This window comes from Phyllobates terribilis, unplaced genomic scaffold (assembly GCF_046119375.1).
Source record: "Phyllobates terribilis strain yellow unplaced genomic scaffold, ASM4611937v1 Scaffold_5__5_contigs__length_657084704, whole genome shotgun sequence".
Taxonomy (NCBI): domain Eukaryota; kingdom Metazoa; phylum Chordata; class Amphibia; order Anura; family Dendrobatidae; genus Phyllobates; species Phyllobates terribilis.
The window spans coordinates 302,158,177-302,230,265 of record NW_027362765.1 but is presented as its reverse complement, the minus strand read 5'-3'; positions in this window follow the sequence as shown (position 1 = coordinate 302,230,265).

The window sequence follows — 72,089 nt, the reverse complement described above, 5'->3', positions numbered from 1 at the left end:
AAAATTTCACTTTTTGGTGAAAATATCCATTAAATGAGGTAATAATATGTGTGAGGGTTCCCCAGGAGAGTTCCAAATGTGTGTGGGTAGAATATATATCCCACGTGGGTAAAATTGAAAAAAGTTGAAAACATTTTTTTTTGGACTTAGTAATTTTTCCGGCATTTTTCAGACTTTCAGAGAGGGGAAAATGTCAGTGAGCATTCCGATTTCAGTTCCAGAGCAATTCACCTGATGAGTCCTTGATATTTAGTCGTTTTCAGCCAATTTTCTGACTTTTTGAAAATTTCACTTTTTGGTGAAAATATCCATTAAATGAGGTAATAATATGTGTGAGGGTACCCCAGGAGAGTTCCAAATGTGTGTGGGTAGAATATATATCCCACGGGGGTAAAATTGAAAAAAAATTTAAAATTTTTTTTTGGGACTTAGTCATTTTTCCAGCATTTTTCAGACTTTCAGAGAGGGGAAAATGTCAGTGAGCATTCCTATTTCAGTTCCAGAGCGATTCGCCCGATAAGTCCTTGATATTTAGCAGTTTTCAGCCAATTTTCTGACTTTTTGAAAATTTCACTTTTTGGTGAAAATATCCATTAAATGAGGTAATAATATGTGTGAGGGTTCCCCAGGAGAGTTCCAAATGTGTGTGGGTAGAATATATATCCCACGGGGGTAAAATTGAAAAAAGTTGAAACTTTTTTTTTTGGACTTAGTCATTTTTCCGGCATTTTACAGACTTTCAGAGAGGGGAAAATGTCATTGACCGTTCCGATTTCAGTTCCAGAGCAATTCGCCTGGTTAGTCCTTGATATTTAGTCCTTTTAAGCCAATTTTCTGACTTTTTGAAAATTTCACTTTTTGGTGAAAATATCCATTAAATGAGGTAATAATATGTGTGAGGGTTCCCCAGGAGAGTTCCAAATGTGTGTGGGTAGAATATATATCCCACGGGGGTAAAATTGAAAAAAGTTGAAAACATTTTTTTTTGGACTTAGTCATTTTTCCGGCATTTTACAGACTTTCAGAGAGGGGAAAATGTCAGTGAGCATTCCGATTTCAGTTCCAGAGCAATTCGCCTGATGAGTCCTTGATATTTAGTCGTTTTAAGCCATTTTTCTGACTTTTTGAAAATTTCACTTTTTGGTGAAAATATCCATTAAATGAGGGAATAATATGTGTGAGGGTACCCCAGGAGAGTTCCAAATGTGTGTGGGTAGAATATATATCCTACGGGGGTAAAATTGAAAAAAGTTGAAAAAATTATTTTTTGGGACTTAGTCATTTTTTCTGGCTTTTTTCAGACTTTCAGAGAGGGGAAAATGTCAGTGAGCATTCCGATTTCAGTTCCAGATCAATTCACATGATGAGTCCTTGATATTTAGTCGTTTTCAGCCAATTTTCTGACTTTTTGAAAATTTCACATTTTGGTGAAAATATTCTTTAAATGAGGGAATAATATGTGTGAGGGTACCCCAGGAGAGTTCCAAATCTGTGTGGGTAGAATATATATCCCACGGGGGTAAAATTGAAAAAAAATTTAAAAATTTTTTTTGGGACTTAGTCATTTTTCCGCCATTTTTCAGACTTTCAGAGAGGGGAAAATGTCAGTGAGCGTTCCGATTTCAGTTCCACAGCAATTCGCCTGATGAGTCCTTGATATTTAGTCGTTTTAAGCCATTTTTCTGACTTTTTGAAAATTTCACTTTTTGGTGAAAATATCCATTAAATGAGGTAATAATATGTGTGAGGGTTCCCCAGGAGAGTTCCAAATGTGTGTGGGTAGAATATATATCCCACGGGGGTAAAATTGAAAAAAGTTGAAACATTTTTTTTTGGACTTAGTCATTTTTCCGGCATTTTACAGACTTTCAGAGAGGGGAAAATGTCATTGACCGTTCCGATTTCAGTTCCAGAGCAATTCGCCTGGTTAGTCCTTGATATTTAGTCCTTTTAAGCCAATTTTCTGACTTTTTGAAAATTTCACTTTTTGATGAAAATATCCATTAAATGAGGTAATAATATGTGTGAGGGTTCCCCAGGAGAGTTCCAAATGTGTGTGGGTAGAATATATATCCCACGGGGGTAAAATTGAAAAAAGTTGAAAACATTTTTTTTTGGACTTAGTCATTTTTCCGGCATTTTTCAGACATTCAGAGAGGGGAAAATGTCAGTGAGCATTCCGATTTCAGTTCCAGAGCAATTCACCTGATGAGTCCTTGATATTTAGTCGTTTTCAGCCAATTTTCTGACTTTTTGAAAATTTCACATTTTGGTGAAAATATTCTTTAAATGAGGGAATAATATGTGTGAGGGTACCCCAGGAGAGTTCCAAATGTGTGTGGGTAGAATATATATCCCACGGGGGTAAAATTGAAAAAAATTGAAAAGGTTTTTTTTTGGGACTTAGTCATTTTTCCAGCATTTTTCAGACTTTCAGAGAGGGGAAAATGTCAGTGAGCATTCCGATTTCAGTTCCAGAGCGATTCGCCCGATAAGTCCTTGATATTTAGCAGTTTTCAGCCAATTTTCTGACTTTTTGAAAATTTCACTTTTTGGTGAAAATATCCATTAAATGAGGTAATAATATGTGTGAGGGTTCCCCAGGAGAGTTCCAAATGTGTGTGGGTAGAATATATATCCCACGAGGGCAAAATTGAAAAAAGTTGAAACATTTTTTTTTGGACTTAGTCATTTTTCCGGCATTTTACAGACTTTCAGAGGGGAAAATGTCATTGACCGTTCCGATTTCAGTTCCAGAGCAATTCGCCTGGTTAGTCCTTGATATTTAGTCCTTTTAAGCCAATTTTATGACTTTTTGAAAATTTCACTTTTTGGTGAAAATATCCATTAAATGAGGTAATAATATGTGTGAGGGTTCCCCAGGAGAGTTCCAAATGTGTGTGGGTAGAATATATATCCCACGGGGGTAAAATTGAAAAAAGTTGAAAACATTTTTTTTTGGACTTAGTAATTTTTCCGGCATTTTTCAGACTTTCAGAGAGGGGAAAATGTCAGTGAGCATTCCGATTTCAGTTCCAGAGCGATTCGCCCGATAAGTCCTTGATATTTAGCAGTTTTCAGCCAATTTTCTGACTTTTTGAAAATTTCACTTTTTGGTGAAAATATCCATTAAATGATGGTATAATATGTGTGAGGGTACCTCAGGAGAGTTCCAAATGTGTGTGGGTAGAATATATATCCCACGGGGGTAAAATTGAAAAAAGTTGAAAACATTTTTTTTTGGACTTAGTCATTTTTCCGGCATTTTACAGACTTTCAGAGAGGGGAAAATGTCATTGACCGTTCCGATTTCAGTTCCAGAGCAATTCGCCTGGTTAGTCCTTGATATTTAGTCCTTTTAAGCCAATTTTCTGACTTTTTGAAAATTTCACTTTTTGGTGAAAATATCCATTAAATGAGGGAATAATATGTGTGAGGGTTCCCCAGGAGAGTTCCAAATGTGTGTGGGTAGAATATATATCCCACGGGGGTAAAATTGAAAAAAGTTGAAAACATTTTTTTTTGGACTTAGTCATTTTTCCGGCATTTTACAGACTTTCAGATAGGGGAAAATGTCATTGACCGTTCCGATTTCAGTTCCAGAGCAATTCGCCTGGTTAGTCCTTGATATTTAGTCCTTTTAAGCCAATTTTCTGACTTTTTGAAAATTTCACTTTTTGGTGAAAATATCCATTAAATGAGGTAATAATATGTGTGAGGGTTCCCCAGGAGAGTTCCAAATGTGTGTGGGTAGAATATATATCCCACGTGGGTAAAATTGAAAAAAGTTGAAAACATTTTTTTTTGGACTTAGTAATTTTTCCGGCATTTTTCAGACTTTCAGAGAGGGGAAAATGTCAGTGAGCATTCCGATTTCAGTTCCAGAGCAATTCACCTGATGAGTCCTTGATATTTAGTCGTTTTCAGCCAATTTTCTGACTTTTTGAAAATTTCACTTTTTGGTGAAAATATCCATTAAATGAGGTAATAATATGTGTGAGGGTACCCCAGGAGAGTTCCAAATGTGTGTGGGTAGAATATATATCCCACGGGGGTAAAATTGAAAAAAAATTTAAAATTTTTTTTTGGGACTTAGTCATTTTTCCGGCATTTTTCAGACTTTCAGAGAGGGGAAAATGTCAGTGAGCATTCCGATTTCACTTCCAGAGCGATTCGCCCGATAAGTCCTTGATATTTAGCAGTTTTCAGCCAATTTTCTGACTTTTTGAAAATTTCACTTTTTGGTGAAAATATCCATTAAATGATGGTATAATATGTGTGAGGGTACCTCAGGAGAGTTCCAAATGTGTGTGGGTAGAATATATATCCCACGTGGGTAAAATTGAAAAAAGTTGAAAACATTTTTTTTTGGACTTAGTCATTTTTCCGGCATTTTTCAGACATTCAGAGAGGGGAAAATGTCAGTGAGCATTCCGATTTCAGTTCCAGAGCAATTCACCTGATGAGTCCTTGATATTTAGTCGTTTTCAGCCAATTTTCTGACTTTTTGAAAATTTCACATTTTGGTGAAAATATTCTTTAAATGAGGGAATAATATGTGTGAGGGTACCCCAGGAGAGTTCCAAATGTGTGTGGGTAGAATATATATCCCACGGGGGTAAAATTGAAAAAAATTGAAAAGTTTTTTTTTTGGGACTTAGTCATTTTTCCAGCATTTTTCAGACTTTCAGAGAGGGGAAAATGTCAGTGAGCATTCCGATTTCAGTTCCAGAGCGATTCGCCCGATAAGTCCTTGATATTTAGCAGTTTTCATCCAATTGTCTGACTTTTTGAAAATTTCACTTTTTGGTGAAAATATCCATTAAATGATGGTATAATATGTGTGAGGGTACCTCAGGAGAGTTCCAAATGTGTGTGGGTAGAATATATATCCCACGGGGGTAAAATTGAAAAAAGTTGAAAAGTTTTTTTTTTGGGACTTAGTCATTTTTCCAGCATTTTTCAGAATTTCAGAGAGGGGAAAATGTCAGTGAGCATTCCGATTTCAGTTCCAGAGCAATTCGCCTGATGAGTCCTTGATATTTAGTCCTTTTAAGCCAATTTTCTGACTTTTTGAAAATTTCACTTTTTGGTGAAAATATCCATTAAATGAGGTAATAATATGTGTGAGGGTTCCCCAGGAGAGTTCCAAATGTGTGTGGGTAGAATATATATCCCACGGGGGTAAAATTGAAAAAAGTTGAAAACATTTTTTTTGGACTTAGTAATTTTTCCGGCATTTTTCAGACTTTCAGAGAGGGGAAAATGTCAGTGAGCATTCCGATTTCAGTTCCAGAGCGATTCGCCCGATAAGTCCTTGATATTTAGCAGTTTTCAGCCAATTTTCTGACTTTTTGAAAATTTCACTTTTTGGTGAAAATATCATTTAAATGATGGAATAATATGTGTGAGGGTACCTCAGGAGAGTTCCAAATGTGTGTGGGTAGAATATATATCCCACGGGGGTAAAATTGAAAAAAGTTGAAAACATTTTTTTTTGGACTTAGTCATTTTTCCGGCATTTTTCAGACATTCAGAGAGGGGAAAATGTCAGTGAGCATTCCGATTTCAGTTCCAGAGCAATTCACCTGATGAGTCCTTGATATTTAGTCGTTTTCAGCCAATTTTCTGACTTTTTGAAAATTTCACATTTTGGTGAAAATATTCTTTAAATGAGGGAATAATATGTGTGAGGGTACCCCAGGAGAGTTCCAAATGTGTGTGGGTAGAATATATATCCCACGGGGGTAAAATTGAAAAAAGTTGAAAAGTTTTTTTTTTGGGACTTAGTCATTTTTCCAGCATTTTTCAGACTTTCAGAGAGAGGAAAATGTCAGTGAGCATTCCGATTTCAGTTCCAGAGCAATTCGCCTGATGAGTCCTTGATATTTAGTCGTTTTAAGCCATTTTTCTGACTTTTTGAAAATTTCACTTTTTGGTGAAAATATCCATTAAATGAGGTAATAATATGTGTGAGGGTTCCCCAGGAGAGTTCCAAATGTGTGTGGGTAGAATATATATCCCACGGGGGTAAAATTGAAAAAAGTTGAAAACATTTTTTTTTGGACTTAGTCATTTTTCCGGCATTTTACAGACTTTCAGAGAGGGGAAAATGTCATTGACCATTCCGATTTCAGTTCCAGAGGAATTCGCCTGGTTAGTCCTTGATATTTAGTCCTTTTAAGCCAATTTTCTGACTTTTTGAAAATTTCACTTTTTGGTGAAAATATCCATTAAATGAGGTAATAATATGTGTGAGGGTTCCCCAGGAGAGTTCCAAATGTGTGTGGGTAGAATATATATCCCACGGGGGTAAAATTGAAAAAAGTTGAAAACATTTTTTTTTGGACTTAGTCATTTTTCCGGCATTTTACAGACTTTCAGAGAGGGGAAAATGTCATTGACCGTTCCGATTTCAGTTCCAGAGCAATTCGCCTGGTTAGTCCTTGATATTTAGTCCTTTTAAGCCAATTTTCTGACTTTTTGAAAATTTCACTTTTTGGTGAAAATATCCATTAAATGAGGTAATAATATGTGTGAGGGTTCCCCAGGAGAGTTCCAAATGTGTGTGGGTAGAATATATATCCCACGGGGGTAAAATTGAAAAAAGTTGAAAACATTTTTTTTTGGACTTAGTCATTTTTCTGGCATTTTTCAGACATTCAGAGAGGGGAAAATGTCAGTGAGCATTCTGATTTCAGTTCCAGAGCGATTCGCCCGATAAGTCCTTGATATTTATCAGTTTTCAGCCAATTTTCTGACTTTTTGAAAATTTCACTTTTTGGTGAAAATATCCATTAAATGATGGAATAATATGTGTGAGGGTACCTCAGGAGAGTTCCAAATGTGTGTGGGTAGAATATATATCCCACGGGGGTAAAATTGAAAAAAGTTGAAAACATTTTTTTTTGGACTTAGTCATTTTTCTGGCATTTTTCAGACATTCAGAGAGGGGAAAATGTCAGTGAGCATTCCGATTTCAGTTCCAGAACAATTCACCTGATGAGTCCTTGATATTTAGTCGTTTTCAGCCAATTTTCTGACTTTTTGAAAATTTCACATTTTGGTGAAAATATTCTTTAAATGAGGGAATAATATGTGTGAGGGTACCCCAGGAGAGTTCCAAATGTGTGTGGGTAGAATATATATCCCACGGGGGTAAAATTGAAAAAAATTGAAAAGTTTTTTTTTTTGGACTTAGTCATTTTTCCAGCATTTTTCAGACTTTCAGAGAGGGGAAAATGTCAGTGAGCGTTCCGATTTCAGTTCCAGAGCGATTCGCCCGATAAGTCTTTGATATTTAGCAGTTTTCAGCCAATTTTCTGACTTTTTGAAAATTTCACTTTTTGGTGAAAATATCCATTAAATGAGGGAATAATATGTGTGAGGGTTCCCGAGGAGAGTTCCAAATGTGTGTGGGTAGAATATATATCCCACGGGGGTAAAATTGAAAAAAGTTGAAAACATTTTTTTTTGGACTTAGTCATTTTTCCGGCATTTTTCCGACTTTCAGAGAGGGGAAAATGTCATTGACCGTTCCTATTTCAGTTCCAGAGCAATTCGCCTGGTTAGTCCTTGATATTTAGTCCTTTTAAGCCAATTTTCTGACTTTTTGAAAATTTCACTTTTTGGTGAAAATATCCATTAAATGAGGTAATAATATGTGTGAGGGTTCCCCAGGAGAGTTCCAAATGTGTGTGGGTAGAATATATATCCCACGGGGGTAAAATTGAAAAAAGTTGAAAACATTTTTTTTGGACTTAGTAATTTTTCCGGCATTTTTCAGACTTTCAGAGAGGGGAAAATGTCAGTGAGCATTCCGATTTCAGTTCCAGAGCGATTCGCCCGATAAGTCCTTGATATTCAGCAGTTTTCAGCCAATTTTCTGACTTTTTGAAAATTTCACTTTTTGGTGAAAATATCATTTAAATGATGGAATAATATGTGTGAGGGTACCTCAGGAGAGTTCCAAATGTGTGTGGGTAGAATATATATCCCACGGGGGTAAAATTGAAAAAAGTTGAAAACATTTTTTTTTGGACTTAGTCATTTTTCCGGCATTTTTCAGACATTCAGAGAGGGGAAAATGTCAGTGAGCATTCCGATTTCAGTTCCAGAGCAATTCACCTGATGAGTCCTTGATATTTAGTCGTTTTCAGCCAATTTTCTGACTTTTTGAAAATTTCACATTTTGGTGAAAATATTCTTTAAATGAGGGAATAATATGTGTGAGGGTACCCCAGGAGAGTTCGAAATGTGTGTGGGTAGAATATATATCCCACGGGGGTAAAATTGAAAAAAGTTGAAAACATTTTTTTTTGGACTTAGTCATTTTTCCGGCATTTTACAGACTTTCAGAGAGGGGAAAATGTCATTGACCATTCCGATTTCAGTTCCAGAGCAATTCGCCTGGTTAGTCCTTGATATTTAGTCCTTTTAAGCCAATTTTCTGACTTTTTGAAAATTTCACTTTTTGGTGAAAATATCCATTAAATGAGGTAATAATATGGGTGAGGGTTCCCCAGGAGAGTTCCAAATGTGTGTGGGTAGAATATATATCCCACGGGGGTAAAATTGAAAAAAGTTGAAAACATTTTTTTTTGGACTTAGTCATTTTTCCGGCATTTTACAGACTTTCAGAGAGGGGAAAATGTCATTGACCGTTCCGATTTCAGTTCCAGAGCAATTCGCCTGGTTAGTCCTTGATATTTAGTCCTTTTAAGCCAATTTTCTGACTTTTTGAAAATTTCACTTTTTGGTGAAAATATCCATTAAATGAGGTAATAATATGTGTGAGGGTTCCCCAGGAGAGTTCCAAATGTGTGTGGGTAGAATATATATCCCACGGGGGTAAAATTGAAAAAAGTTGAAAACATTTTTTTTTGGACTTAGTCATTTTTCCGGCATTTTTCAGACTTTCAGAGAGGGGAAAATGTCAGTGAGCATTCCGATTTCAGTTCCAGAGCGATTCGCCCGATAAGTCCATGATATTTAGCAGTTTTCAGCCAATTTTCTGACTTTTTGAAAATTTCACTTTTTGGTGAAAATATCCATTAAATGATGGAATAATATGTGTGAGGGTACCTCAGGAGAGTTCCAAATGTGTGTGGGTAGAATATATATCCCACGGGGGTAAAATTGAAAAAAGTTGAAAACATTTTTTTTTGGACTTAGTCATTTTTCTGGCATTTTTCAGACATTCAGAGAGGGGAAAATGTCAGTGAGCATTCCGATTTCAGTTCCAGAGCAATTCACCTGATGAGTCCTTGATATTTAGTCGTTTTCAGCCAATTTTCTGACTTTTTGAAAATTTCACATTTTGGTGAAAATATTCTTTAAATGAGGGAATAATATGTGTGAGGGTACCCCAGGAGAGTTCCAAATGTGTGTGGGTAGAATATATATCCCACGGGGGTAAAATTGAAAAAAATTGAAAAGTTTTTTTTTTGGGACTTAGTCATTTTTCCAGCATTTTTCAGACTTTCAGAGAGGGGAAAATGTCAGTGAGCGTTCCGATTTCAGTTCCAGAGCGATTCGCCCGATAAGTCCTTGATATTTAGCAGTTTTCAGCCAATTTTCTGACTTTTTGAAAATTTCACTTTTTGTTCAAAATATCCATTAAATGAGGGAATAATATGTGTGAGGGTTCCCGAGGAGAGTTCCAAATGTGTGTGGGTAGAATATATATCCCACGTGGGTAAAATTGAAAAAAGTTGAAAACATTTTTTTTTGGACTTAGTCATTTTTCCGGCATTTTTCAGACTTTCAGAGAGGGGAAAATGTCAGTGAGCATTCCGATTTCAGTTCCAGAGCGATTCGCCCGATAAGTCCATGATATTTAGCAGTTTTCAGCCAATTTTCTGACTTTTTGAAAATTTCACTTTTTGGTGAAAATATCCATTAAATGATGGAATAATATGTGTGAGGGTACCTCAGGAGAGTTCCAAATGTGTGTGGGTAGAATATATATCCCACGGGGGTAAAATTGAAAAAAGTTGAAAACATTTTTTTTTGGACTTAGTCATTTTTCTGGCATTTTTCAGACATTCAGAGAGGGGAAAATGTCAGTGAGCATTCCGATTTCAGTTCCAGAGCAATTCACCTGATGAGTGCTTGATATTTAGTCGTTTTCAGCCAATTTTCTGACTTTTTGAAAATTTCACATTTTGGTGAAAATATTCTTTAAATGAGGGAATAATATGTGTGAGGGTACCCCAGGAGAGTTCCAAATGTGTGTGGGTAGAATATATATCCCACGGGGGTAAAATTGAAAAAAATTGAAAAGTTTTTTTTTTGGGACTTAGTCATTTTTCCAGCATTTTTCAGACTTTCAGAGAGGGGAAAATGTCAGTGAGCATTCCGATTTCAGTTCCAGAGCGATTCGCCCGATAAGTCCTTGATATTTAGCAGTTTTCAGCCAATTGTCTGACTTTTTGAAAATTTCACTTTTTGGTGAAAATATCCATTAAATGAGGTAATAATATGTGTGAGGGTTCCCCAGGAGAGTTCCAAATGTGTGTGGGTAGAATATATATCCCACGGGGGTAAAATTGAAAAAAGTTGAAACATTTTTTTTTGGACTTAGTCATTTTTCCGGCATTTTACACACTTTCAGAGAGGGGAAAATGTCATTGACCGTTCCGATTTCAGTTCCAGAGCAATTCGCCTGGTTAGTCCTTGATATTTAGTCCTTTTAAGCCAATTTTCTGACTTTTTGAAAATTTCACTTTTTGGTGAAAATATCATTTAAATGATGGAATAATATGTGTGAGGGTACCTCAGGAGAGTTCCAAATGTGTGTGGGTAGAATATATATCCCACGGGGGTAAAATTGAAAAAAGTTGAAAACATTTTTTTTTGGACTTAGTCATTTTTCCGGCATTTTTCAGACATTCAGAGAGGGGAAAATGTCAGTGAGCATTCCGATTTCAGTTCCAGAGCAATTCACCTGATGAGTCCTTGATATTTAGTCGTTTTCAGCCAATTTTCTGACTTTTTGAAAATTTCACATTTTGGTGAAAATATTCTTTAAATGAGGGAATAATATGTGTGAGGGTACCCCAGGAGAGTTCCAAATGTGTGTGGGTAGAATATATATCCCACGGGGGTAAAATTGAAAAAAGTTGAAAAGTTTTTTTTTTGGGACTTAGTCATTTTTCCAGCATTTTTCAGACTTTCAGAGAGGGGAAAATGTCAGTGAGCATTCCGATTTCAGTTCCAGAGCAATTCGCCTGATGATTCCTTGATATTTAGTCGTTTTAAGCCATTTTTCTGACTTTTTGAAAATTTCACTTTTTGGTGAAAATATCCATTAAATGAGGTAATAATATGTGTGAGGGTTCCCCAGGAGAGTTCCAAATGTGTGTGGGTAGAATATATATCCCACGGGGGTAAAATTGAAAAAAGTTGAAAACATTTTTTTTTGGACTTAGTAATTTTTCCGGCATTTTACAGACTTTCAGAGAGGGGAAAATGTCATTGACCATTCCGATTTCAGTTCCAGAGCAATTCGCCTGGTTAGTCCTTGATATTTAGTCCTTTTAAGCCAATTTTCTGACTTTTTGAAATTTTCACTTTTTGGTGAAAATATCCATTAAATGAGGTAATAATATGTGTGAGGGTTCCCCAGGAGAGTTCCAAATGTGTGTGGGTAGAATATATATCCCACGGGGGTAAAATTGAAAAAAGTTGAAAACATTTTTTTTTGGACTTAGTCATTTTTCCGGCATTTTACAGACTTTCAGAGAGGGGAAAATGTCATTGACCGTTCCGATTTCAGTTCCAGAGCAATTCGCCTGGTTAGTCCTTGATATTTAGTCCTTTTAAGCCAATTTTCTGACTTTTTGAAAATTTCACGTTTTGGTGAAAATATCCATTAAATGAGGTAATAATATGTGTGAGGGTTCCCCAGGAGAGTTCCAAATGTGTGTGGGTAGAATATATATCCCACGGGGGTAAAATTGAAAAAAGTTGAAAACATTTTTTTTTGGACTTAGTCATTTTTCTGGCATTTTTCAGACATTCGGAGAGGGGAAAATGTCAGTGAGCATTCTGATTTCAGTTCCAGAGCGATTCGCCCGATAAGTCCTTGATATTTAGTCGTTTTCAGCCAATTTTCTGACTTTTTGAAAATTTCACTTTTTGGTGAAAATATCCATTAAATGAGGGAATAATATGTGTGAGGGTACCCCAGGAGAGTTCCAAATGTGTGTGTGTAGAATATATATCCCACGGGGGAAAAATTGAAAAAAGTTGAAAAAATTTTTTTTTGGACTTAGTCATTTTTCCGGCATTTTACAGACTTTCAGAGAGGGGAAAATGTCATTGACCGTTCCGATTTCAGTTCCAGAGCAATTAGCCTGGTTAGTCCTTGATATTTAGTCCTTTTAAGCCAATTTTCTGACTTTTTGAAAATTTCACTTTTTGGTGAAAATATCCATTAAATGAGGTAATAATATGTGTGAGGGTTCCCCAGGAGAGTTCCAAATGTGTGTGGGTAGAATATATATCCCACGGGGGTAAAATTGAAAAAAGTTGAAAACATTTTTTTTGGACTTAGTAATTTTTCCGGCATTTTTCAGACTTTCAGAGAGGGGAAAATGTCAGTGAGCATTCCGATTTCAGTTCCAGAGCGATTCGCCCGATAAGTCCTTGATATTTAGCAGTTTTCAGCCAATTTTCTGACTTTTTGAAAATTTCACTTTTTGGTGAAAATATCATTTAAATGATGGAATAATATGTGTGAGGGTACCTCAGGAGAGTTCCAAATGTGTGTGGGTAGAATATATATCCCACGGGGGTAAAATTGAAAAAAGTTGAAAACATTTTTTTTTGGACTTAGTCATTTTTCCGGCATTTTTCAGACATTCAGAGAGGGGAAAATGTCAGTGAGCATTCCGATTTCAGTTCCACAGCAATTCACCTGATGAGTCCTTGATATTTAGTCGTTTTCAGCCAATTTTCTGACTTTTTGAAAATTTCACATTTTGGTGAAAATATTCTTTAAATGAGGGAATAATATGTGTGAGGGTACCCCAGGAGAGTTTGAAATGTGTGTGGGTAGAATATATATCCCACGGGGGTAAAATTGAAAAAAGTTGAAAACATTTTTTTTTGGACTTAGTCATTTTTCCGGCATTTTACAGACTTTCAGAGAGGGGAAAATGTCATTGACCATTCCGATTTCAGTTCCAGAGCAATTCGCCTGGTTAGTCCTTGATATTTAGTCCTTTTAAGCCAATTTTCTGACTTTTTGAAAATTTCACTTTTTGGTGAAAATATCCATTAAATGAGGTAATAATATGGGTGAGGGTTCCCCAGGAGAGTTCCAAATGTGTGTGGGTAGAATATATATCCCACGGGGGTAAAATTGAAAAAAGTTGAAAACATTTTTTTTTGGACTTAGTCATTTTTCCGGCATTTTTCAGACATTCAGAGAGGGGAAAATGTCAGTGAGCATTCCGATTTCAGTTCCAGAGCAATTCACCTGATGAGTCCTTGATATTTAGTCGTTTTCAGCCAATTTTCTGACTTTTTGAAAATTTCACATTTTGGTGAAAATATTCTTTAAATGAGGGAATAATATGTGTGAGGGTACCCCAGGAGAGTTCCAAATGTGTGTGGGTAGAATATATATCCCACGGGGGTAAAATTGAAAAAAGTTGAAAAGTTTTTTTTTTGGGACTTAGTCATTTTTCCAGCATTTTTCAGACTTTCAGAGAGGGGAAAATGTCAGTGAGCATTCCGATTTCAGTTCCAGAGCAATTCGCCTGATGATTCCTTGATATTTAGTCGTTTTAAGCCATTTTTCTGACTTTTTGAAAATTTCACTTTTTGGTGAAAATATCCATTAAATGAGGTAATAATATGTGTGAGGGTTCCCCAGGAGAGTTCCAAATGTGTGTGGGTAGAATATATATCCCACGGGGGTAAAATTGAAAAAAGTTGAAAACATTTTTTTTTGGACTTAGTAATTTTTCCGGCATTTTACAGACTTTCAGAGAGGGGAAAATGTCATTGACCATTCCGATTTCAGTTCCAGAGCAATTCGCCTGGTTAGTCCTTGATATTTAGTCCTTTTAAGCCAATTTTCTGACTTTTTGAAATTTTCACTTTTTGGTGAAAATATCCATTAAATGAGGTAATAATATGTGTGAGGGTTCCCCAGGAGAGTTCCAAATGTGTGTGGGTAGAATATATATCCCACGGGGGTAAAATTGAAAAAAGTTGAAAACATTTTTTTTTGGACTTAGTCATTTTTCCGGCATTTTACAGACTTTCAGAGAGGGGAAAATGTCATTGACCGTTCCGATTTCAGTTCCAGAGCAATTCGCCTGGTTAGTCCTTGATATTTAGTCCTTTTAAGCCAATTTTCTGACTTTTTGAAAATTTCACGTTTTGGTGAAAATATCCATTAAATGAGGTAATAATATGTGTGAGGGTTCCCCAGGAGAGTTCCAAATGTGTGTGGGTAGAATATATATCCCACGGGGGTAAAATTGAAAAAAGTTGAAAACATTTTTTTTTGGACTTAGTCATTTTTCTGGCATTTTTCAGACATTCGGAGAGGGGAAAATGTCAGTGAGCATTCTGATTTCAGTTCCAGAGCGATTCGCCCGATAAGTCCTTGATATTTAGTCGTTTTCAGCCAATTTTCTGACTTTTTGAAAATTTCACTTTTTGGTGAAAATATCCATTAAATGAGGGAATAATATGTGTGAGGGTACCCCAGGAGAGTTCCAAATGTGTGTGTGTAGAATATATATCCCACGGGGGAAAAATTGAAAAAAGTTGAAAAAATTTTTTTTTGGACTTAGTCATTTTTCCGGCATTTTACAGACTTTCAGAGAGGGGAAAATGTCATTGACCGTTCCGATTTCAGTTCCAGAGCAATTAGCCTGGTTAGTCCTTGATATTTAGTCCTTTTAAGCCAATTTTCTGACTTTTTGAAAATTTCACTTTTTGGTGAAAATATCCATTAAATGAGGTAATAATATGTGTGAGGGTTCCCCAGGAGAGTTCCAAATGTGTGTGGGTAGAATATATATCCCACGGGGGTAAAATTGAAAAAAGTTGAAAACATTTTTTTTGGACTTAGTAATTTTTCCGGCATTTTTCAGACTTTCAGAGAGGGGAAAATGTCAGTGAGCATTCCGATTTCAGTTCCAGAGCGATTCGCCCGATAAGTCCTTGATATTTAGCAGTTTTCAGCCAATTTTCTGACTTTTTGAAAATTTCACTTTTTGGTGAAAATATCATTTAAATGATGGAATAATATGTGTGAGGGTACCTCAGGAGAGTTCCAAATGTGTGTGGGTAGAATATATATCCCACGGGGGTAAAATTGAAAAAAGTTGAAAACATTTTTTTTTGGACTTAGTCATTTTTCCGGCATTTTTCAGACATTCAGAGAGGGGAAAATGTCAGTGAGCATTCCGATTTCAGTTCCACAGCAATTCACCTGATGAGTCCTTGATATTTAGTCGTTTTCAGCCAATTTTCTGACTTTTTGAAAATTTCACATTTTGGTGAAAATATTCTTTAAATGAGGGAATAATATGTGTGAGGGTACCCCAGGAGAGTTTGAAATGTGTGTGGGTAGAATATATATCCCACGGGGGTAAAATTGAAAAAAGTTGAAAACATTTTTTTTTGGACTTAGTCATTTTTCCGGCATTTTACAGACTTTCAGAGAGGGGAAAATGTCATTGACCATTCCGATTTCAGTTCCAGAGCAATTCGCCTGGTTAGTCCTTGATATTTAGTCCTTTTAAGCCAATTTTCTGACTTTTTGAAAATTTCACTTTTTGGTGAAAATATCCATTAAATGAGGTAATAATATGGGTGAGGGTTCCCCAGGAGAGTTCCAAATGTGTGTGGGTAGAATATATATCCCACGGGGGTAAAATTGAAAAAAGTTGAAAACATTTTTTTTTGGACTTAGTCATTTTTCCGGCATTTTACAGACTTTCAGAGAGGGGAAAATGTCATTGACCGTTCCGATTTCAGTTCCAGAGCAATTAGCCTGGTTAGTCCTTGATATTTAGTCCTTTTAAGCCAATTTTCTGACTTTTTGAAAATTTCACTTTTTGGTGAAAATATCCATTAAATGAGGTAATAATATGTGTGAGGGTTCCCCAGGAGAGTTCCAAATGTGTGTGGGTAGAATATATATCCCACGGGGGTAAAATTGAAAAAAGTTGAAAACATTTTTTTTGGACTTAGTAATTTTTCCGGCATTTTTCAGACTTTCAGAGAGGGGAAAATGTCAGTGAGCATTCCGATTTCAGTTCCAGAGCGATTCGCCCGATAAGTCCTTGATATTTAGCAGTTTTCAGCCAATTTTCTGACTTTTTGAAAATTTCACTTTTTGGTGAAAATATCATTTAAATGATGGAATAATATGTGTGAGGGTACCTCAGGAGAGTTCCAAATGTGTGTGGGTAGAATATATATCCCACGGGGGTAAAATTGAAAAAAGTTGAAAACATTTTTTTTTGGACTTAGTCATTTTTCCGGCATTTTTCAGACATTCAGAGAGGGGAAAATGTCAGTGAGCATTCCGATTTCAGTTCCAGAGCAATTCACCTGATGAGTCCTTGATATTTAGTCGTTTTCAGCCAATTTTCTGACTTTTTGAAAATTTCACATTTTGGTGAAAATATTCTTTAAATGAGGGAATAATATGTGTGAGGGTACCCCAGGAGAGTTCCAAATGTGTGTGGGTAGAATATATATCCCACGGGGGTAAAATTGAAAAAAGTTGAAAAGTTTTTTTTTTGGGACTTAGTCATTTTTCCAGCATTTTTCAGACTTTCAGAGAGGGGAAAATGTCAGTGAGCATTCCGATTTCAGTTCCAGAGCAATTCGCCTGATGATTCCTTGATATTTAGTCGTTTTAAGCCATTTTTCTGACTTTTTGAAAATTTCACTTTTTGGTGAAAATATCCATTAAATGAGGTAATAATATGTGTGAGGGTTCCCCAGGAGAGTTCCAAATGTGTGTGGGTAGAATATATATCCCACGGGGGTAAAATTGAAAAAAGTTGAAAACATTTTTTTTTGGACTTAGTCATTTTTCCGGCATTTTACAGACTTTCAGAGAGGGGAAAATGTCATTGACCATTCCGATTTCAGTTCCAGAGCAATTCGCCTGGTTAGTCCTTGATATTTAGTCCTTTTAAGCCAATTTTCTGACTTTTTGAAAATTTCACTTTTTGGTGAAAATATCCATTAAATGAGGTAATAATATGTGTGAGGGTTCCCCAGGAGAGTTCCAAATGTGTGTGGGTAGAATATATATCCCACGGGGGTAAAATTGAAAAAAGTTGAAAACATTTTTTTTTGGACTTAGTCATTTTTCCGGCATTTTACAGACTTTCAGAGAGGGGAAAATGTCATTGACCGTTCCGATTTCAGTTCCAGAGCAATTCGCCTGGTTAGTCCTTGATATTTAGTCCTTTTAAGCCAATTTTCTGACTTTTTGAAAATTTCACGTTTTGGTGAAAATATCCATTAAATGAGGTAATAATATGTGTGAGGGTTCCCCAGGAGAGTTCCAAATGTGTGTGGGTAGAATATATATCCCACGGGGGTAAAATTGAAAAAAGTTGAAAACATTTTTTTTTGGACTTAGTCATTTTTCTGGCATTTTTCAGACATTCGGAGAGGGGAAAATGTCAGTGAGCATTCTGATTTCAGTTCCAGAGCGATTCGCCCGATAAGTCCTTGATATTTAGTCGTTTTCAGCCAATTTTCTGACTTTTTGAAAATTTCACTTTTTGGTGAAAATATCCATTAAATGAGGGAATAATATGTGTGAGGGTACCCCAGGAGAGTTCCAAATGTGTGTGTGTAGAATATATATCCCACGGGGGAAAAATTGAAAAAAGTTGAAAAAATTTTTTTTTGGACTTAGTCATTTTTCCGGCATTTTACAGACTTTCAGAGAGGGGAAAATGTCATTGACCGTTCCGATTTCAGTTCCAGAGCAATTAGCCTGGTTAGTCCTTGATATTTAGTCCTTTTAAGCCAATTTTCTGACTTTTTGAAAATTTCACTTTTTGGTGAAAATATCCATTAAATGAGGTAATAATATGTGTGAGGGTTCCCCAGGAGAGTTCCAAATGTGTGTGGGTAGAATATATATCCCACGGGGGTAAAATTGAAAAAAGTTGAAAACATTTTTTTTGGACTTAGTAATTTTTCCGGCATTTTTCAGACTTTCAGAGAGGGGAAAATGTCAGTGAGCATTCCGATTTCAGTTCCAGAGCGATTCGCCCGATAAGTCCTTGATATTTAGCAGTTTTCAGCCAATTTTCTGACTTTTTGAAAATTTCACTTTTTGGTGAAAATATCATTTAAATGATGGAATAATATGTGTGAGGGTACCTCAGGAGAGTTCCAAATGTGTGTGGGTAGAATATATATCCCACGGGGGTAAAATTGAAAAAAGTTGAAAACATTTTTTTTTGGACTTAGTCATTTTTCCGGCATTTTTCAGACATTCAGAGAGGGGAAAATGTCAGTGAGCATTCCGATTTCAGTTCCACAGCAATTCACCTGATGAGTCCTTGATATTTAGTCGTTTTCAGCCAATTTTCTGACTTTTTGAAAATTTCACATTTTGGTGAAAATATTCTTTAAATGAGGGAATAATATGTGTGAGGGTACCCCAGGAGAGTTTGAAATGTGTGTGGGTAGAATATATATCCCACGGGGGTAAAATTGAAAAAAGTTGAAAACATTTTTTTTTGGACTTAGTCATTTTTCCGGCATTTTACAGACTTTCAGAGAGGGGAAAATGTCATTGACCATTCCGATTTCAGTTCCAGAGCAATTCGCCTGGTTAGTCCTTGATATTTAGTCCTTTTAAGCCAATTTTCTGACTTTTTGAAAATTTCACTTTTTGGTGAAAATATCCATTAAATGAGGTAATAATATGGGTGAGGGTTCCCCAGGAGAGTTCCAAATGTGTGTGGGTAGAATATATATCCCACGGGGGTAAAATTGAAAAAAGTTGAAAACATTTTTTTTTGGACTTAGTCATTTTTCCGGCATTTTACAGACTTTCAGAGAGGGGAAAATGTCATTGACCGTTCCGATTTCAGCTCCAGAGCAATTAGCCTGGTTAGTCCTTGATATTTAGTCCTTTTAAGCCAATTTTCTGACTTTTTGAAAATTTCACTTTTTGGTGAAAATATCCATTAAATGAGGTAATAATATGTGTGAGGGTTCCCCAGGAGAGTTCCAAATGTGTGTGGGTAGAATATATATCCCACGGGGGTAAAATTGAAAAAAGTTGAAAACATTTTTTTTGGACTTAGTAATTTTTCCGGCATTTTTCAGACTTTCAGAGAGGGGAAAATGTCAGTGAGCATTCCGATTTCAGTTCCAGAGCGATTCGCCCGATAAGTCCTTGATATTTAGCAGTTTTCAGCCAATTTTCTGACTTTTTGAAAATTTCACTTTTTGGTGAAAATATCATTTAAATGATGGAATAATATGTGTGAGGGTACCTCAGGAGAGTTCCAAATGTGTGTGGGTAGAATATATATCCCACGGGGGTAAAATTGAAAAAAGTTGAAAACATTTTTTTTTGGACTTAGTCATTTTTCCGGCATTTTTCAGACATTCAGAGAGGGGAAAATGTCAGTGAGCATTCCGATTTCAGTTCCAGAGCAATTCACCTGATGAGTCCTTGATATTTAGTCGTTTTCAGCCAATTTTCTGACTTTTTGAAAATTTCACATTTTGGTGAAAATATTCTTTAAATGAGGGAATAATATGTGTGAGGGTACCCCAGGAGAGTTCGAAATGTGTGTGGGTAGAATATATATCCCACGGGGGTAAAATTGAAAAAAGTTGAAAACATTTTTTTTTGGACTTAGTCATTTTTCCGGCATTTTACAGACTTTCAGAGAGGGGAAAATGTCAGTGAGCATTCCGATTTCAGTTCCAGAGCAATTCACCTGATGAGTCCGTGATATTTAGTCGTTTTCAGCCAATTTTCTGACTTTTTGAAAATTTCACATTTTGGTGAAAATATTCTTTAAATGAGGGAATAATATGTGTGAGGGTACCCCAGGAGAGTTCCAAATGTGTGTGGGTAGAATATATATCCCACGGGGGTAAAATTGAAAAAAATTGAAAAGTTTTTTTTTTGGGACTTAGTCATTTTTCCAGCATTTTTCAGACTTTCAGAGAGGGGAAAATGTCAGTGAGCGTTCCGATTTCAGTTCCAGAGCGATTCGCCCGATAAGTCCTTGATATTTAGCAGTTTTCAGCCAATTTTCTGACTTTTTGAAAATTTCACTTTTTGTTCAAAATATCCATTAAATGAGGGAATAATATGTGTGAGGGTTCCCGAGGAGAGTTCCAAATGTGTGTGGGTAGAATATATATCCCACGTGGGTAAAATTGAAAAAAGTTGAAAACATTTTTTTTTGGACATAGTCATTTTTCCGGCATTTTTCCGAATTTCAGAGAGGGGAAAATGTCATTGACCGTTCCGATTTCAGTTCCAGAGCAATTCGCCTGGTTAGTCATTGATATTTAGTCGTTTTCAGCCAATTTTCTGACTTTTTGAAAATTTCACATTTTGGTGAAAATATTCTTTAAATGAGGGAATAATATGTGTGAGGGTACCCCAGGAGAGTTCCAAATGTGTGTGGGTAGAATATATATCCCACGGGGGTAAAATTGAAAAAAGTTGAAAAAAATTTTTTTTGGGACTTAGTCATTTCTACGGCATTTTTCAGACTTTCAGAGAGGGGAAAATGTCAGTGAGCATTCCGATTTCTGTTCCAGAGCAATTCGCCTGATGAGTCCTTGATATTTAGTCCTTTTAAGCCAATTTTCTGACTTTTCGAAAATTTCACTTTTTGGTGAAAATATCCATGAAATGAGGGAATAATATGTGTGAGGGTACCCCAGGAGAGTTCCAAATGTGTGTGGGTAGAATATATATCCCACGGGGTAAAATTGAAAAATTTTTTTTTTGGGACTTAGTCATTTTTCCGGCATTTTTCAGACTTTCAGAGAGGGGAAAATGTCAGTGAGCAAAACGATTTCAGTTCCAGAGCGATTCGCCCGATAAGTCCTTGATATTTAGTAGTTTTCAGCCAATTTTCTGACTTTTTGAAAATTTCACTTTTTGGTGAAAATATCCATTAAATGAGGGAATAATATGTGTGAGGGTACCCCAGGAGAGTTCCAAATGTGTGTGGGTAGAATATATATCCCACGGGGGTAAAATTGAAAAATGTTGAAAACATTTTTTTTTGGACTTAGTCATTTTTCCAGCATTTTTCAGACTTTCAGAGAGGGGAAAATGTCAGTGAGCGTTCCGATTTCAGTTCCAGAGCGATTCGCCAGATAAGTCCTTGATATTTAGTAGTTTTCAGCCAATTTTCTGACTTTTTGAAAATTTCACTTTTTGGTGAAAATATCCATTAAATGAGGGAATAATATGTGTGAGGGTAACCCAGGAGAGTTCCAAATGTGTGTGGGTAGAATATATATCCCACGGGGGTAAAATTGAAAAATATTGAAAACATTTTTTTTTGGACTTAGTCATTTTTCCAGCATTTTTCAGACTTTCAGAGAGGGGAAAATGTCAGTGAGCGTTCCGATTTCAGTTCCAGAGCGATTCGCCCGATAAGTCCTTGATATTTAGTAGTTTTCAGCCAATTTTCTGACTTTTTGAAAATTTCACTTTTTATTCAAAATATCCATTAAATGAGGGAATAATATGTGTGAGGGTACCCCAGGAGAGTTCCAAATGTGTGTGGGTAGAATATATATCCCACGGGGGTAAAATTGAAAAAAGTTGAAAACATTTTTTTTTGGACTTAGTAATTTTTCCGGCATTTTTCAGACTTTCAGAGAGGGGAAAATGTCAGTGAGCATTCCGATTTCAGTTCCAGAGCGATTCGCCCGATAAGTCCTTGATATTTATCAGTTTTCAGCCAATTTTCTGACTTTTTGAAAATTTCACTTTTTGGTGAAAATATCCATTAAATGATGGAATAATATGTGTGAGGGTACCTCAGGAGAGTTCCAAATGTGTGTGGGTAGAATATATATCCCACGGGGGTAAAATTGAAAAAAGTTGAAAACATTTTTTTTTGGACTTAGTCATTTTTCCGGCATTTTTCAGACATTCAGAGAGGGGAAAATGTCAGTGAGCATTCCGATTTCAGTTCCAGATCAATTCACATGATGAGTCCTTGATATTTAGTCGTTTTCAGCCAATTTTCTGACTTTTTGAAAATTTCACATTTTGGTGAAAATATTCTTTAAATGAGGGAATAATATGTGTGAGGGTACCCCAGGAGAGTTCAAAATGTGTGTGTGTAGAATATATATCCCACGGGGGTAAAATTGAAAAAAGTTTAAAAAATTTTTTTTTGGGACTTAGTCATTTCTACGGCATTTTTCAGACTTTCAGAGAGGGGAAAATGTCAGTGAGCGTTCCGATTTCAGTTCCAGAGCAATTCGCCTGATGAGTCCTTGATATTTAGTCCTTTTAAGCCAATTTTCTGACTTTTTGAAAATTTCACTTTTTGGTGAAAATATCCATGAAATGAGGGAATAATATGTGTGAGGGTACGCCAGGAGAGTTCCAAATGTGTGTGGGTAGAATATATATCCAACGGGGGTAAAATTGAAAAAAATTGAAAAATTTTTTTCTTGGGACTTAGTCATTTTTCCGGCATTTTTCAGACTTTCAGAGAGGGGAAAATGTCAGTGAGCATAACGATTTCAGTTCCAGAGCGATTCGCCCGATAAGTCCTTGATATTTAGTAGTTTTCAGCCAATTTTCTGACTTTTTGAAAATTTCACTTTTTGGTGAAAATATCCATTAAATGAGGGAATAATATGTGTGATGGTACCCCAGGAGAGTTCCAAATGTGTGTGGGTAGAATATATATCCCACGGGGGTAAAATTGAAAAATGTTGAAAACATTTTTTTTTAGACTTAGTCATTTTTCCAGCATTTTTCAGACTTTCAGAGAGGGGAAAATGTCAGTGAGCGTTCCGATTTCAGTTCCAGAGCGATTCGCCCGATAAGTCCTTGATATTTAGTAGTTTTCAGCCAATTTTCTGACTTTTTGAAAATTTCACTTTTTGGTGAAAATATCCATTAAATGAGGGAATAATATGTGTGAGGGTACCCCAGGAGAGTTCCAAATGTGTGTGGGTAGAATATATATCCCACGGGGGTAAAATTGAAAAATGTTGAAAACATTTTTTTTTGGACTTAGTCATTTTTCCAGCATTTTTCAGACTTTCAGAGAGGGGAAAATGTCAGTGAGCGTTCCGATTTCAGTTCCAGAGCGATTCGCCCGATAAGTCCTTGATATTTAGTAGTTTTCAGCCAATTTTCTGACTTTTTGAAAATTTCACTTTTTGTTCAAAATATCCATTAAATGAGAGAATAATATGTGTGAGGGTTCCCGAGGAGAGTTCCAAATGTGTGTGGGTAGAATATATATCCCACGTGGGTAAAATTGAAAAAAGTTGAAAACTTTTTTTTTTTGGACTTAGTCATTTTTTCGGCATTTTTCCGAGTTTAAGAGAGGGGAAAATGTCATTGACCGTTCCGATTTCAGTTCCAGAGCAATTCGCCTGGTTAGTCCTTGATATTTAGTAGTTTTCAGCCAATTTTCTGACTTTTTGAAAATTTCACTTTTTGGTGAAAATATCCATTAAATGAGGGAATAAAATGTGTGAGGGTACCCCAGGAGAGTTCCAAATGTGTGTGGGTAGAATATATATCCTACGGAGGTAAAATTGAAAAAAGTTAAAAAATTTTTTTTTGGGACTTAGTCATTTTTTCTGGCGTTTTTCAGACTTTCAGAGAGGGGAAAATGTCAGTGAGCATTCCGATTTCAGTTCCAGATCAATTCACATGATGAGTCCTTGAAATTTAGTCGTTTTCAGCCAATTTTCTGACTTTTTGAAAATTTCACATTTTGGTGAAAATATTTTTTAAATGAGGGAATAATATGTGTGAGGGTACCCCAGGAGAGTTCCAAATGTGTGTGGGTAGAATATATATCCCACGGGGGTAAAATTGAAAAAAGTTGAAAACATTTTTTTTTGGACTTAGTCATTTTTCCGGCATTTTACAGACTTTCAGAGAAGGGAAAATGTCATTGACCGTTCCGATTTCAGTTCCAGAGCAATTCGCCTGGTTAGTCCTTGATATTTAGTCCTTTTAAGCCAATTTTCTGACTTTTTGAAAATTTCACTTTTTGGTGAAAATATCCATTAAATGAGGTAATAATATGTGTGAGGGTTCCCCAGGAGAGTTCCAAATGTGTGTGGGTAGAATATATATCCCACGGGGGTAAAATTGAAAAAAGTTGAAAACATTTTTTTTTGGACTTAGTCATTTTTCCGGCATTTTACAGACTTTCAGAGAGGGGTAAATGTCATTGACCGTTCCGATTTCAGTTCCAGAGCAATTCGCCTGGTTAGTCCTTGATATTTAGTCCTTTTAAGCCAATTTTCTGACTTTTTGAAAATTTCACTTTTTGGTGAAAATATTCTTTAAATGAGGGAATAATATGTGTGAGGGTTCCCCAGGAGAGTTCCAAATGTGTGTGGGTAGAATATATATCCCACGGGGGTAAAATTGAAAAAAGTTGAAAACATTTTTTTTTTGGACTTAGTAATTTTTCCGGCATTTTTCAGACTTTCAGAGAGGGGAAAATGTCAGTGAGCATTCCGATTTCAGTTCCAGAGCGATTCGCCCGATAAGTCCTTGATATTTAGCAGTTTTCAGCCAATTTTCTGACTTTTTGAAAATTTCACTTTTTGGTGAAAATATCCATTAAATGATGGAATAATATGTGTGAGGGTACCTCAGGAGAGTTCCAAATGTGTGTGGGTAGAATATATATCCCACGGGGGTAAAATTGAAAAAAGTTGAAAACATTTTTTTTTGGACTTAGTAATTTTTCCGGCATTTTTCAGACTTTCAGAGAGGGGAAAATGTCAGTGAGCATTCCGATTTCAGTTCCAGAGCGATTCGCCCGATAAGTCCTTGATATTTATCAGTTTTCAGCCAATTTTCTGACTTTTTGAAAATTTCACTTTTTGGTGAAAATATCCATTAAATGATGGAATAATATGTGTGAGGGTACCTCAGGAGAGTTCCAAATGTGTGTGGGTAGAATATATATCCCACGGGGGTAAAATTGAAAAAAGTTGAAAACATTTTTTTTTGGACTTAGTCATTTTTCCGGCATTTTTCAGACATTCAGAGAGGGGAAAATGTCAGTGAGCATTCCGATTTCAGTTCCAGATCAATTCACATGATGAGTCCTTGATATTTAGTCGTTTTCAGCCAATTTTCTGACTTTTTGAAAATTTCACATTTTGGTGAAAATATTCTTTAAATGAGGGAATAATATGTGTGAGGGTTCCCCAGGAGAGTTCCAAATGTGTGTGGGTAGAATATATATCCCACGGGGGTAAAATTGAAAAAAGTTGAAAACATTTTTTTTTGGACTTAGTAATTTTTCCAGCATTTTTCAGACTTTCAGAGAGGGGAAAATGTCAGTGAGCATTCCGATTTCAGTTCCAGAGCGATTCGCCCGATAAGTCCTTGATATTTAGCAGTTTTCAGCCAATTTTCTGACTTTTTGAAAATTTCACTTTTTGGTGAAAATATCCATTAAATGATGGAATAATATGTGTGAGGGTACCTCAGGAGAGTTCCAAATGTGTGTGGGTAGAATATATATCCCACGGGGGTAAAATTGAAAAAAGTTGAAAACATTTTTTTTTGGACTTAGTAATTTTTCCGGCATTTTTCAGACTTTCAGAGAGGGGAAAATGTCAGTGAGCATTGCGATTTCAGTTCCAGAGCGATTCGCCCGATAAGTCCTTGATATTTATCAGTTTTCAGCCAATTTTCTGACTTTTTGAAAATTTCACTTTTTGGTGAAAATATCCATTAAATGATGGAATAATATGTGTGAGGGTACCTCAGGAGAGTTCCAAATGTGTGTGGGTAGAATATATATCCCACGGGGGTAAAATTGAAAAAAGTTGAAAACATTTTTTTTTGGACTTAGTCATTTTTCCGGCATTTTTCAGACATTCAGAGAGGGGAAAATGTCAGTGAGCATTCCGATTTCAGTTCCAGATCAATTCACATGATGAGTCCTTGATATTTAGTCGTTTTCAGCCAATTTTCTGACTTTTTGAAAATTTCACATTTTGGTGAAAATATTCTTTAAATGAGGGAATAATATGTGTGAGGGTACCCCAGGAGAGTTCAAAATGTGTGTGTGTAGAATATATATCCCACGGGGGTAAAATTGAAAAAAGTTGAAAAAATTTTTTTTTGGGACTTAGTCATTTTTTCTGGCGTTTTTCAGACTTTCAGAGAGGGGAAAATGTCAGTGAGCATTCCGATTTCAGTTCCAGAGCAATTCACATGATGAGTCCTTGATATTTAGTCGTTTTCAGCCAATTTTCTGACTTTTTGAAAATTTCACATTTTGGTGAAAATATTCTTTAAATGAGGGAATAATATGTGTGAGGGTACCCCAGGAGAGTTCCAAATGTGTGTGGGTAGAATATATATCCCACGGGGGTAAAATTGAAAAAAGTTTAAAAAATTTTTTTTTGGGACTTAGTCATTTCTACGGCATTTTTCAGACTTTCAGAGAGGGGAAAATGTCAGTGAGCGTTCCGATTTCAGTTCCAGAGCAATTTGCCTGATGAGTCCTTGATATTTAGTCCTTTTAAGCCAATTTTCTGACTTTTTGAAAATTTCACTTTTTGGTGAAAATATCCATGAAATGAGGGAATAATATGTGTGAGGGTACCCCAGGAGAGTTCCAAATGTGTGTGGGTAGAATATATATCCCACGGGGGTAAAATTGAAAAAAATTGAAAAATTTTTTTCTTGGGACTTAGTCATTTTTCCGGCATTTTTCAGACTTTCAGAGAGGGGAAAATGTCAGTGAGCATAACGATTTCAGTTCCAGAGCGATTCGCCCGATAAGTCCTTGAAATTTAGTAGTTTTCAGCCAATTTTCTGACTTTTTGAAAATTTCACGTTTTGGTGAAAATATCCATTAAATGAGGGAATAATATGTGTGAGGGTACCCCAGGAGAGTTCCAAATGTGTGTGGGTAGAATATGTATCCCACGGGGGTAAAATTGAAAAAAGTTGAAACATTTTTTTTTGGACTTAGTCATTTTTCCGGCATTTTACAGACTTTCAGAGAGGGGAAAATGTCATTGACTGTTCCGATTTCAGTTCCAGAGCAATTCGCCTGGTTAGTCCTTGATATTTAGTCCTTTTAAGCCAATTTTCTGACTTTTTGAAAATTTCACTTTTTGGTGAAAATATCCATTAAGTGAGGTAATAATATGTGTGAGGGTTCCCCAGGAGAGTTCCAAATGTGTGTGGGTAGAATATATATCCCACGGGGGTAAAATTGAAAAAAGTTGAAAACATTTTTTTTTGGACTTAGTAATTTTTCCGGCATTTTTCAGACTTTCAGAGAGGGGAAAATGTCAGTGAGCATTCCGATTTCAGTTCCAGAGCGATTCGCCTGGTTAGTCCTTGATATTTAGTCCTTTTAAGCTAATTTTCTGACTTTTTGAAAATTTCACATTTTGGTGAAAATATTCTTTAAATGAGGGAATAATATGTGTGAGGGTTCCCCAGGAGAGTTCCAAATGTGTGTGGGTAGAATATATATCCCACGGGGGTAAAATTGAAAAAAGTTGAAACATTTTTTTTTGGACTTAGTCATTTTTCCGGCATTTTACAGACTTTCAGAGAGGGGAAAATGTCATTGACTGTTCCGATTTCAGTTCCAGAGCAATTCGCCTGGTTAGTCCTTGATATTTAGTCCTTTTAAGCCAATTTTCTGACTTTTTGAAAATTTCACTTTTTGGTGAAAATATCCATTAAATGAGGTAATAATATGTGTGAGGGTTCCCCAGGAGAGTTCCAAATGTGTGTGGGTAGAATATATATCCCACGGGGGTAAAATTGAAAAAAATTGAAAAATTTTTTTCTTGGGACTTAGTCATTTTTCCGGCATTTTTCAGACTTTCAGAGAGGGGAAAATGTCAGTGAGCATAACGATTTCAGTTCCAGAGCGATTCGCCCGATAAGTCATTGATATTTAGTAGTTTTCAGCCAATTTTCTGACTTTTTGAAAATTTCACTTTTTGGTGAAAATATCCATTAAATGAGGGAATAATATGTGTGAGGGTACCCCAGGAGAGTTCCAAATGTGTGTGGGTAGAATATGTATCCCACGGGGGTAAAATTGAAAAAAGTTGAAACATTTTTTTTTGGACTTAGTCATTTTTCCGGCATTTTACAGACTTTCAGAGAGGGGAAAATGTCATTGACCATTCCGATTTCAGTTCCAGAGCAATTCGCCTGGTTAGTCCTTGATATTTAGTCCTTTTAAGCCAATTTTCTGACTTTTTGAAAATTTCACTTTTTGGTGAAAATATCCATTAAATGAGGTAATAATATGTGTGAGGGTTCCCCAGGAGAGTTCCAAATGTGTGTGGGTAGAATATATATCCCACGGGGGTAAAATTGAAAAAAGTTGAAAACATTTTTTTTTGGACTTAGTCATTTTTCCGGCATTTTACAGACTTTCAGAGAGGGGTAAATGTCATTGACCGTTCCGATTTCAGTTCCAGAGCAATTCGCCTGGTTAGTCCTTGATATTTAGTCCTTTTAAGCCAATTTTCTGACTTTTTGAAAATTTCACTTTTTGGTGAAAATATTCTTTAAATGAGGGAATAATATGTGTGAGGGTTCCCCAGGAGAGTTCCAAATGTGTGTGGGTAGAATATATATCCCACGGGGGTAAAATTGAAAAAAGTTGAAAACATTTTTTTTTTGGACTTAGTAATTTTTCCGGCATTTTTCAGACTTTCAGAGAGGGGAAAATGTCAGTGAGCATTCCGATTTCAGTTCCAGAGCGATTCGCCCGATAAGTCCTTGATATTTAGCAGTTTTCAGCCAATTTTCTGACTTTTTGAAAATTTCACTTTTTGGTGAAAATATCCATTAAATGATGGAATAATATGTGTGAGGGTACCTCAGGAGAGTTCCAAATGTGTGTGGGTAGAATATATATCCCACGGGGGTAAAATTGAAAAAAGTTGAAAACATTTTTTTTTGGACTTAGTAATTTTTCCGGCATTTTTCAGACTTTCAGAGAGGGGAAAATGTCAGTGAGCATTCCGATTTCAGTTCCAGAGCGATTCGCCCGATAAGTCCTTGATATTTATCAGTTTTCAGCCAATTTTCTGACTTTTTGAAAATTTCACTTTTTGGTGAAAATATCCATTAAATGATGGAATAATATGTGTGAGGGTACCTCAGGAGAGTTCCAAATGTGTGTGGGTAGAATATATATCCCACGGGGGTAAAATTGAAAAAAGTTGAAAACATTTTTTTTTGGACTTAGTCATTTTTCCGGCATTTTTCAGACATTCAGAGAGGGGAAAATGTCAGTGAGCATTCCGATTTCAGTTCCAGATCAATTCACATGATGAGTCCTTGATATTTAGTCGTTTTCAGCCAATTTTCTGACTTTTTGAAAATTTCACATTTTGGTGAAAATATTCTTTAAATGAGGGAATAATATGTGTGAGGGTTCACCAGGAGAGTTCCAAATGTGTGTGGGTAGAATATATATCCCACGGGGGTAAAATTGAAAAAAGTTGAAAACATTTTTTTTTGGACTTAGTAATTTTTCCGGCATTTTTCAGACTTTCAGAGAGGGGAAAATGTCAGTGAGCATTCCGATTTCAGTTCCAGAGCGATTCGCCCGATAAGTCCTTGATATTTAGCAGTTTTCAGCCAATTTTCTGACTTTTTGAAAATTTCACTTTTTGGTGAAAATATCCATTAAATGATGGAATAATATGTGTGAGGGTACCTCAGGAGAGTTCCAAATGTGTGTGGGTAGAATATATATCCCACGGGGGTAAAATTGAAAAAAGTTGAAAACATTTTTTTTTGGACTTAGTAATTTTTCCGGCATTTTTCAGACTTTCAGAGAGGGGAAAATGTCAGTGAGCATTGCGATTTCAGTTCCAGAGCGATTCGCCCGATAAGTCCTTGATATTTATCAGTTTTCAGCCAATTTTCTGACTTTTTGAAAATTTCACTTTTTGGTGAAAATATCCATTAAATGATGGAATAATATGTGTGAGGGTACCTCAGGAGAGTTCCAAATGTGTGTGGGTAGAATATATATCCCACGGGGGTAAAATTGAAAAAAGTTGAAAACATTTTTTTTTGGACTTAGTCATTTTTCCGGCATTTTTCAGACATTCAGAGAGGGGAAAATGTCAGTGAGCATTCCGATTTCAGTTCCAGATCAATTCACATGATGAGTCCTTGATATTTAGTCGTTTTCAGCCAATTTTCTGACTTTTTGAAAATTTCACATTTTGGTGAAAATATTCTTTAAATGAGGGAATAATATGTGTGAGGGTACCCCAGGAGAGTTCAAAATGTGTGTGTGTAGAATATATATCCCACGGGGGTAAAATTGAAAAAAGTTGAAAAAATTTTTTTTTGGGACTTAGTCATTTTTTCTGGCGTTTTTCAGACTTTCAGAGAGGGGAAAATGTCAGTGAGCATTCCGATTTCAGTTCCAGAGCAATTCACATGATGAGTCCTTGATATTTAGTCGTTTTCAGCCAATTTTCTGACTTTTTGAAAATTTCACATTTTGGTGAAAATATTCTTTAAATGAGGGAATAATATGTGTGAGGGCACCCCAGGAGAGTTCCAAATGTGTGTGGGTAGAATATATATCCCACGGGGGTAAAATTGAAAAAAGTTTAAAAAATTTTTTTTTGGGACTTAGTCATTTCTACGGCATTTTTCAGACTTTCAGAGAGGGGAAAATGTCAGTGAGCGTTCCGATTTCAGTTCCAGAGCAATTTGCCTGATGAGTCCTTGATATTTAGTCCTTTTAAGCCAATTTTCTGACTTTTTGAAAATTTCACTTTTTGGTGAAAATATCCATGAAATGAGGGAATAATATGTGTGAGGGTACCCCAGGAGAGTTCCAAATGTGTGTGGGTAGAATATATATCCCACGGGGGTAAAATTGAAAAAAATTGAAAAATTTTTTTCTTGGGACTTAGTCATTTTTCCGGCATTTTTCAGACTTTCAGAGAGGGGAAAATGTCAGTGAGCATAACGATTTCAGTTCCAGAGCGATTCGCCCGATAAGTCCTTGAAATTTAGTAGTTTTCAGCCAATTTTCTGACTTTTTGAAAATTTCACGTTTTGGTGAAAATATCCATTAAATGAGGGAATAATATGTGTGAGGGTACCCCAGGAGAGTTCCAAATGTGTGTGGGTAGAATATGTATCCCACGGGGGTAAAATTGAAAAAAGTTGAAACATTTTTTTTTGGACTTAGTCATTTTTCCGGCATTTTACAGACTTTCAGAGAGGGGAAAATGTCATTGACTGTTCCGATTTCAGTTCCAGAGCAATTCGCCTGGTTAGTCCTTGATATTTAGTCCTTTTAAGCCAATTTTCTGACTTTTTGAAAATTTCACTTTTTGGTGAAAATATCCATTAAGTGAGGTAATAATATGTGTGAGGGTTCCCCAGGAGAGTTCCAAATGTGTGTGGGTAGAATATATATCCCACGGGGGTAAAATTGAAAAAAGTTGAAAACATTTTTTTTTGGACTTAGTAATTTTTCCGGCATTTTTCAGACTTTCAGAGAGGGGAAAATGTCAGTGAGCATTCCGATTTCAGTTCCAGAGCGATTCGCCTGGTTAGTCCTTGATATTTAGTCCTTTTAAGCTAATTTTCTGACTTTTTGAAAATTTCACATTTTGGTGAAAATATTCTTTAAATGAGGGAATAATATGTGTGAGGGTTCCCCAGGAGAGTTCCAAATGTGTGTGGGTAGAATATATATCCCACGGGGGTAAAATTGAAAAAAGTTGAAACATTTTTTTTTGGACTTAGTCATTTTTCCGGCATTTTACAGACTTTCAGAGAGGGGAAAATGTCATTGACTGTTCCGATTTCAGTTCCAGAGCAATTCGCCTGGTTAGTCCTTGATATTTAGTCCTTTTAAGCCAATTTTCTGACTTTTTGAAAATTTCACTTTTTGGTGAAAATATCCATTAAATGAGGTAATAATATGTGTGAGGGTTCCCCAGGAGAGTTCCAAATGTGTGTGGGTAGAATATATATCCCACGGGGGTAAAATTGAAAAAAATTGAAAAATTTTTTTCTTGGGACTTAGTCATTTTTCCGGCATTTTTCAGACTTTCAGAGAGGGGAAAATGTCAGTGAGCATAACGATTTCAGTTCCAGAGCGATTCGCCCGATAAGTCATTGATATTTAGTAGTTTTCAGCCAATTTTCTGACTTTTTGAAAATTTCACTTTTTGGTGAAAATATCCATTAAATGAGGGAATAATATGTGTGAGGGTACCCCAGGAGAGTTCCAAATGTGTGTGGGTAGAATATGTATCCCACGGGGGTAAAATTGAAAAAAGTTGAAACATTTTTTTTTGGACTTAGTCATTTTTCCGGCATTTTACAGACTTTCAGAGAGGGGAAAATGTCATTGACCGTTCCGATTTCAGTTCCAGAGCAATTCGCCTGGTTAGTCCTTGATATTTAGTCCTTTTAAGCCAATTTTCTGACTTTTTGAAAATTTCACTTTTTGGTGAAAATATCCATTAAATGAGGTAATAATATGTGTGAGGGTTCCCCAGGAGAGTTCCAAATGTGTGTGGGTAGAATATATATCCCACGGGGGTAAAATTGAAAAAAGTTGAAAACATTTTTTTTTGGACTTAGTCATTTTTCCGGCATTTTACAGACTTTCAGAGAGGGGTAAATGTCATTGACCGTTCCGATTTCAGTTCCAGAGCAATTCGCCTGATTAGTCCTTGATATTTAGTCCTTTTAAGCCAATTTTCTGACTTTTTGAAAATTTCACTTTTTGGTGAAAATATCCATTAAATGAGGTAATAATATGTGTGAGGGTTCCCCAGGAGAGTTCCAAATGTGTGTGGGTAGAATATATATCCCACGGGGGTAAAATTGAAAAAAGTTGAAAACATTTTTTTTTGGACTTAGTAATTTTTCCGGCATTTTTCAGACTTTCAGAGAGGGGAAAATGTCAGTGAGCATTCCGATTTCAGTTCCAGAGCGATTCGCCCGATAAGTCCTTGATATTTAGCAGTTTTCAGCCAATTTTCTGACTTTTTGAAAATTTCACTTTTTGGTGAAAATATCCATTAAATGATGGAATAATATGTGTGAGGGTACCTCAGGAGAGTTCAAAATGTGTGTGGGTAGAATATATATCCCACGGGGGTAAAATTGAAAAAAGTTGAAAAAATTTTTTTTTGGGACTTAGTCATTTTTTCTGGCGTTTTTCAGACTTTCAGAGAGGGGAAAATGTCAGTGAGCATTCCGATTTCAGTTCCAGAGCAATTCACATGATGAGTCCTTGATATTTAGTCGTTTTCAGCCAATTTTCTGACTTTTTGAAAATTTCACATTTTGGTGAAAATATTCTTTAAATGAGGGAATAATATGTGTGAGGGTACCCTAGGAGAGTTCCAAATGTGTGTGGGTAGAATATATACCCCACGGGGTTAAAATTGAAAAAAGTTTAAAAAATTTTTTTTTGGGACTTAGTCATTTCTACGGCATTTTTCAGACTTTCAGAGAGGGGAAAATGTCAGTGAGCGTTCCGATTTCAGTTCCAGAGCATTTTGCCTGATGAGTCCTTGATATTTAGTCCTTTTAAGCCAATTTTCTGACTTTTTGAAAATTTCACTTTTTGGTGAAAATATCCATGAAATGAGGGAATAATATGTGTGAGGGTACCCCAGGAGAGTTCCAAATGTGTGTGGGTAGAATATATATCCCACGGGGGTAAAATTGAAAAAAATTGAAAAATTTTTTTCTTGGGACTTAGTCATTTTTCCGGCATTTTTCAGACTTTCAGAGAGGGGAAAATGTCAGTGAGCATAACGATTTCAGTTCCAGAGCGATTCGCCCGATAAGTCCTTGATATTTAGTAGTTTTCAGCCAATTTTCTGACTTTTTGAAAATTTCACTTTTTGGTGAAAATATCCATTAAATGAGGGAATAATATGTGTGAGGGTACCCCAGGAGAGTTCCAAATGTGTGTGGGTAGAATATATATCCCACGGGGGTAAAATTGAAAAAAGTTGAAACATTTTTTTTTGGACTTAGTCATTTTTCCGGCATTTTACAGACTTTCAGAGAGGGGAAAATGTCATTGACTGTTCCGATTTCAGTTCCAGAGCAATTCGCCTGGTTAGTCCTTGATATTTAGTCCTTTTAAGCCAATTTTCTGACTTTTTGAAAATTTCACTTTTTGGTGAAAATATCCATTAAATGAGGTAATAATATGTGTGAGGGTTCCCCAGGAGAGTTCCAAATGTGTGTGGGTAGAATATATATCCCACAGGGGTAAAATTGAAAAAAGTTGAAAACATTTTTTTTTGGACTTAGTAATTTTTCCGGCATTTTTCAGACTTTCAGAGAGGGGAAAATGTCAGTGAGCATTCCGATTTCAGTTCCAGAGCGATTCGCCCGATAAGTCCTTGATATTTAGCAGTTTTCAGCCAATTTTCTGACTTTTTGAAAATTTCACTTTTTGGTGAAAATATCCATTAAATGATGGAATAATATGTGTGAGGGTACCTCAGGAGAGTTCCAAATGTGTTTGGGTAGAATATATATCCCACGGGGGTAAAATTGAAAAAAGTTGAAAACATTTTTTTTTGGACTTAGTCATTTTTCCGGCATTTTTCAGACATTCAGAGAGGGGAAAATGTCAGTGAGCATTCCGATTTCAGTTCCAGAGCAATTCACCTGATGAGTCCTTGATATTTAGTCGTTTTCAGCCAATTTTCTGACTTTTTGAAAATTTCACATTTTGGTGAAAATATTCTTTAAATGAGGGAATAATATGTGTGAGGGTACCCCAGGAGAGTTCCAAATGTGTGTGGGTAGAATATATATCCCACGGGGGTAAAATTGAAAAAAGTTGAAAAGTTTTTTTTTTGGGACTTAGTCATTTTTCCAGCATTTTTCAGACTTTCAGAGAGGGGAAAATGTCAGTGAGCGTTCCGATTTCAGTTCCAGAGCAATTCGCCTGATGAGTCCTTGATATTCAGTCGTTTTAAGCCATTTTTCTGACTTTTTGAAAATTTCACTTTTTGGTGAAAATATCCATTAAATGAGGTAATAATATGTGTGAGGGTTCCCCAGGAGAGTTCCAAATGTGTGTGGGTAGAATATATATCCCACGGGGGTAAAATTGAAAAAAGTTGAAAACATTTTTTTTTGGACTTAGTAATTTTTCCGGCATTTTTCAGACTTTCAGAGAGGGGAAAATGTCAGTGAGCGTTCCGATTTCAGTTCCAGAGCAATTCACCTGATGAGTCCTTGATAATTAGTCGTTTTCAGACAATTTTCTGACTTTTTGAAAATTTCACTTTTTGGTGAAAATATACATTAAATGAGGGAATAATATGTGTGAGGGTACCCCAGGAGAGTTCCAAATGTGTGTGGGTAGAATATATATCCTACAAAGGTAAAATTGAAAAAAGTTGAAAAATTTTTTTTTGGAACTTAGTCATTTTTTCTGGCGTTTTTCAGACTTTCAGAGAGGGGAAAATGTCAGTGAGCATTCCGATTTCAGTTCCAGATCAATTCACATGATGAGTCCTTGATATTTTGTCGTTTTCAGCCAATTTTCTGACTTTTTGAAAATTTCACATTTTGGTGAAAATATTATTTAAATGAGGGAATAATAAGTGTGAGGGTACCCCAGGAGAGTTCCAAATGTGTGTGGGTAGAATATATATCCCACGGGGGTAAAATTGAAAAAAGTTGAAAAGGTTTTTTTTTGGGACTTAGTCATTTTTCCAGCATTTTTCAGACTTTCAGAGAGGGGAAAATGTCAGTGAGCGTTCCGATTTCAGTTCCAGAGCAATTCGCCTGATGAGTCCTTGATATTTAGTCGTTTTAAGCCATTTTTCTGACTTTTTGAAAATTTCACTTATTGGTGAAAATATCCAATAAATGAGGTAATAATATGTGTGAGGGTTCCCCAGGAGAGTTCCAAATGTGTGTGGGTAGAATATATATCCCATGGGGGTAAAATTGAAAAAAGTTGAAAACATTTTTTTTTGGACTTAGTCATTTTTCCGGCATTTTACAGACTTTCAGAGAGGGGAAAATGTCATTGACTGTTCCGATTTCAGTTCCAGAGCAATTCGCCTGGTTAGTCCTTGATATTTAGTCCTTTTAAGCCAATTTTCTGACTTTTTGAAAATTTCACTTTTTGGTGAAAATATCCATTAAATGAGGTAATAATATGTGTGAGGGTTCCCCAGGAGAGTTCCAAATGTGTGTGGGTAGAATATATATCCCACAGGGGTAAAATTGAAAAAAGTTGAAAACATTTTTTTTTGGACTTAGTAATTTTTCCGGCATTTTTCAGACTTTCAGAGAGGGGAAAATGTCAGTGAGCATTCCGATTTCAGTTCCAGAGCGATTCGCCCGATAAGTCCTTGATATTTAGCAGTTTTCAGCCAATTTTCTGACTTTTTGAAAATTTCACTTTTTGGTGAAAATATCCATTAAATGATGGAATAATATGTGTGAGGGTACCTCAGGAGAGTTCCAAATATGTTTGGGTAGAATATATATCCCACGGGGGTAAAATTGAAAAAAGTTGAAAACATTTTTTTTTGGACTTAGTCATTTTTCCGGCATTTTTCAGACATTCAGAGAGGGGAAAATGTCAGTGAGCATTCCGATTTCAGTTCCAGAGCAATTCACCTGATGAGTCCTTGATATTTAGTCGTTTTCAGCCAATTTTCTGACTTTTTGAAAATTTCACATTTTGGTGAAAATATTCTTTAAATGAGGGAATAATATGTGTGAGGGTACCCCAGGAGAGTTCCAAATGTGTGTGGGTAGAATATATATCCCACGGGGGTAAAATTGAAAAAAGTTGAAAAGTTTTTTTTTTGGGACTTAGTCATTTTTCCAGCATTTTTCAGACTTTCAGAGAGGGGAAAATGTCAGTGAGCGTTCCGATTTCAGTTCCAGAGCAATTCGCCTGATGAGTCCTTGATATTCAGTCGTTTTAAGCCATTTTTCTGACTTTTTGAAAATTTCACTTTTTGGTGAAAATATCCATTAAATGAGGTAATAATATGTGTGAGGGTTCCCCAGGAGAGTTCCAAATGTGTGTGGGTAGAATATATATCCCACGGGGGTAAAATTGAAAAAAGTTGAAAACATTTTTTTTTGGACTTAGTAATTTTTCCGGCATTTTTCAGACTTTCAGAGAGGGGAAAATGTCAGTGAGCGTTCCGATTTCAGTTCCAGAGCAATTCACCTGATGAGTCCTTGATAATTAGTCGTTTTCAGACAATTTTCTGACTTTTTGAAAATTTCACTTTTTGGTGAAAATATACATTAAATGAGGGAATAATATGTGTGAGGGTACCCCAGGAGAGTTCCAAATGTGTGTGGGTAGAATATATATCCTACAAAGGTAAAATTGAAAAAAGTTGAAAAATTTTTTTTTGGAACTTAGTCATTTTTTCTGGCGTTTTTCAGACTTTCAGAGAGGGGAAAATGTCAGTGAGCATTCCGATTTCAGTTCCAGATCAATTCACATGATGAGTCCTTGATATTTTGTCGTTTTCAGCCAATTTTCTGACTTTTTGAAAATTTCACATTTTGGTGAAAATATTATTTAAATGAGGGAATAATAAGTGTGAGGGTACCCCAGGAGAGTTCCAAATGTGTGTGGGTAGAATATATATCCCACGGGGGTAAAATTGAAAAAAGTTGAAAAGGTTTTTTTTTGGGACTTAGTCATTTTTCCAGCATTTTTCAGACTTTCAGAGAGGGGAAAATGTCAGTGAGCGTTCCGATTTCAGTTCCAGAGCAATTCGCCTGATGAGTCCTTGATATTTAGTCGTTTTAAGCCATTTTTCTGACTTTTTGAAAATTTCACTTATTGGTGAAAATATCCAATAAATGAGGTAATAATATGTGTGAGGGTTCCCCAGGAGAGTTCCAAATGTGTGTGGGTAGAATATATATCCCATGGGGGTAAAATTGAAAAAAGTTGAAAACATTTTTTTTTGGACTTAGTCATTTTTCCGGCATTTTACAGACTTTCAGAGAGGGGAAAATGTCATTGACCGTTCCGATTTCAGTTCCAGAGCAATTCGCCTGGTTAGTCCTTGATATTTAGTCCTTTTAAGCCAATTTTCTGACTTTTTGAAAATTTCACTTTTTGGTGAAAATATCCATTAAATGAGGTAATAATATGTGTGAGGGTTCCCCAGGAGAGTTCCAAATGTGTGTGGGTAGAATATATATCCCACGGGGGTAAAATTGAAAAAAGTTGAAAACATTTTTTTTTGGACTTAGTAATTTTTCCGGCATTTTTCAGACTTTCAGAGAGGGGAAAATGTCAGTGAGCATTCCGATTTCAGCTCCAGAGCGATTCGCCCGATAAGTCCTTGATATTTAGCAGTTTTCAGCCAATTTTCTGACTTTTTGAAAATTTCACTTTTTGGTGAAAAAATCCATTAAATGGTGGAATAATATGTGTGAGGGTACCTCAGGAGAGTTCCAAATGTGTCTGGGTAGAATATATATCCCACGGGGGTAAAATTGAAAAAAGTTGAAAACATTTTTTTTTGGACTTAGTCATTTTTCCGGCATTTTTCAGACATTCAGAGAGGGGAAAATGTCAGTGAGCATTCCGATTTCAGTTCCAGAGCAATTCACCTGATGAGTCCTTGATATTTAGTCGTTTTCAGCCAATTTTCTGACTTTTTGAAAATTTCACATTTTGGTGAAAATATTCTTTAAATGAGGGAATAATATGTGTGAGGGTACCCCAGGAGAGTTCCAAATGTGTGTGGGTAGAATATATATCCCACGGGGGTAAAATTGAAAAAAGTTGAAACATTTTTTTTTTAACTTAGTCATTTTTCCGGCATTTTACAGACTTTCAGAGAGGGGAAAATGTCATTGACCGTTCCGATTTCAGTTCCAGAGCAATTCGCCTGGTTAGTCCTTGATATTTAGTCGTTTTCGGCCAATTTTCTGACTTTTTGAAAATTTCACATTTTGGTGAAAATATTCTTTAAATGAGGGAATAATATGTGTGAGACTACCCCAGGAGAGTTCCAAATGTGTGTGGGTAGAATATATATCCCACGGGGGTAAAATTGAAAAAAGTTGAAAAAATTTTTTTTTGGGACTTAGTCATTTCTACGGCATTTTTCAGACTTTCAGAGAGGGGAAAATGTCAGTGAGCGTTCCGATTTCAGTTCCAGAGCAATTCGCCTGATGAGTCCTTGATATTTAGTCCTTTTAAGCCAAATTTCTGACTTTTTGAAAATTTCACTTTTTGGTGAAAATATCCATTAAATGAGGGAATAATATGTGTGAGGGTTCCCCAGGAGAGTTCCAAATGTGTGTGGGTAGAATATATATCCCACGGGGGTAAAATTGAAAAAAGTTGAAAACATTTTTTTTTGGACTTAGTCATTTTTCCGGCATTTTTCAGACATTCAGAGAGGGGAAAATGTCAGTGAGCATTCCGATTTCTGTTCCAGAGCAATTCACCTGATGAGTCCTTGATATTTAGTCGTTTTCAGCCAATTTTCTGACTTTTTGAAAATTTCACATTTTGGTGAAAATATTCTTTAAATGAGGGAATAATATGTGTGAGGGTACCCCAGGAGAGTTCCAAATGTGTGTGGGTAGAATATATATCCCACAGGGGTAAAATTGAAAAAAGTTGAAAACATTTTTTTTTGGACTTAGTCATTTTTCCGGCATTTTACAGACTTTCAGAGAGGGGAAAATGTCATTGACCGTTCCAATTTCAGGTCCAGACTAATTCGCCTGGTTAGTCCTTGATATTTAGTCCTTTTAAGCCAATTTTCTGACTTTTTGAAAATTTCACTTTTTGGTGAAAATATCCATTAAATGAGGTAATAATATGTGTGAGGGTTCCCCAGGAGAGTTCCAAATGTGTGTGGGTAGAATATATATCTCACGGGGGTAAAATTGAAAAAAGTTGAAAACATTTTTTTTGGACTTAGTAATTTTTCCGGCATTTTTCAGACTTTCAGAGAGGGAAAAATGTCAGTGAGCATTCCGATTTCAGCTCCAGAGCGATTGGTCCGATAAGTCCTTGATATTTAGCAGTTTTCAGCCAATTTTCTGACTTTTTGAAAATTTCACTTGTTGGTGAAAATATCCATTAAATGATGGAATAATATGTGTGAGGGTACCTCAGGAGAGTTCCAAATGTGTGTGGGTAGAATATATATCCCACGGGGGTAAAATTGAAAAAAGTTGAAAACATTTTTTTTTGGACTTAGTCATTTTTCCGGCATTTTTCAGACATTCAGAGAGGGAAAAATGTCAGTGAGCCTTCCGATTTCAGTTCCAGAGCAATTCACCTGATGAGTCCTTGATATTTAGTCGTTTTCAGCCAATTTTCTGACTTTTTGAAAATTTCACATTTTGGTGAAAATATTCTTTAAATGAGGGAATAATATGTGTGAGGGTTCCCCAGGAGAGTTCCAAATATGTGTGGGTAGAATATATATCCCACAGGGGTAAAATTGAAAAAAGTTGAAAACATTTTTTTTTGGACTTAGTCATTTTTCCGGCATTTTACAGACTTTCAGAGAGGGGAAAATGTCATTGACCGTTCCGATTTCAGTTCCAGAGCAATTCGCCTGGTTAGTCCTTGATATTTAGTCCTTTTAAGCCAATTTTCTGACTTTTTGAAAATTTCACTTTTTGGTGAAAATATCCATTAAATGAGGTAATAATATGTGTGAGGGTTCCCCAGGAGAGTTCCAAATGTGTGTGGGTAGAATATATATCCCACGGGGGTAAAATTGAAAAAAGTTGAAAACATTTTTTTTTGGACTTAGTAATTTTTCCGGCATTTTTCAGACTTTCAGAGAGGGGAAAATGTCAGTGAGCATTCCGATTTCAGTTCCAGAGCGATTCGCCCGATAAGTCCTTGATATTTAGCAGTTTTCAGCCAATTTTCTGACTTTTTGAAAATTTCACTTTTTGGTGAAAATATCCATTAAATGATGGAATAATATGTGTGAGGGTACCTCAGGAGAGTTCCAAATGTGTGTGGGTAGAATATATATCCCACGGGGGTAAAATTGAAAAAAGTTGAAAAATTTTTTTTTGGACTTAGTCATTTTTCCGTCATTTTTCAGACATTCAGAGAGGGGAAAATGTCAGTGAGCATTCCGATTTCTGTTCCAGAGCAATTCACCTGATGAGTCCTTGATATTTAGTCGTTTTCAGCCAATTTTCTGACTTTTTGAAAATTTCACATTTTGGTGAAAATATTCTTTAAATGAGGGAATAATATGTGTGAGGGTGCCCCAGGAGAGTTCCAAATGTGTGTGGGTAGAATATATATCCCACGGGGGTAAAATTGAAAAAAGTTGAAAACATTTTTTTTTGGACTTAGTCATTTTTCCGGCATTTTACAGACTTTCAGAGAGGGGAAAATGTGATTGACCGTTCCGATTTCAGTTCCAGAGCAATTCGCCTGGATAGTCCTTGATATTTAGTCCTTTTAAGCCAATTTTCTGACTTTTTGAAAATTTCACTTTTTGGTGAAAATATCCATTAAATGAGGTAATAATATGTGTGAGGGTTCCCCAGGAGAGTTCCAAATGTGTGTGGGTAGAATATATATCCCACAGGGGTAAAATTGAAAAAAGTTGAAAACATTTTTTTTTGGACTTAGTCATTTTTCCGGCATTTTACAGACTTTCAGAGAGGGGAAAATGTCATTGACCGTTCCGATTTCAGGTCCAGACCAATTCGCCTGGTTAGTCCTTGATAAGTAGTCCTTTTAAGCCAATTTTCTGACTTTTTGAAAATTTCACTTTTTGGTGAAAATATCCATTAAATGAGGTAATAATATGTGTGAGAGTTCCCCAGGAGAGTTCCAAATGTGTGTGGGTAGAATATATATCCCACGGGGGTAAAATTGAAAAAAGTTGAAAACATTTTTTTTTGGACTTAGTCATTTTTCCGGCATTTTTCAGATTTTCAGAGAGGGGAAAATGTCAGTGAGCGTTCCGATGTCAGTTCCAGAGCAATTCACCTGATGAGTCCTTGATATTTAGTCGTTTTCAGCCAATTTTCTGACTTTTTGAAAATTTCACTTTTTGGTCAAAATATCCATTAAATTAGGGAATAATATGTGTGAGGGTTCCCCAGGAGAGTTCCAAATGTGTGTGGGTAGAATATATATCCCACGGGGGTAAAATTGAAAAAAGTTGAAAATATTTTTTTTTGGACTTAGTCATTTTTCCGGCATTTTTCCGACTTTCAGAGAGGGGAAAATGTCATTGACCGTTCTGATTTCAGTTCCAGAGCGGTTCGCCTAGTTAGTCCTTGATATTTAGTCGTTTTCAGCCAATTTTCTGACTTTTTGAAAATTTCACATATTGGTGAAAATATTCTTTAAATGAGGGAATAATATGTGTGAGGGTACCCCAGGAGAGTTCCAAATGTGTGTGGGTAGAATATATATCCCACGGGGGTAAAATTGAAAAAAGTTGAAAAAATTTTTTTTTGGGACTTAGTCATTTCTACGGCATTTTTCAGACTTTCAGAGAGGGGAAAATGTCAGTGAGCGTTCCGATTTCAGTTCCAGAGCAATTCGCCTGATGAGTCCTTGATATTTAGTCCTTTTAAGCCAAATTTCTGACTTTTTGAAAATTTCACTTTTTGGTGAAAATATCCATTAAATGAGGGAATAATATGTGTGAGGGTTCCCCAGGAGAGTTCCAAATGTGTGTGGGTAGAATATATATCCCACGGGGGTAAAATTGAAAAAAGTTGAAAACATTTTTTTTTGGACTTAGTCATTTTTCCGGCATTTTTCAGACATTCAGAGAGGGGAAAATGTCAGTGAGCATTCCGATTTCTGTTCCAGAGCAATTCACCTGATGAGTCCTTGATATTTAGTCGTTTTCAGCCAATTTTCTGACTTTTTGAAAATTTCACATTTTGGTGAAAATATTCTTTAAATGAGGGAATAATATGTGTGAGGGTACCCCAGGAGAGTTCCAAATGTGTGTGGGTAGAATATATATCCCACAGGGGTAAAATTGAAAAAAGTTGAAAACATTTTTTTTTGGACTTAGTCATTTTTCCGGCATTTTACAGACTTTCAGAGAGGGGAAAATGTCATTGACCGTTCCAATTTCAGGTCCAGACTAATTCGCCTGATAAGTCCTTGATATTTAGTCCTTTTAAGCCAATTTTCTGACTTTTTGAAAATTTCACTTTTTGGTGAAAATATCCATTAAATGAGGTAATAATATGTGTGAGGGTTCCCCAGGAGAGTTCCAAATGTGTGTGGGTAGAATATATATCTCACGGGGGTAAAATTGAAAAAAGTTGAAAACATTTTTTTTGGACTTAGTAATTTTTCCGGCATTTTTCAGACTTTCAGAGAGGGAAAAATGTCAGTGAGCATTCCGATTTCAGCTCCAGAGCGATTGGTCCGATAAGTCCTTGATATTTAGCAGTTTTCAGCCAATTTTCTGACTTTTTGAAAATTTCACTTGTTGGTGAAAATATCCATTAAATGATGGAATAATATGTGTGAGGGTACCTCAGGAGAGTTCCAAATGTGTGTGGGTAGAATATATATCCCACGGGGGTAAAATTGAAAAAAGTTGAAAACATTTTTTTTTGGACTTAGTCATTTTTCCGGCATTTTTCAGACATTCAGAGAGGGAAAAATGTCAGTGAGCCTTCCGATTTCAGTTCCAGAGCAATTCACCTGATGAGTCCTTGATATTTAGTCGTTTTCAGCCATTTTTCTGACTTTTTGAAAATTTCACATTTTGGTGAAAATATTCTTTAAATGAGGGAATAATATGTGTGAGGGTTCCCCAGGAGAGTTCCAAATATGTGTGGGTAGAATATATATCCCACAGGGGTAAAATTGAAAAAAGTTGAAAACATTTTTTTTTGGACTTAGTCATTTTTCCGGCATTTTACAGACTTTCAGAGAGGGGAAAATGTCATTGACCGTTCCGATTTCAGTTCCAGAGCAATTCGCCTGGTTAGTCCTTGATATTTAGTCCTTTTAAGCCAATTTTCTGACTTTTTGAAAATTTCACTTTTTGGTGAAAATATCCATTAAATGAGGTAATAATATGTGTGAGGGTTCCCCAGGAGAGTTCCAAATGTGTGTGGGTAGAATATATATCCCACGGGGGTAAAATTGAAAAAAGTTGAAAACATTTTTTTTTGGACTTAGTAATTTTTCCGGCATTTTTCAGACTTTCAGAGAGGGGAAAATGTCAGTGAGCATTCCGATTTCAGTTCCAGAGCGATTCGCCCGATAAGTCCTTGATATTTAGCAGTTTTCAGCCAATTTTCTGACTTTTTGAAAATTTCACTTTTTGGTGAAAATATCCATTAAATGATGGAATAATATGTGTGAGGGTACCTCAGGAGAGTTCCAAATGTGTGTGGGTAGAATATATATCCCACGGGGGTAAAATTGAAAAAAGTTGAAAACATTTTTTTTTGGACTTAGTCATTTTTCCGTCATTTTTCAGACATTCAGAGAGGGGAAAATGTCAGTGAGCATTCCGATTTCTGTTCCAGAGCAATTCACCTGATGAGTCCTTGATATTTAGTCGTTTTCAGCCAATTTTCTGACTTTTTGAAAATTTCACATTTTGGTGAAAATATTCTTTAAATGAGGGAATAATATGTGTGAGGGTGCCCCAGGAGAGTTCCAAATGTGTGTGGGTAGAATATATATCCCACGGGGGTAAAATTGAAAAAAGTTGAAAACATTTTTTTTTGGACTTAGTCATTTTTCCGGCATTTTACAGACTTTCAGAGAGGGGAAAATGTGATTGACCGTTCCGATTTCAGTTCCAGAGCAATTCGCCTGGATAGTCCTTGATATTTAGTCCTTTTAAGCCAATTTTCTGACTTTTTGAAAATTTCACTTTTTGGTGAAAATATCCATTAAATGAGGTAATAATATGTGTGAGGGTTCCCCAGGAGAGTTCCAAATGTGTGTGGGTAGAATATATATCCCACAGGGGTAAAATTGAAAAAAGTTGAAAACATTTTTTTTTGGACTTAGTCATTTTTCCGGCATTTTACAGACTTTCAGAGAGGGGAAAATGTCATTGACCGTTCCGATTTCAGGTCCAGACCAATTCGCCTGGTTAGTCCTTGATAAGTAGTCCTTTTAAGCCAATTTTCTGACTTTTTGAAAATTTCACTTTTTGGTGAAAATATCCATTAAATGAGGTAATAATATGTGTGAGAGTTCCCCAGGAGAGTTCCAAATGTGTGTGGGTAGAATATATATCCCACGGGGGTAAAATTGAAAAAAGTTGAAAACATTTTTTTTTGGACTTAGTCATTTTTCCGGCATTTTTCAGATTTTCAGAGAGGGGAAAATGTCAGTGAGCGTTCCGATGTCAGTTCCAGAGCAATTCACCTGATGAGTCCTTGATATTTAGTCGTTTTCAGCCAATTTTCTGACTTTTTGAAAATTTCACTTTTTGGTCAAAATATCCATTAAATTAGGGAATAATATGTGTGAGGGTTCCCCAGGAGAGTTCCAAATGTGTGTGGGTAGAATATATATCCCACGGGGGTAAAATTGAAAAAAGTTGAAAATATTTTTTTTTGGACTTAGTCATTTTTCCGGCATTTTTCCGACTTTCAGAGAGGGGAAAATGTCATTGACCGTTCTGATTTCAGTTCCAGAGCGATTCGCCTAGTTAGTCCTTGATATTTAGTCGTTTTCAGCCAATTTTCTGACTTTTTGAAAATTTCACATATTGGTGAAAATATTCTTTAAATGAGGGAATAATATGTGTGAGGGTACCCCAGGAGAGTTCCAAATGTGTGTGGGTAGAATATATATCCCACGGGGGTAAAATTGAAAAAAGTTGAAAAAATTTTTTTTTGGGACTTAGTCATTTCTACGGCATTTTTCAGACTTTCAGAGAGGGGAAAATGTCAGTGAGCGTTCCGATTTCAGTTCCAGAGCAATTCGCCTGATGAGTCCTTGATATTTAGTCCTTTTAAGCCAATTTTCTGACTTTTTGAAAATTTCACTTTTTGGTGAAAATATCCATTAAATGAGGGAATAATATGTGTGAGGGTACCCCAGGAGAGTTCCAAATGTGTGTGGGTAGAATATATATCCCACGGGGGTAAAATAGAAAAAATTTGAAAAAAATTTTTTTTGGTGACTTAGTCATTTTTCCGCCATTTTTCAGACTTTCAGAGAGGGGAAAATGTCAGTGAGCGTTCCGATTTCAGTTCCAGAGCAATTCACCTGATGAGTCCTTGATATTTAGTCATTTTAAGCCATTTTTCTGACTTTTTGAAAATTTCACTTTTTGGTGAAAATATCCATTAAATGAGGTAATAATATGTGTGAGGGTTCCCCAGGAGAGTTCCAAATGTGTGTGGGTAGAATATATATCCCACGGGGGTAAAATTGAAAAAAGTTGAAAACATTTTTTTTTGGACTTAGTCATTTTTCCGGCATTTTACAGACTTTCAGAGAGGGGAAAATGTCATTGACCGTTCCGATTTCAGTTCCAGAGCAATTCGCCTGGTTAGTCCTTGATATTTAGTCCTTGTAAGCCAATTTTCTGACTTTTTGAAAATTTCACTTTTTGGTGAAAATATCCATTAAATGAGGTAATAATATGTGTGAGGTTTCCCCAGGAGAGTTCCAAATGTGTGTGGGTAGAATATATATCCCACGGGGTAAAATTGAAAAAAGTTGAAAACATTTTTTTTTGGACTTAGTCATTTTTCCGGCATTTTACAGACTTTCAGAGATGGGAAAATGTCATTGACCGTTCCGATTTCAGTTCCAGAGCAATTCGCCTGGTTAGTCCTTGATATTTAGTCCTTTTAAGCCAATTTTCTGACTTTTTGAAAATTTCACTTTTTGGTGAAAATATCCATTAAATGAGGTAATAATATGTGTGAGGGTTCCCCAGGAGAGTTCCAAATGTGTGTGGGTAGAATATATATCCCACGGGGGTAAAATTGAAAAAAGTTGAAAACATTTTTTTTTGGACTTAGTCATTTTTCCGGCATTTTACAGACTTTCAGAGAGGGGAAAATGTCATTGACCGTTCCGATTTCAGTTCCAGAGCAATTCGCCTGGTAAGTCCTTGATATTTAGTCCTTTTAAGCCAATTTTCTGACTTTTTGAAAATTTCACTTTTTGGTGAAAATATCCATTAAATGAGGTAATAATATGTGTGAGGGTTCCCCAGGAGAGTTCCAAATGTGTGTTGGTAGAATATATATCCCACGGGGGTAAAATTGAAAAAAGTTGAAAACATATTTTTTTGGACTTAGTAATTTTTCCGGCATTTTTCAGACTTTCAGAGAGGGGAAAATGTCAGTGAGCATTCCGATTTCGGTTCCAGAGCGATTCGCCCGATAAGTCCTTGATATTTAGCAGTTTTCAGCCAGTTTTCTGACTTTTTGAAAATTTCACTTTTTGGTGAAAATATCCATTAAATGATGGAATAATATGTGTGACGGTTCCCCAGGAGAGTTCCAAATGTGTGTGGGTAGAATATATATCCCACGGGGGTAAAATTGAAAAAAGTTGAAAACATTTTTTTTTGGACTTAGTCATTTTTCCGGCATTTTTCAGATTTTCAGAGAGGGGAAAATGTCAGTGAGCGTTCCGATGTCAGTTCCAGAGCAATTCAGCTGATGAGTCCTTGATATTTAGTCGTTTTCAGCCAATTTTCTGACTTTTTGAAAATTTCACTTTTTGGTCAAAATATCCATTAAATGAGGGAATAATATGTGTGAGGGTTCCCCAGGAGAGTTCCAAATGTGTGTGGGTAGAATATATATCCCACGGGGGTAAAATTGAAAAAAGTTGAAAATATTTTTTTTTGGACTTAGTCATTTTTCCGGCATTTTACAGACTTTCAGAGAGGGGAAAATGTCATTGACTGTTCCGATTTCAGTTCCAGAGCAATTCGCCTGGTTAGTCCTTGATATTTAGTCCTTTTAAGCCAATTTTCTGACTTTTTGAAAATTTCACTTTTTGGTGAAAATATCCATTAAATGAGGTAATAATATGTGTGAGGGTTCCCCAGGAGAGTTCCAAATGTGTGTGGGTAGAATATATATCCCACGGGTGTAAAATTGAAAAAAGTTGTAAACATTTTTTTTTGGACTTAGTCATTTTTCCGGCATTTTACAGACTTTCAGAGAGGGGAAAATGTCATTGACCGTTCCGATTTCAGTTCCAGAGCAATTCGCCTGGTTAGTCCTTGATATTTAGTCCTTTTAAGCCAATTTTCTGACTTTTTGAAAATTTCACTTTTTGGTGAAAATATCCATTAAATGAGGTAATAATATGTGTGAGGGTTCCCCAGGAGAGTTCCAAATGTGTGTGGGTAGAATATATATCCCACGGGGGTAAAATTGAAAAAAGTTGAAAAAATTTTTTTTTGGGACTTAGTCATTTCTACGGCATTTTTCAGACTTTCAGAGAGGGGAAAATGTCAGTGAGCGTTCCGATTTCAGTTCCAGAGCAATTCGCCTGATGAGTCCTTGATATTTAGTCATTTTAAGCCATTTTTCTGACTTTTTGAAAATTTCACTTTTTGGTGAAAATATCCATTAAATGAGGTAATAATATGTGTGAGGGTTCCCCAGGAGAGTTCCAAATGTGTGTGGGTAGAATATATATCCCACGGGGGTAAAATAGAAAAAAGTTGAAAACATTTTTTTTTGGACTTAGTCATTTTTCCGGCATTTTACAGACTTTCAGACAGGGGAAAATGTCATTGACCGTTCCGATTTCAGTTCCAGAGCAATTCGCCCGATAAGTCCTTGATATTTAGCAGTTTTCAGCCAATTTTCTGACTTTTTGAAAATTTCACTTTTTGGTGAAAATATCCATTAAATGATGGAATAATATGTGTGACGGTTCCCCAGGAGAGTTCCAAATGTGTGTGGGTAGAATATATATCCCACGGGGGTAAAATTGAAAAAAGTTGAAAACATTTTTTTTTGAACTTAGTCATTTTTCCGGCATTTTTCAGATTTACAGAGAGGGGAAAATGTCAGTGAGCGTTGCGATGTCAGTTCCAGAGCAATTCACCTGATGAGTCCATGATATTTAGTCGTTTTCAGCCAATTTTCTGACTTTTTGAAAATTTCACTTTTTGGTCAAAATATCCATTAAATGAGGGAATAATATGTGTGAGGGTTCCCCAGGAGAGTTCCAAATGTGTGTGGGTAGAATATATATCCCACGGGGGTAAAATTGAAAAAAGTTGAAAAAATTTTTTTTTGGGACTTAGTCATTTCTACGGCATTTTTCAGACTTTCAGAGAGAGGAAAATGTCAGTGAGCGTTCCGATTTCAGTTCCAGAGCAATTCGCCTGATGAGTCCTTGATATTTAGTCCTTTTAAGCCAATTTTCTGACTTTTTGAAAATTTCACTTTTTGGTGAAAATATCCATTAAATGAGGGAATAATATGTGTGAGGGTACCCCAGGAGAGTTCCAAATGTGTGTGGGTAGAATATATATCCCACGGGGGTAAAATAGAAAAAAGTTGAAAAAAATTTTTTTTGGTGACTTAGTCATTTTTCCGCCATTTTTCAGACTTTCAGAGAGGGGAAAATGTCAGTGAGCGTTCCGATTTCAGTTCCAGAGCAATTCACCTGATGAGTCCTTGATATTTAGTCATTTTAAGCCATTTTTCTGACTTTTTGAAAATTTCACTTTTTGGTGAAAATATCCATTAAATGAGGTAATAATATGTGTGAGGGTTCCCCAGGAGAGTTCCAAATGTGTGTGGGTAGAATATATATCCCACGGGGGTAAAATTGAAAAGAGTTGAAAACATTTTTTTTTGGACTTAGTCATTTTTCCGGCATTTTACAGACTTTCAGAGAGGGGAAAATGTCATTGACTGTTCCGATTTCAGTTCCAGAGCAATTCGCCTGGTTAGTCCTTGATATTTAGTCCTTTTAAGCCAATTTTCTGACTTTTTGAAAATTTCACTTTTTGGTGAAAATATCCATTAAATGAGGTAATAATATGTGTGAGGGTTCCCCAGGAGAGTTCCAAATGTGTGTGGGTAGAATATATATCCCACGGGTGTAAAATTGAAAAAAGTTGTAAACATTTTTTTTTGGACTTAGTCATTTTTCCGGCATTTTACAGACTTTCAGAGAGGGGAAAATGTCATTGACCATTCCGATTTCAGTTCCAGAGCGATTCGCCCGATAAGTCCTTGATATTTAGCAGTTTTCAGCCAATTTTCTGACTTTTTGAAAATTTCACTTTTTGGTGAAAATATCCATTAAATGATGGAAAATATGTGTGACGGTTCCCCAGGAGAGTTCCAAATGTGTGTGGGTAGAATATATATCCCACGGGTGTAAAATTGAAAAAAGTTTTAAACATTTTTTTTTGGACTTAGTCATTTTTCCGGCATTTTACAGACTTTCAGAGAGGGGAAAATGTCATTGACCGTTCCGATTTCAGTTCCAGAGCAATTCGCCTGGTTAGTCCTTGATATTTAGTCCTTTTAAGCCAATTTTCTGACTTTTTGAAAATTTCACTTTTTGGTGAAAATATCCATTAAATGAGGTAATAATATGTGTGAGGGTTCCCCAGGAGAGTTCCAAATGTGTGTGGGTAGAATATATATCCCACGGGGGTAAAATTGAAAAAAGTTGAAAACATTTTTTTTTGGGACTTAGTCATTTCTACGGCATTTTTCAGACTTTCAGAGAGGGGAAAATGTCAGTGAGCGTTCCGATTTCAGTTCCAGAGCAATTCGCCTGATGAGTCATTGATATTTAGTCATTTTAAGCCATTTTTCTGACTTTTTGAAAATTTCACTTTTTGGTGAAAATATCCATTAAATGAGGTAATAATATGTGTGAGGGTTCCCCAGGAGAGTTCCAAATGTGTGTGGGTAGAATATATATCCCACGGGGGTAAAATAGAAAAAAGTTGAAAACATTTTTTTTTGGACTTAGTCATTTTTCCGGCATTTTACAGACTTTCAGAGAGGGGAAAATGTCATTGACCGTTCCGATTTCAGTTCCAGAGCAATTCGCCCGATAAGTCCTTGATATTTAGCAGTTTTCAGCCAATTTTCTGACTTTTTGAAAATTTCACTTTTTGGTGAAAATATCCATTAAATGATGGAATAATATGTGTGACGGTTCCCCAGGAGAGTTCCAAATGTGTGTGGGTAGAATATATATCCCACGGGGGTAAAATTGAAAAAAGTTGAAAACATTTTTTTTTGAACTTAGTCATTTTTCCGGCATTTTTCAGATTTTCAGAGAGGGGAAAATGTCAGTGAGCGTTCCGATGTCAGTTCCAGAGCAATTCACCTGATGAGTCCTTGATATTTAGTCGTTTTCAGCCAATTTTCTGACTTTTTGAAAATTTCACTTTTTGGTCAAAATATCCATTAAATGAGGGAATAATATGTGTGAGGGTTCCCCAGGAGAGTTCCAAATGTGTGTGGGTAGAATATATATCCCACGGGGGTAAAATTGAAAAAAGTTGAAAACATTTTTTTTGGACTTAGTCATTTTTCCGGCATTTTTCCGACTTTCAGAGAGGGGAAAATGTCATTGACCGTTCTGATTTCAGTTCCAGAGCGATTCGCCTGGTTAGTCCTTGATATTTAGTCGTTTTCAGCCAATTTTCTGACTTTTTGAAAATTTCACATTTTGGTGAAAATATTCTTTAAATGAGGTAATAATATGTGTGAGGGTTCCCCAGGAGAGTTCCAAATGTGTGTGGGTAGAATATATATCCCACGGGGGTAAAATTGAAAAGAGTTGAAAACATTTTTTTTTGGACTTAGTCATTTTTCCGGCATTTTACAGACTTTCAGAGAGGGGAAAATGTCATTGACTGTTCCGATTTCAGTTCCAGAGCAATTCGCCTGGTTAGTCCTTGATATTTAGTCCTTTTAAGCCAATTTTCTGACTTTTTGAAAATTTCACTTTTTGGTGAAAATATCCATTAAATGAGGTAATAATATGTGTGAGGGTTCCCCAGGAGAGTTCCAAATGTGTGTGGGTAGAATATATATCCCACGGGGGTAAAATTGAAAAAAGTTGAAAAGTTTTTTTTTTGGTACTTAGTCATTTTTCCAGCATTTTTCAGACTTTCAGAGAGGGGAAAATGTCAGTGAGCGTTCCGATTTCAGTTCCAGAGCGATTCGCCCAAAAAGTCCCTGATATTTAGTAGTTTTCAGCCAATTTTCTGACTTTTTGAAAATTTCACTTTTTGGTCAAAATATCCATTAAATGAGGGAATAATATGTGTGAGGGTTCCCCAGGAGAGTTCCAAATGTGTGTGGGTAGAATATATATCCCACGGGGGTAAAATTGAAAAAAGTTGAAAACATTTTTTTTTGGACTTAGTCATTTTTCCGGCATTTTTCCGACTTTCAGAGAGGGGAAAATGTCATTGACCGTTCTGATTTCAGTTCCAGAGCGATTCGCCTGGTTAGTCTTTGATATTAAGTCGTTTTCAGCCAATTTTCTGACTTTTTGAAAATTTCACTTTTTGGTGAAAATATCCATTAAATGAGGGAATAATATGTGTGAGGGTACCCCAGGAGAGTTCCAAATGTGTGTGGGTAGAATATATATCCCACGGGGGTAAAATTGAAAAAAAAATTTAAATTTTTTTTTTGGGACTTAGTCATTTTTCCGGCATTTTTCAGACTTTCAGAGAGGGGAAAATGTCAGTGAGCATTCCGATTTCAGTTCCAGAGCGATTCGCCCGATAAGTCCTTGATATTTTGTAGTTTTCAACCAATTTTCTGACTTTTTGAAAATTTCACTTTTTGGTGAAAATATTCTTTAAATGAGGGAATAATATGTGTGAGGGTACCCCAGGAGAGTTCCAAATGTGTGTGGGTAGAATATATATCCCACGGGGGTAAAATTGAAAAAAGTTGAAAAATTTTTTTTTTGGGACTTAGTCATTTCTACGGCATTTTTCAGACTTTCAGAGAGGGGAAAATGTCAGTGAGCATTCCGATTTCAGTTCCAGAGCAATTCGCCTGATGAGTCCTTGATATTTAGTCCTTTTAAGCCAATTTTCTGACTTTTTGAAAATTTCACTTTTTGGTGAAAATATCCATTAAATGAGGTAATAATATGTGTGAGGGTTCCCCAGGAGAGTTCCAAATGTGTGTGGGTAGAATATATATCCCACGGGGGTAAAATTGAAAAAAGTTGAAAACATTTTTTTTTGGACTTAGTAATTTTTCCGGCATTTTTCAGACTTTCAGAGAGGGGAAAATGTCAGTGAGCATTCCGATTTCAGTTCCAGAGCGATTCGCCCGATAAGTCCTTGATATTTAACCGTTTTCAGCCAATTTTCTGGCTTTTTGAAAATTTCAATTTTTGGTGAAAATATCCATTAAATGATGGAATAATATGTGTGAGGGTACCTCAGGAGAGTTCCAAATGTGTGTGGGTAGAATATATATCCCACGGGGGTAAAATTGAAAAAAGTTGAAAACATTTTTTTTTGGACTTAGTCATTTTTCCGGCATTTTTCAGACATTCAGAGAGGGGAAAATGTCAGTGAGCATTCCGATTTCAGTTCCAGAGCAATTCACCTGATGAGTCCTTGATATTTAGTCGTTTTCAGCCAATTTTCTGACTTTTTGAAAATTTCACATTTTGGTGAAAATATTCTTTAAATGAGGGAATATTATGTGTGAGGGTACCCCAGGAGAGTTCCAAATGTGTGTGGGTAGAATATATATCCCATGGGGGTAAAATTGAAAAAAGTTGAAAAGTTTTTTTTTTGGTACTTAGTCATTTTTCCAGCATTTTTCAGACTTTCAGAGAGGGGAAAATGTCAGTGAGCGTTCCGATTTCAGTTCCAGAGCGATTCGCCCAAAAAGTCCCTGATATTTAGTAGTTTTCAGCCAATTTTCTGACTTTTTGAAAATTTCACTTTTTGGTCAAAATATCCATTAAATGAGGGAATAATATGTGTGAGGGTTCCCCAGGAGAGTTCCAAATGTGTGTGGGTAGAATATATATCCCACGGGGGTAAAATTGAAAAAAGTTGAAAACATTTTTTTTTGGACTTAGTCATTTTTCTGGCATTTTTCCGACTTTCAGAGAGGGGAAAATGTCAGTGAGCATTCCGATTTCAGTTCCAGAGCGATTCGCCTGGTTAGTCCTTGATATTAAGTCGTTTTCAGCCAATTTTCTGACTTTTTGAAAATTTCACTTTTTGGTGAAAATATCCATTAAATGATGGGATAATATGTGTGAGGGTACCTCAGGAGAGTTCCAAATGTGTGTGGGTAGAATATATATCCCACGGGGGTAAAATTGAAAAAAGTTGAAAACATTTTTTTTTGGACTTAGTCATTTTTCCGGCATTTTTCAGACATTCAGAGAGGGGAAAATGTCAGTGAGCATTCCGATTTCAGTTCCAGAGCAATTCACCTGATGAGTCCTTGATATTTAGTCGTTTTCAGCCAATTTTCTGACTTTTTGAAAATTTCACATTTTGGTGAAAATATTCTTTAAATGAGGGAATATTATGTGTGAGGGTACCCCAGGAGAGTTCCAAATGTGTGTGGGTAGAATATATATCCCACGGGGGTAAAATTGAAAAAAGTTGAAAAAATTTTTTTTTGGGACTTAGTCATTTCTACGGCATTTTTCAGACTTTCAGAGAGGGGAAAATGTCAGTGAGCGTTCCGATTTCAGTTCCAGAGCAATTCGCCTGATGAGTCCTTGATATTTAGTCCTTTTAAGCCAATTTTCTGACTTTTTGAAAATTTCACTTATTGGTGAAAATATCCATTAAATGAGGGAATAATATGTGTGAGGGTACCCCAGGAGAGTTCCAAATGTGTGTGGGTAGAATATATATCCCACGGGGGTAAAATTGAAAAAAAATTTTAAATTTTTTTTTTGGGACTTAGTCATTTTTCCGGCATTTTTCAGACTTTCAGAGAGGGGAAAATGTCAGTGAGCATTCCGATTTCAGTTCCAGAGCGATTCGCCCGATAAGTCCTTGATATTTTGTAGTTTTCAACCAATTTTCTGACTTTTTGAAAATTTCACTTTTTGGTGAAAATATTCTTTAAATGAGGGAATAATATGTGTGAGGGTACCCCAGGAGAGTTCCAAATGTGTGTGGGTAGAATATATATCCCACGGGGGTAAAATTGAAAAAAGTTGAAAAAATTTTTTTTTGGGACTTAGTCATTTCTACGGCATTTTTCAGACTTTCAGAGAGGGGAAAATGTCAGTGAGCGTTCCGATTTCAGTTCCAGAGCAATTCACCTGATGAGTCCTTGATATTTAGTCATTTTAAGCCATTTTTCTGACTTTTTGAAAATTTCACTTTTTGGTGAAAATATCCATTAAATGAGGTAATAATATGTGTGAGGGTTCCCCAGGAGAGTTCCAAATGTGTGTGGGTAGAATATATATCCCACGGGGGTAAAATTGAAAAAAGTTGAAAAGTTTTTTTTTTGGTACTTAGTCATTTTTCCAGCATTTTTCAGACTTTCAGAGAGGGGAAAATGTCAGTGAGCGTTCCGATTTCAGTTCCAGAGCGATTCGCCCAATAAGTCCCTGATATTTAGTCGTTTTCAGCCAATTTTCTGACTTTTTGAAAATTTCACTTTTTGGTGAAAATATCCATTAAATGAGGGAATAATATGTGTGAGGGTACCCCAGGAGAGTTCCAAATGTGTGTGGGTAGAATATATATCCCACGGGGGTAAAATTGAAAAAAAATTTTAAATTTTTTTTTTGGGACTTAGTCATTTTTCCGGCATTTTTCAGACTTTCAGAGAGGGGAAAATGTCAGTGAGCATTCCGATTTCAGTTCCAGAGCGATTCGCCCGATAAGTCCTTGATATTTTGTAGTTTTCAACCAATTTTCTGACTTTTTGAAAATTTCACTTTTTGGTGAAAATATTCTTTAAATGAGGGAATAATATGTGTGAGGGTACCCCAGGAGAGTTCCAAATGTGTGTGGGTAGAATATATATCCCACGGGGGTAAAATTGAAAAAAGTTGAAAAGTTTTTTTTTTTGGTACTTAGTCATTTTTCCAGCATTTTTCAGACTTTCAGAGAGGGGAAAATGTCAGTGAGCGTTCCGATTTCAGTTCCAGAGCGATTCGCCCAATAAGTCCCTGATATTTAGTAGTTTTCAGCCAATTTTCTGACTTTTTGAAAATTTCACTTTTTGGTCAAAATATCCATTAAATGAGGGAATAATATGTGTGAGGGTTCCCCAGAAGAGTTCCAAATGTGTGTGGGTAGAATATATATCCCACGGGGGTAAAATTGAAAAAAGTTGAAAACATTTTTTTTTGGACTTAGTCATTTTTTCGGCATTTTACAGACTTTCAGAGAGGGGAAAATGTCATTGACCGTTCCGATTTCAGTTCCATAGCAATTCGCCTGGTTAGTCCTTGATATTTAGTCCTTTTAAGCCAATTTTCTGACTTTTTGAAAATTTCACTTTTTGGTGAAAATGATCCATTAAATGAGGTAATAATATGTGTGAGGGTTCCCCAGGAGAGTTCCAAATGTGTGTGGGTAGAATATATATCCCACGGGGGTAAAATTGAAAAAAGTTGAAAACATTTTTTTTTAGACTTAGTCATTTTTCCGGCATTTTACAGACTTTCAGAGAGGGGAAAATGTCATTGACCGTTCCGATTTGAGTTCCAGAGCAATTCGCCTGGTTAGTCCTTGATATTTAGTCCTTTTAAGCCAATTTTCTGACTTTTTGAAAATTTCACTTTTTGGTGAAAATATCCATTAAATGAGGTAATAATATGTGTGAGGGTTCCCCAGGAGAGTTCCAAATGTGTGTGGGTAGAATATATATCCCACAGGGGTAAAATTGAAAAAAGTTGAAAACATTTTTTTTTGGACTTAGTAATTTTTCCGGCATTTTTCAGACTTTCAGAGAGGGGAAAATGTCAGTGAGCATTCCGATTTCAGTTCCAGAGCGATTCGCCCGATAAGTCCTTGATATTTAACAGTTTTCAGCCAATTTTCTGACTTTTTGAAAATTTCACTTTTTGGTGAAAATATCCATTAAATGATGGAATAATATGTGTGAGGGTACCTCAGGAGAGTTCCAAATGTGTGTGGGTAGAATATATATCCCACGGGGGTAAAATTGAAAAAAGTTGAAAACATTTTTTTTTGGACTTAGTCATTTTTCCGGCATTTTTCAGACATTCAGAGAGGGGAAAATGTCAGTGAGCATTCCAATTTCAGTTCCAGAGCAATTCACCTGATGAGTCCTTGATATTTAGTCGTTTTCAGCCAATTTTCTGACTTTTTGAAAATTTCACATTTTGGTGAAAATATTCTTTAAATGAGGGAATATTATGTGTGAGGGTACCCCAGGAGAGTTCCAAATGTGTGTGGGTAGAATATATATCCCACGGGGGTAAAATTGAAAAAAGTTGAAAAGTTTTTTTTTTGGTACTTAGTCATTTTTCCAGCATTTTTCAGACTTTCAGAGAGGGGAAAATGTCAGTGAGCGTTCCGATTTCAGTTCCAGAGCGATTCGCCCAATAAGTCCCTGATATTTAGTCGTTTTCAGCCAATTTTCTGACTTTTTGAAAATTTCACTTTTTGGTGAAAATATCCATTAAATGAGGGAATAATATGTGTGAGGGTACCCCAGGAGAGTTCCAAATGTGTGTGGGTAGAATATATATCCCACGGGGGTAAAATTGAAAAAAAATTTTAAATTTTTTTTTTGGGACTTAGTCATTTTTCCGGCATTTTTCAGACTTTCAGAGAGGGGAAAATGTCAGTGAGCATTCCGATTTCAGTTCCAGAGCGATTCGCCCGATAAGTCCTTGATATTTTGTAGTTTTCAACCAATTTTCTGACTTTTTGAAAATTTCACTTTTTGGTGAAAATATTCTTTAAATGAGGGAATAATATGTGTGAGGGTACCCCAGGAGAGTTCCAAATGTGTGTGGGTAGAATATATATCCCACGGGGGTAAAATTGAAAAAAGTTGAAAAAATTTTTTTTTGGGACTTAGTCATTTCTACGGCATTTTTCAGACTTTCAGAGAGGGGAAAATGTCAGTGAGCGTTCCGATTTCAGTTCCAGAGCAATTCACCTGATGAGTCCTTGATATTTAGTCATTTTAAGCCATTTTTCTGACTTTTTGAAAATTTCACTTTTTGGTGAAAATATCCATTAAATGAGGTAATAATATGTGTGAGGGTTCCCCAGGAGAGTTCCAAATGTGTGTGGGTAGAATATATATCCCACGGGGGTAAAATTGAAAAAAGTTGAAAACATTTTTTTTTGGACTTAGTCATTTTTCCGGCATTTTACAGACTTTCAGAGAGGGGAAAATGTCATTGACCGTTCCGATTTCAGTTCCAGAGCAATTCGCCTGGTTAGTCCTTGATATTTAGTCCTTTTAAGCCAATTTTCTGACTTTTTGAAAATTTCACTTTTTGGTGAAAATATCCATTAAATGAGGTAATAATATGTGTGAGGGTTCCCCAGGAGAGTTCCAAATGTGTGTGGGTAGAATATATATCCCACGGGGGTAAAATTGAAAAAAGTTGTAAACATTTTTTTTTGGACTTAGTCATTTTTCCGGCATTTTTCCGACTTTCAGAGAGGGGAAAATGTCATTGACCGTTCTGATTTCAGTTCCAGAGCGATTCGCCTGGTTAGTCCTTGATATTTAGTCGTTTTCAGCCAATTTTCTGACTTTTTGAAAATTTCACTTTTTGGTGAAAATATCCATTAAATGAGGGAATAATATGTGTGAGGGTACCCCAGGAGAGTTCCAAATGTGTGTGGGTAGAATATATATCCCAAGGGGGTAAAATTGAAAAAAAAATTAAAATTTTTTTTTGGGACTTAGTCATTTTTCCGGCATTTTTCAGACTTTCAGAGAGGGGAAAATGTCAGTGAGCATTCCGATTTCAGTTCCAGAGCGATTCGCCCGATAAGTCCTTGATATTTAGTAGTTTTCAGCCAATTTTCTGACTTTTTGAAAATTTCACTTTTTGGTGAAAATATCCATTAAATGAGGTAATAATATGTGTGAGGGTTCCCCAGGAGAGTTCCAAATGTGTGTGGGTAGAATATATATCCCACAGGGGTAAAATTGAAAAAAGTTGAAAACATTTTTTTTTGGACTTAGTAATTTTTCCGGCATTTTTCAGACTTTCAGAGAGGGGAAAATGTCAGTGAGCATTCCGATTTCAGTTTCAGAGCGATTCGCCCGATAAGTCCTTGATATTTAACAGTTTTCAGCCAATTTTCTGACTTTTTGAAAATTTCACTTTTTGGTGAAAATATCCATTAAATGATGGAATAATATGTGTGAGGGTACCTCAGGAGAGTTCCAAATGTGTGTGGGTAGAATATATATCCCACGGGGGTAAAATTGAAAAAAGTTGAAAACATTTTTTTTTGGACTTAGTCATTTTTCCGGCATTTTTCAGACATTCAGAGAGGGGAAAATGTCAGTGAGCATTCCGATTTCAGTTCCAGAGCAATTCACCTGATGAGTCCTTGATATTTAGTCGTTTTCAGCCAATTTTCTGACTTTTTGAAAATTTCACATTTTGGTGAAAATATTCTTTAAATGAGGGAATATTATGTGTGAGGGTACCCCAGGAGAGTTCCAAATGTGTGTGGGTAGAATATATATCCCACGGGGGTAAAATTGAAAAAAGTTGAAAAGTTTTTTTTTTGGTACTTAGTCATTTTTCCAGCATTTTTCAGACTTTCAGAGAGGGGAAAATGTCAGTGAGCGTTCCGATTTCAGTTCCAGAGCGATTCGCCCAATAAGTCCCTGATATTTAGTAGTTTTCAGCCAATTTTCTGACTTTTTGAAAATTTCACTTTTTGGTCAAAATATCCATTAAATGAGGGAATAATATGTGTGAGGGTTCCCCAGGAGAGTTCCAAATGTGTGTGGGTAGAATATATATCCCACGGGGGTAAAATTGAAAAAAGTTGAAAACATTTTTTTTTGGACTTAGTCATTTTTCCGGCATTTTACAGACTTTCAGAGAGGGGAAAATGTCATTGACCGTTCCGATTTGAGTTCCAGAGCAATTCGCCTGGTTAGTCCTTGATATTTAGTCCTTTTAAGCCAATTTTCTGACTTTTTGAAAATTTCACTTTTTGGTGAAAATATCCATTAAATGAGGTAATAATATGTGTGAGGGTTCCCCAGGAGAGTTCCAAATGTGTGTGGGTAGAATATATATCCCACGGGGGTAAAATTGAAAAAAAATTTTAAATTTTTTTTTTTGGGACTTAGTCATTTTTCCGGCATTTTTCAGACTTTCAGAGAGGGGAAAATGTCAGTGTGCATTCCGATTTCAGTTCCAGAGCGATTCGCCCGATAAGTCCTTGATATTTTGTAGTTTTCAACCAATTTTCTGACTTTTTGAAAATTTCACTTTTTGGTGAAAATATTCTTTAAATGAGGGAATAATATGTGTGAGGGTACCCCAGGAGAGTTCCAAATGTGTGTGGGTAGAATATATATCCCACGGGGGTAAAATTGAAAAAAGTTGAAAAAATTTTTTTTTGGGACTTAGTCATTTCTACGGCATTTTTCAGACTTTCAGAGAGGGGAAAATGTCAGTGAGCGTTCCGATTTCAGTTCCAGAGCAATTCGCCTGATGAGTCCTTGATATTTAGTCCTTTTAAGCCAATTTTCTGACTTTTTGAAAATTTCACTTTTTGGTGAAAATATCCATTAAATGAGGGAATAATATGTGTGAGGGTACCCCAGGAGAGTTCCAAATGTGTGTGGGTAGAATATATATCCCACGGGGGTAAAATTGAAAAAAGTTGAAAACATTTTTTTTTGGACTTAGTCATTTTTCCGGCATTTTACAGACTTTCAGAGAGGGGAAAATGTCATTGACCGTTCCGATTTCAGTTCCAGAGCAATTCGCCTGGTTAGTCCTTGATATTTAGTCATTTTAAGCCAATTTTCTGACTTTTTGAAAATTTCACTTTTTGGTGAAAATATCCATTAAATGAGGTAATAATATGTGTGAGGGTTCCCCAGGAGAGTTCCAAATGTGTGTGGGTAGAATATATATCCCACGGGGGTAAAATTGAAAAAAGTTGTAAACATTTTTTTTGGGACTTAGTCATTTTTCCGGCATTTTTCCGACTTTCAGAGAGGGGAAAATGTCATTGACCGTTCTGATTTCAGTTCCAGAGCGATTCGCCTGGTTAGTCCTTGATATTTAGTCGTTTTCAGCCAATTTTCTGACTTTTTGAAAATTTCACTTTTTGGTGAAAATATCCATTAAATGAGGGAATAATATGTGTGAGGGTACCCCAGGAGAGTTCCAAATGTGTGTGGGTAGAATATATATCCCACGGGGGTAAAATTGAAAAAAAATTTTAAATTTTTTTTTTGGGACTTAGTCATTTTTCCGGCATTTTTCAGACTTTCAGAGAGGGGAAAATGTCAGTGAGCATTCCGATTTCAGTTCCAGAGCGATTCGCCCGATAAGTCCTTGATATTTTGTAGTTTTCAACCAATTTTCTGACTTTTTGAAAATTTCACTTTTTGGTGAAAATATTCTTTAAATGAGGGAATAATATGTGTGAGGGTACCCCAGGAGAGTTCCAAATGTGTGTGGGTAGAATATATATCCCACGGGGGTAAAATTGAAAAAAGTTGAAAAATTTTTTTTTTGGGACTTAGTCATTTCTACGGCATTTTTCAGACTTTCAGAGAGGGGAAAATGTCAGTGAGCATTCCGATTTCAGTTCCAGAGCAATTCGCCTGATGAGTCCTTGATATTTAGTCCTTTTAAGCCAATTTTCTGACTTTTTGAAAATTTCACTTTTTGGTGAAAATATCCATTAAATGAGGGAATAATATGTGTGAGGGTACCCCAGGAGAGTTCCAAATGTGTGTGGGTAGAATATATATCCCACGGGGGTAAAATAGAAAAAAGTTGAAAAAAATTTTTTTGGGTGACTTAGTCATTTTTCCGCCATTTTTCAGACTTTCAGAGAGGGGAAAATGTCAGTGAGCGTTCCGATTTCAGTTCCAGAGCAATTCACCTGATGAGTCCTTGATATTTAGTCATTTTAAGCCATTTTTCTGACTTTTTGAAAATTTCACTTTTTTGGTGAAAATATCCATTAAATGAGGGAATAATACGTGTGAGGGTTCCCCAGGAGAGTTCCAAATGTGTGTGGGTAGAATATATATCCCACGGGGGTAAAATTGAAAAAAGTTGAAAACATTTTTTTTTGGACTTAGTCATTTTTCCGGCATTTTACAGACTTTCAGAGAGGGGAAAATGTCATTGACCATTCCGATTTCAGTTCCAGAGCAATTCGCCTGGTTATTCCTTGATATTTAGTCCTTTTAAGCCAATTTTCTGACTTTTTGAAAATTTCACTTTATTGTGAAAATATCCATTAAATGAGGTAATAATATGTGTGAGGGTTCCCCAGGAGAGTTCCAAATGTGTGTGGGTAGAATATATATCCCACGGGGGTAAAATTGAAAAAAGTTGAAAACATTTTTTTTTGGACTTAGTCATTTTTCCGGCATTTTTCCGACTTTCAGAGAGGGGAAAATGTCATTGACCATTCTGATTTCAGTTCCAGAGCAATTCGCCTGGTTAGTCCTTGATATTTAGTCGTTTTCAGCCAAATTTTCTGACTTTTTGAAAATTTCACATTTTGGTGAAAATATTCTTTAAATAAGGGAATAATATGTGTGAGGGTACCCCAGGAGAGTTCCAAATGTGTGTGGGTAGAATATATATCCCACGGGGGTAAAATTGAAAAAAGTTGAAAACATTTTTTTTTGGGACTTAGTCATTTCTACGGCATTTTTCAGACTTTCAGAGAGGGGAAAATGTCTGTGAGCGTTCCGATTTCAGTTCCAGAGCAATTCGCCTGATGAGTCCTTGATATTTAGTCCTTTTAAGCCAATTTTCTGACTTTTTGAAAATTTCACTTTTTGGTGAAAATATCCATTAAATGAGGGAATAATATGTGTGAGGGTACCCCAGGAGAGTTCCAAATGTGTGTGGGTAGAATATATATCCCACGGGGGTAAAATAGAAAAAAGTTGAAAAAAATTTTTTTTGGTGACTTAGTCATTTTTCCGCCATTTTTCAGACTTTCAGAGAGGGGAAAATGTCAGTGAGCGTTCCGATTTCAGTTCCAGAGCAATTCACCTGATGAGTCCTTGATATTTAGTCATTTTAAGCCATTTTTCTGACTTTTTGAAAATTTCACTTTTTGGTGAAAATATCCATTAAATGAGGTAATAATATGTGTGAGGGTTCCCCAGGAGAGTTCCAAATGTGTGTGGGTAGAATATATATCCCACGGGGGTAAAATTGAAAAAAGTTGAAAACATTTTTTTTTGGACTTAGTCATTTTTCCGGCATTTTACAGACTTTCAGAGAGAGGAAAATGTCATTGACCGTTCCGATTTCAGTTCCAGAGCAATTCGCCTGGTTAGTCCTTGATATTTAGTCGTTTTCAGCCAATTTTCTGACTTTTTGAAAATTTCACATTTTGGTGAAAATATTCTTTAAATAAGGGAATAATATGTGTGAGGGTACCCCAGGAGAGTTCCAAATGTGTGTGGGTAGAATATATATCCCACGGGGGTAAAATAGAAAAAAGTTGAAAAAAATTTTTTTTGGTGACTTAGTCATTTTTCCGCCATTTTTCAGACTTTCAGAGAGGGGAAAATGTCAGTGAGCGTTCCGATTTCAGTTCCAGAGCAATTCACCTGATGAGTCCTTGATATTTAGTCATTTTAAGCCATTTTTCTGACTTTTTGAAAATTTCACTTTTTGGTGAAAATATCCATTAAATGAGGTAATAATATGTGTGAGGGTTCCCCAGGAGAGTTCCAAATGTGTGTGGGTAGAATATATATCCCACGGGGGTAAAATTGAAAAAAGTTGAAAACATTTTTTTTTGGACTTAGTCATTTTTCCGGCATTTTACAGACTTTCAGAGAGGGGAAAATGTCATTGACCGTTCCGATTTCAGTTCCAGAGCAATTCGCCTGGTTAGTCCTTGATATTTAGTCCTTTTAAGCCAATTTTCTGACTTTTTGAAAATTTCACTTTTTGGTGAAAATATCCATTAAATGAGGTAATAATATGTGTGAGGGTTCCCCAGGAGAGTTCCAAATGTGTGTGGGTAGAATATATATCCCACGGGGGTAAAATTGAAAAAAGTTGTAAACATTTTTTTTTGGACTTAGTCATTTTTCCGGCATTTTACAGACTTTCAGAGAGGGGAAAATGTCATTGACCGTTCCAATTTCAGTTCCAGAGCAATTCGCCTGGTTAGTCCTTGATATTTAGTCCTTTTAAGCCAATTTTCTGACTTTTTGAAAATTTCACTTTTTGGTGAAAATATCCATTAAATGAGGTAATAATATGTGTGAGGGTTCCCCAGGAGAGTTCCAAATGTGTGTGGGTAGAATATATATCCCACGGGGGTAAAATTGAAAAAAGTTGAAAACATTTTTTTTGGACTTAGTCATTTTTCCGGCATTTTACAGACTTTCAGAGAGGGGAAAATGTCATTGACCGTTCCGATTTCAGTTCCAGAGCAATTCGCCTGGTTAGTCCTTGATATTTAGTCCTTTTAAGCCAATTTTCTGACTTTTTGAAAATTTCACTTTTTGGTGAAAATATCCATTAAATGAGGTAATAATATGTGTGAGGGTTCCCCAGGAGAGTTCCAAATGTGTGTGGGTAGAATATATATCCCACGGGGGTAAAATTGAAAAAAGTTGAAAACATTTTTTTTTGGACTTAGTAATTTTTCCGGCATTTTTCAGACTTTCAGAGAGGGGAAAATGTCAGTGAGCATTCCGATTTCAGTTCCAGAGCGATTCGCCCGATAAGTCCTTGATATTTAGCAGTTTTCAGCCAATTTTCTGACTTTTTGAAAATTTCACTTTTTGGTGAAAATATCCATTAAATGATGGAATAATATGTGTGACGGTTCCCCAGGAGAGTTCCAAATGTGTGTGGGTAGAATATATATCCCACGGGGGTAAAATTGAAAAAAGTTGAAAACATTTTTTTTTGGACTTAGTCATTTTTCCGGCATTTTTCCGACTTTCAGAGAGGGGAAAATGTCATTGACCGTTCTGATTTCAGTTCCAGAGCGATTCGCCTGGTTAGTCCTTGATATTTAGTCGTTTTCAGCCAATTTTCTGACTTTTTGAAAATTTCACAATTTGGTGAAAATATTCTTTAAATGAGGGAATAATATGTGTGAGGGTACCCCAGGAGAGTTCCAAATGTGTGTGGGTAGAATATATATCCCACGGGGGTAAAATTGAAAAAAGTTGAAAAAATTTTTTTTTGGGACTTAGTCATTTCTACGGCATTTTTCAGACTTTCAGAGAGGGGAAAATGTCAGTGAGCGTTCCGATTTCAGTTCCAGAGCAATTCGCCTGATGAGTCCTTGATATTTAGTCCTTTTAAGCCAATTTTCTGACTTTTTGAAAATTTCACTTATTGGTGAAAATATCCATTAAATGAGGGAATAATATGTGTGAGGGTACCCCAGTAGAGTTCCAAATGTGTGTGGGTAGAATATATATCCCAAGGGGGTAAAATTGAAAAAAAAATTAAAATTTTTTTTTGGGACTTAGTCATTTTTCCGGCATTTTTCAGACTTTCAGAGAGGGGAAAATGTCAGTGAGCATTCCGATTTCAGTTCCAGAGCGATTCGCCCGATAAGTCCTTGATATTTAGTAGTTTTCAGCCAATTTTCTGACTTTTTGAAAATTTCACTTTTTGGTGAAAATATCCATTAAATGATGGAATAATAGGTGTGAGGGTACCTCAGGAGAGTTCCAAATGTGTGTGGGTAGAATATATATCCCACGGGGGTAAAATTGAAAAAAGTTGAAAACATTTTTTTTTTGGACTTAGTCATTTTTCTGGCATTTTTCAGACTTTCAGAGAGGGGAAAATGTCAGTGAGCATTCCGATTTCAGTTCCAGAGCAATTCACCTGATGAGTCCTTGATATTTAGTCGTTTTCAGCCAATTTTCTGACTTTTTGAAAATTTCACATTTTGGTGAAAATATTCTTTAAATGAGGGAATAATATGTGTGAGGGTACCCCAGGAGAGTTCCAAATGTGTGTGGGTAGAATATATATCCCACGGGGGTAAAATTGAAAAAAGTTGAAAAGTTTTTTTTTTGGGACTTAGTCATTTTTCCATCATTTTTCAGACTTTCAGAGAGGGGAAAATGTCAGTGAGCGTTCCGATTTCAGTTCCAGAGCAATTCGCCTGATGAGTCCTTGATATTTAGTCGTTTTAAGCCATTTTTCTGACTTTTTGAAAATTTCACTTTTTGGTGAAAATATCCATTAAATGAGGTAATAATATGTGTGAGGGTTCCCCAGGAGAGTTCCAAATGTGTGTGGGTAGAATATATATCCCACGGGGGTAAAATTGAAAAAAGTTGAAAACATTTTTTTTTGGACTTAGTCATTTTTCCGGCATTTTACAGACTTTCAGAGAGGGGAAAATGTCATTGACCGTTCCGATTTCAGTTCCATAGCAATTCGCCTGGTTAGTCCTTGATATTTAGTCCTTTTAAGCCAATTTTCTGACTTTTTGAAAATTTCACTTTTTGGTGAAAATTATCCATTAAATGAGGTAATAATATGTGTGAGGGTTCCCCAGGAGAGTTCCAAATGTGTGTGGGTAGAATATATATCCCACGGGGGTAAAATTGAAAAAAGTTGAAAACATTTTTTTTTAGACTTAGTCATTTTTCCGGCATTTTACAGACTTTCAGAGAGGGGAAAATGTCATTGACCGTTCCGATTTGAGTTCCAGAGCAATTCGCCTGGTTAGTCCTTGATATTTAGTCCTTTTAAGCCAATTTTCTGACTTTTTGAAAATTTCACCTTTTGGTGAAAATATCCATTAAATGAGGTAATAATATGTGTGAGGGTTCCCCAGGAGAGTTCCAAATGTGTGTGGGTAGAATATATATCCCACGGGGGTAAAATTGAAAAAAGTTGAAAACATTTTTTTTTGGACTTAGTCATTTTTCCGGCATTTTACAGACTTTCAGAGAGGGGAAAATGTCATTGACCGTTCCGATTTCAGTTCCAGAGCAATTCGCCTGGTTAGTCCTTGATATTTAGTCCTTTTAAGCCAATTTTCTGACTTTTTGAAAATTTCACTTTTTGGTGAAAATATCCATTAAATGAGGTAATAATATGTGTGAGGGTTCCCCAGGAGAGTTCCAAATGTGTGTGGGTAGAATATATATCCCACGGGGGTAAAATTGAAAAAAGTTGTAAACATTTTTTTTTGGACTTAGTCATTTTTCCGGCATTTTACAGACTTTCAGAGAGGGGAAAATGTCATTGACCGTTCCGATTTCAGTTCCAGAGCAATTCGCCTGGTTAGTCCTTGATATTTAGTCCTTTTAAGCCAATTTTCTGACTTTTTGAAAATTTCACTTTTTGGTGAAAATATCCATTAAATGAGGTAATAATATGTGTGAGGGTTCCCCAGGAGAGTTCCAAATGTGTGTGGGTAGAATATATATCCCACGGGGGTAAAATTGAAAAAAGTTGAAAACATTTTTTTTGGACTTAGTCATTTTTCCGGCATTTTACAGACTTTCAGAGAGGGGAAAATGTCATTGACCGTTCCGATTTCAGTTCCAGAGCAATTCGCCTGGTTAGTCCTTGATATTTAGTCCTTTTAAGCCAATTTTCTGACTTTTTGAAAATTTCACTTTTTGGTGAAAATATCCATTAAATGAGGTAATAATATGTGTGAGGGTTCCCCAGGAGAGTTCCAAATGTGTGTGGGTAGAATATATATCCCACGGGGGTAAAATTGAAAAAAGTTGAAAACATTTTTTTTTGGACTTAGTAATTTTTCCGGCATTTTTCAGACTTTCAGAGAGGGGAAAATGTCAGTGAGCATTCCGATTTCAGTTCCAGAGCGATTCGCCCGATAAGTCCTTGATAATTAGCAGTTTTCAGCCAATTTTCTGACTTTTTGAAAATTTCACTTTTTGGTGAAAATATCCATTAAATGATGGAATAATATGTGTGACAGTTCCCCAGGAGAGTTCCAAATGTGTGTGGGTAGAATATATATCCCACGGGGGTAAAATTGAAAAAAGTTGAAAACATTTTTTTTTGGACTTAGTCATTTTTCCGGCATTTTTCCGACTTTCAGAGAGGGGAAAATGTCATTGACCGTTCTGATTTCAGTTCCAGAGCGATTCGCCTGGTTAGTCCTTGATATTTAGTCGTTTTCAGCCAATTTTCTGACTTTTTGAAAATTTCACAATTTGGTGAAAATATTCTTTAAATGAGGGAATAATATGTGTGAGGGTACCCCAGGAGAGTTCCAAATGTGTGTGGGTAGAATATATATCCCACGGGGGTAAAATTGAAAAAAGTTGAAAAAATTTTTTTTTGGGACTTAGTCATTTCTACGGCATTTTTCAGACTTTCAGAGAGGGGAAAATGTCAGTGAGCGTTCCGATTTCAGTTCCAGAGCAATTCGCCTGATGAGTCCTTGATATTTAGTCTTTTAAGCCAATTTTCTGACTTTTTGAAAATTTCACTTATTGGTGAAAATATCCATTAAATGAGGGAATAATATGTGTGAGGGTACCCCAGTAGAGTTCCAAATGTGTGTGGGTAGAATATATATCCCACGGGGGTAAAATTGAAAAAAGTTGAAAACATTTTTTTTTGGACTTAGTAATTTTTCCGGCATTTTTCAGACTTTCAGAGAGGGGAAAATGTCAGTGAGCATTCCGATTTCAGTTCCAGAGCGATTCGCCCGATAAGTCCTTGATATTTAGTAGTTTTCAGCCAATTTTCTGACTTTTTGAAAATTTCACTTTTTGGTGAAAATATCCATTAAATGATGGAATAATATGTGTGAGGGTACCTCAGGAGAGTTCCAAATGTGTGTGGGTAGAATATATATCCCACGGGGGTAAAATTGAAAAAAGTTGAAAACATTTTTTTTTTGGACTTAGTCATTTTTCCGGCATTTTTCAGACTTTCAGAGAGGGGAAAATGTCAGTGAGCATTCCGATTTCAGTTCCAGAGCAATTCACCTGATGAGTCCTTGATATTTAGTCGTTTTCAGCCAATTTTCTGACTTTTTGAAAATTTCACATTTTTCTGAAAATATTCTTTAAATGAGGGAATAATATGTGTGAGGGTACCCCAGGAGAGTTCCAAATGTGTGTGGGTAGAATATATATCCCACGGGGGTAAAATTGAAAAAAGTTGAAAAGTTTTTTTTTTGGGACTTAGTCATTTTTCCATCATTTTTCAGACTTTCAGAGAGGGGAAAATGTCAGTGAGCGTTCCGATTTCAGTTCCAGAGCAATTCGCCTGATGAGTCCTTGATATTTAGTCGTTTTAAGCCATTTTTCTGACTTTTTGAAAATTTCACTTTTTGGTGAAAATATCCATTAAATGAGGTAATAATATGTGTGAGGGTTCCCCAGGAGAGTTCCAAATGTGTGTGGGTAGAATATATATCCCACGGGGGTAAAATTGAAAAAAGTTGAAAACATTTTTTTTTGGACTTAGTCATTTTTCCGGCATTTTACAGACTTTCAGAGAGGGGAAAATGTCATTGACCGTTCCGATTTCAGTTCCATAGCAATTCGCCTGGTTAGTCCTTGATATTTAGTCCTTTTAAGCCAATTTTCTGACTTTTTGAAAATTTCACTTTTTGGTGAAAATTATCCATTAAATGAGGTAATAATATGTGTGAGGGTTCCCCAGGAGAGTTCCAAATGTGTGTGGGTAGAATATATATCCCACGGGGGTAAAATTGAAAAAAGTTGAAAACATTTTTTTTTGGACTTAGTAATTTTTCCGGCATTTTTAAGACTTTCAGAGAGGGGAAAATGTCAGTGAGCATTCCGATTTCAGTTCCAGAGCGATTCGCCCGATAAGTCCTTGATATTTAACAGTTTTCAGCCAATTTTCTGACTTTTTGAAAATTTCACTTTTTGGTGAAAATATCCATTAAATGATGGAATAATATGTGTGAGGGTACCTCAGGAGAGTTCCAAATGTGTGTGGGTAGAATATATATCCCACGGGGGTAAAATTGAAAAAAGTTGAAAACATTTTTTTTTGGACTTAGTCATTTTTCCGGCATTTTTCAGACATTCAGAGAGGGGAAAATGTCAGTGAGCATTCCGATTTCAGTTCCAGAGCAATTCACCTGATGAGTCCTTGATATTTAGTCGTTTTCAGCCAATTTTCTGACTTTTTGAAAATTTCACATTTTGGTGAAAACATTCTTTAAATGAGGGAATATTATGTGTGAGGGTACCCCAGGAGAGTTCCAAATGTGTGTGGGTAGAATATATATCCCACGGGGGTAAAATTTAAAAAAGTTGAAAAGTTTTTTTTTTGGTACTTAGTCATTTTTCCAGCATTTTTCCGACTTTCAGAGAGGGGAAAATGTCAGTGAGCGTTCCGATTTCAGTTCCAGAGCGATTCGCCCAATAAGTCCCTGATATTTAGTAGTTTTCAGCCAATTTTCTGACTTTTTGAAAATTTCACTTTTTGGTCAAAATATCCATTAAATGAGGGAATAATATGTGTGAGGGTTCCCCAGGAGAGTTCCAAATGTGTGTGGGTAGAATATATATCCCACGGGGGTAAAATTGAAAAAAGTTGAAAACATTTTTTTTTGGACTTAGTCATTTTTCCGGCATTTTTCCGACTTTCAGAGAGGGGAAAATGTCATTGACCGTTCTGATTTCAGTTCCAGAGCGATTCGCCTGGTTAGTCCTTGATATTTAGTCGTTTTCAGCCAATTTTCTGACTTTTTGAAAATTTCACTTTTTGGTGAAAATATCCATTAAATGAGGGAATAATATGTGTGAGGGTACCCCAGGAGAGTTCCAAATGTGTGTGGGTAGAATATATATCCCACGGGGGTAAAATTGAAAAAAAATTAAAAATTTTTTTTTTGGGACTTAGTCATTTTTCCGGCATTTTTCAGACTTTCAGAGAGGGGAAAATGTCAGTGAGCATTCCGATTTCAGTTCCAGAGCGATTCGCCCGATAAGTCCTTGATATTTAGTAGTTTTCAGCCAATTTTCTGACTTTTTGAAAATTTCACTTTTTGGTGAAAATATCCATTAAATGATGGAATAATATGTGTGAGGGTACCTCAGGAGAGTTCCAAATGTGTGTGGGTAGAATATATATCCCACGGGGGTAAAATTGAAAAAAGTTGAAAACATTTTTTTTTTTGGACTTAGTCATTTTTCCGGCATTTTTCAGACTTTCAGAGAGGGGAAAATGTCAGTGAGCATTCCGATTTCAGTTCCAGAGCAATTCACCTGATGAGTCCTTGATATTTAGTCGTTTTCAGCCAATTTTCTGACTTTTTGAAAATTTCACATTTTTCTGAAAATATTTTTAAATGAGGGAATAATATGTGTGAGGGTACCCCAGGAGAGTTCCAAATGTGTGTGGGTAGAATATATATCCCACGGGGGTAAAATTGAAAAAAGTTGAAAAGTTTTTTTTTTGGGACTTAGTCATTTTTCCATCATTTTTCAGACTTTCAGAGAGGGGAAAATGTCAGTGAGCGTTCCGATTTCAGTTCCAGAGCAATTCGCCTGATGAGTCCTTGATATTTAGTCGTTTTAAGCCATTTTTCTGACTTTTTGAAAATTTCACTTTTTGGTGAAAATATCCATTAAATGAGGTAATAATATGTGTGAGGGTTCCCCAGGAGAGTTCCAAATGTGTGTGGGTAGAATATATATCCCACGGGGGTAAAATTGAAAAAAGTTG